This window comes from Leptinotarsa decemlineata, unplaced genomic scaffold (genome assembly GCF_025532065.1).
Source record: "Leptinotarsa decemlineata unplaced genomic scaffold, Ldec_3_MD MMD2_tig00078422_RagTag_RagTag, whole genome shotgun sequence".
NCBI lineage: Eukaryota > Metazoa > Arthropoda > Insecta > Coleoptera > Chrysomelidae > Leptinotarsa > Leptinotarsa decemlineata.
This window is the reverse complement of record NW_027412747.1, coordinates 845,628-917,716: the sequence shown is the minus strand read 5'-3', so window position 1 is coordinate 917,716 and position 72,089 is coordinate 845,628. Positions and strand designations below refer to the sequence as shown.

Below are 72,089 nucleotides of genomic sequence, written 5' to 3'. Positions count from 1 at the left end.
TCTCTCAAATTCCTCTACTTTACGTCTGTATACTCTGAATGCCATTATAATACTAATTTTTGTTTACCAACGACGTACGGAAAATCGTTTTCCTTCGAAACTTATGCAAAATAACGTATTTTGAAATGTCATTGTCGAATACTTCGCTCTCCCACAACGCTCTTCCACAACGCTTAACCTCTCGACACTTTTGGATCTCCTCTTTCTCCTGATGATGCTAACTTGGTTAACAAAGATACGAGACGTAGTGCCCTTTTGGTATGTTGGAATGCTATACTTCTGTTGAACTGACATGTTTTTTCTTAAATATATTTTGACGCGCCCTGTACACTTTGACGTCATGTTTGTTTTCAATGATGTATTTTGAGATACCTTGTAACATTGAGGGATCACACTTTGAAACGATACAGCCTCATTAATCTGTAATGTTTTTTCTTAAATCTGATTCATTATTATTAATATATCACTTTCGCGCTTCCAATTTTCGTCGAGTAGTTCACGATTAATTCCAAACCGGCAACGCTACATTACTCCATAAACAATGATTCATTGTACAACTGGCAACGCCGAACCTGACATGCTGGCATGTATTAACATTTGACAGATGCAGTCTTATGAGTCTAGTGTTTACAGTGTCCTTCTTCAAAATGTGCCCCCGTGCCCCCGCTTCTCCGGAGCGGTCCCCAACTTACTGATGGGCACTTCAGCAAGATTGACATCTGACTTTCTTTGGTTGAATGTCAGCCTCTAGGTGCTTTTACTTTCTGATCTGTTGAATTGTTTTATCATGACTTTCTTAACTGAATTATTGCATGGGGTCCCCAAAAACTAACCGGAGACTAGTGTCTTTTTAGTCGCGAGCAAGTGAGGTTCTCAGTGAATTTGAAAATGAGATCAATTTGAAGTCTGGTTAATACATTTTTATACTTACCCGAGCCGCCTGAGAGCGACTCTCGGGGGTGGTCTTTGGTTCATCTGCTTCGTTGGCCTTCTGTGTTTGTCCCTCTCTCGAAATCTGGGGTCATCCCTGTTTACTGCGTTATGTAGGTCGCTTAGCGCTGGATTGTCGTGCGCTCGAATTCTGTCAAGCGTGTCCTCTGCGTGTTTCCTCATGTATGTTCAGGTCTAGATGACTAAATGTGAAGAACCAAGAAGGGTACTTGATAAAAATAACTGCGTAAAAGCAAGCGAGACATAAGTGGAACCACCTTTTGGTGTGAACCCAAGTTAGTTGCTAAGTTTTTATGTCAACGTTGGTGGTTTGACCAATCAACTGACTGCATTAGCAAAAAATTGGGAAGCTTTCCTGGAATACCATCGGAAAACCAGTTTATATATAATATAAAATCAAGAAAGGTTAATGCAGACAAGCTGCTTGGAAATAATTCTTTTAATTTTAATTTTTTATTTCTTTTTATTCGGTGGTCATTTTCATTTTCTATCTTGATTATTTTTTATTTGTTTTATTGTATTTTCATTTTACGTTATATTCCTTAATATAATTGATATTTCAGCTATTCATTCTAATCCACAATGGAACATTGTCAACCACTTTGAAACAAGCTATATGTTTAAGTTTGAGATCCGCCGATGCAAATAATGTCAAATCAATTAAAATTATGAGGTGTTTTCTGGATTTTACCGTTTAATCGTATTCGAGCGTGTATTCAAAAACGATTCGTAACGATGTCATTCATAAAAAGATTCGCCAGAATGGAGTGATTCAATTTGTGTCACATGTCAAAGTCAATAATGAAAACAAACTTTTCAATTTCAATACTGATAGTGATGCGTTATTCTCATGAAACATTAGATGTTTATGATAGAGAATTTAACATGTTAACTCCAACTGGCATTTCAGGAACTATCGGGATTATAATGCTTCCGCTTCTACCAAGATATTTGTTGCAGCGACCTCTTACAACCATAAGATATCTCGAAGTATCCATTCAGTGAAATGTTCTTCTTTAAAATTCGATACTTTTTGCACAGAAATTTCAGACGTCAAGCTGACAGTGGTATGAAAAGTAACTCCAACATCAATTAGAATCCGATTTGTACAACCTTTCTATATAGACTAACCTAGTAGGATAATCTTATGGAAACTATATTTGACAGAAAAAGAGACTGTCACTAGATGGCGTTACTGAAAAAGGAGACTCGCCATCAATAGGGTCGAAAATTGCTTGCCTTGAAAATTTTATCTTTTAGAAACGCAAACATATCCGCATTCCGCATTAGGGTCATTTTCTACGAGTTCTTGATATTTATGGTTTTGGTTCATTATTTACATTTCTCTTGTGTATAAGGTAGATTATTGGGATGTACCGAAGACTGGATCAACAACTAGATAATGTGCTTTGTGTTGAATTATAATTAGACATGATTGAGAACTTCGAAATAGTGGCATTTGCTATCAACATTTCGTTTGTGTAGTGTCTATTTTTTTGGAGACTCTAAACTTCTTTGCATTTTGGATACATTTATAAATAGTAGGTAAGTAGTCTACCAGTTTCAATGGAAGTCACACTTTTCTTTTTAATCCGGAAACATTAATAAAAGAGTTGAATGATTTTTTCATTTGAAATTTGCAATATTAACAGCTATTTTTCAGATGACTGGAAATAAGTGTCAATTTTATAAAAGTGGTCAAACCGCCAGGACTGACAAATCTTTTAGGTTCTATAGACTTCCAGTGAAGGATCCTGAAAGGTGCTACAGGGTGTAACATAGGTTATAACTTTAATTTTAAAGTGTGATTGTCATATTTTGTTAGTATGAAGGCTGACATAGTGACATAGTGGAAAATAAATAATTTGGATGCACAAAATCCATAAAAGTCGAAGATGTTGTATCCAATGTGTTGTTTTACTCATTTTTTTGTAACACAATAGATATTTTATAAGGAGCAAAGAAGTAGGCAAGTTCGCGGGTTTCTTCCGTAGTTAGTCCATAATTCATATTTGCGGCTTTGAGCAAATATTCTCCCAGTAACTTTTCCTGTTCATTATTGAAAATTTGTGAGGTGTTGTAATTTGGTTGGTATGATTCGTATTCCCCATTCCTTCTGAATCTTTCCACATATCTCTTTAAAGTCATCTTATCAATTCCGTATGTTTTTGCAGTTGTGCGTAGCTTACTACCATTGACAACCTCCCTAACTGCTAGTTTCATTTGTTCAGGTGACACGGGAACTCTTTCAGTCTTCCTTTTCCACTTGAAAGGCATTTTCTGTAAAAAACATATCTTTAGGAATTGTTCACACATGAATCAAAACTCGTAAGGGAACGTAGGAGCGTTGATACATGTATCAACCCTCCCGAATTAAAATGTGTCAAACCTCCCGTGTTTACAAATTTGGATAAATTGACAGACACCTAAAACATAACCTAACCACAGTATTTTGTATACAGTAATTTCATAAAGGCTGATTTGTGGTTTGAATTTTCCTACGCGCAGACCCACGCGTCGATGTCTTAGGTCTGCGCAAACGACGAGTTTAAGACAGGCATGCAATCAAAGCGTTTAAACACTGCTCAACATAACAAATATTCATATAAACTGCTCAAAAAAATACAGTCGATGAAAACCATGTTGGGCACCTAAGAAAATTGTACAAATGATAATTTTGCATTTGTGTAATATTCAAGTAATCCAGATCATTTCGACAATGATGAACTATGTTTCAAGTAGATTTAAAAATTCATGGAATCGGATGTGACAAAATATACTTTAATTTCAACAAGAAAAAAGACAAGATGAAGAAAGAGTTTTGTTATTCATGAACCATGGTACTGTGCAAGAGCTATCTAGGAGGAATAACGAGTCCCTGTGTGTATACAACCGTGATAGCATGGTCTGCACTGATGAGGAACACTTCAAAACGGTTCGCAGTTGGTTCCTTGTTCGAATCAGGCGAAGTCCCACTATTTGTCCTAGAGAGCTCTTGCAAAGTTGTTTCTTCAAAGTGAGAATCTTTGCAATTATGTCTGAGGCGACTTGGATTCCGAAAGGTTAACAGTCGTAAGGTATTTTTGATAGTCAAATTTACATTATATAAGAAGTTGCTGACTAATAGGACATGTTTCATTTAGAATAACTGTTTTTAATCTACGCAGCAACTTTTCGGGGTTGATTAGACATCTAGACTTGTATAGATTCAAATATCAACATTTGTCAATATATGTCGAGTTATTAGCTAAAGAAGTAGTTGTTTTCTGTCGGAAAACATATATAATGGTATAGTCAAAATGCATTTGGATTTGTCAGTGATTTTATTATCAATTTTTACTTGGATAAAAGCTGGAAGCAGCAAAACAACCTATTATCTTACAGTGTAAATAATTCATAACTTCCGACTCCGAAAACTCTCACATACATTTATAGTTAGTACATACATACAAAAAAATTATTTTTGTATGATTGAACACTACATACTTAATTACTTTTTTACTTCTTCAAGTCCTGAATAGTAACTACATAATTCAGAAAGAATAGGCTCTACAGATTCCTTAATCTTGAGTGATGAATTCGATTAGGAATATTTTTAATAATTGGTCCTTAATATAATCGAATCGGCAAACTCGTCCGCCATCTTGAATTCTCCAATCAATAAATGAATATGCTATATTTGGCCCCAAAAATCTCTACAAAGAAATTTCGCATGGATTCGTACCATGGTTCATGAATAACAAAACACGTTCTTTATCTTGTCTTTTTTCTTGTTGAAATGAAAATATATTTTGTCACATTCGAATATGAACATCTGCCGATTCCATGAATTTTTAAAATCTACTTGAAACTTAGTTCATCATTGCCCAAATGATCTGGGTTACTTCAATATTACACAAATGCAAAATTATCATTTGTACAATTTTCTCAGGTGCCCAACATGGTTTTCATAGACTGTTTTTTTTTTGAGCAGTTTATATGAATAGTTGTTATGTTGAGCAGTGTATACACGCTTTGGTTGAGATTGTAGTAGGGAGAAATGTCATTAGTGTCAAATACGTCATCATTATAAAAAATGAAACTCCTGGACACCGACATCAAAGGGACCGACGCTGAGTGAAACTACTGTATACAGAAATACTGTGACCTAACGTTCCAATACTTTGGATACGCAAATATGCAGAAAAATCAGTGCACTTTTTGTCACCCAACTCAATTTTCGAAACATATCATTACAATTTCTTGAAAATGTTTGGCCATACCTTGCCTAATTTACAATGAATCTCTTGAAAACAGTAATTCAATTATAACTCACACACAAACCACCATTCACGAAATATTTTTAGATTTACGCCATAGCTGGGATGCCGTGTTGCACTATCTTGCGCTTGGCTGATGCAATATATTTTACGGCAGCAATTTCAACTATATATCAACCCTCCTGCAGTATCAACCCTCCCCACGTTCCCCTAAATGTAAACGTTCTGAGAAATGTATTTTGTAGTAGGTGATCAAACACAATATTCTAGGATCGGTTGAACTAGAAAATTATATCAAAACTTCATTACCTTGTGTGTTGAAACTTGGGAAAAAAAATTTATGATAATCAAAATTCCACTATTGATTCTAAGTTGCTACGGTTGATTTTTTCTTGGACATGCTTACCTTTGTAGTGAAATAATTGAGTATATTTTCCACAATGGCGCTTCTATGTTAATGGCACCTCTTTTTATATATACCTATAGGTGAAATTAGAGATAATATCACATACACGGATCAAATACCCGGAAAAACCAGTTCAGCATATTCCTATCCGTGAAAATAAATATATTTTATTAAAACAACGATAAAAATAAAATAAAAACAACAATAAAAATTAATTGGCGCTCCGGGGCGACTTCATTGATTCCAGTGGCGCATTTGCTTTTTCAGCTGCAGGAAAACCCGGAAAAACCTGCAGCACCTCATCATCTGAAGATCTTGATCCAACAATGTCCCCTCTCTTATAAAACAAAATGTAAGGTGTCTCCAGAGGCTCCAATGAATTCAATGCATCGCCAGAACACTTCGTGACTTAACTTAAACCAGTCCGTTTCGTCTTTGACCAAGGCGTAATAATGATGAAATTCAACGCCAAAACCACAGTGAACAATGACTGTATGAATATTATAAAAGTGGTCTGCTAGGTTGAAATGTTCATCTATTTCGAACCTTCCAAAGAGTTTCTTGCTTCCGTTAGAGGTTGAGTCTTGTTTGAAAATCATCAGTGTTATTATTAGATTGACTGGTGCCTCAGCTATACTTGTGTATATATTTATATATATATATATATATATATATATATATATATATATATATATACATATATATATATATATATATATATATATATATATATATATATATATATATATATATATATATATATATATATATATATATATATATAGTTGATAGTGTAACGACCCTATGTATATATAGAATAGTAGTTTTTCGGGGATTCGGTCTGATTAGAATAATACTCTTTTTAGCTGCCCGAGCTTTCGCTAATGTTTATTAGCTTTATCGAGGGCTGTGCTATGTGAGAATATTCAATTTGGAAATTTCAATTTTGAAAGAAGGATGTTGAAGACTTATATTTATATATATATATATATATATATATATATATATATATATATATATATATATATATAAGTACTCTATGATCATTCCCATATTGATTTCTATTTAAGAGCCACCGGTATACAGCTGTTTCAGCCTATTGGGCATCGTCAGTACCGGGCAGGCGGTCCTCGATTGAAGGTGGCTCTTAAATTGATATCAATATGGGAATGATAAAAGAGTACTTATCAATTTATTTTTTGATTTTCATGGAATTATTTTCCAACAGCTTGACTGCATTAACCTTTCTAGATTTCATATCATTTCTAGAAATATGTGGATTCGTTTTCCGATGGTATTTCAGGTTAGCTTCCCAAATATATATATATATATATATATATATATATATATATATATATATATATATATGAAAATCAAAAAATAAATTGATAAGTACTCTTTTATTATTCCCATATTGATATCAATTTAAGAGCCACCTTCAATCGAGGACCGCCTGCCCGGTACTGACGATGCCCAATAGGCTGAAACAGCTGTATACCGGTGGCTCTTGAATTGAAATCAATATGGGAATGATCAAAGAGTACTTATATATATATATATATATATATATATATATATATATATATATATATATATATATATATATATATATATATAAGTATAAGTCTTCAACATCCTTCTTTCAAAATTGAAATTTCCAAATTGAATATTCTCACATAGCACAGCCCTCGATAAAGCTAATAAACATTAGCGAAAGCTCGGGCAGCTAAAAAGAGTAAATATTTATTCTAATCAGACCGAATCCCCGAAAAACTACTATTCTATATATATACATACGGTCGTTACACTATCAATATCAACTATATATAAATATATATATATATATATATATGGAATCTATTTATTTATATATATATATATATATATATATATATATATATATATATATATATATATATATATATATATATATATATATATATATATATATATATATATATATATATATATATAATAACACTGATGATTTTCAAACAAGACTCAAACTCTAACGGAAGCAAGAAACTCTTTGGAAGGTTCGAAAAAGATGAACATTTCAACCTAGCAGACCACTATTATAATATTCATGCAGTCATTGTTCACTGTGGTTTTGGCGTTGAATTTGATCATTATTACGCCTTGGTCAAAGACGAAACGGACTGGTTTAAGTTAAGTCACGAAGTGTTCTGGGGATGCATTGAATTTATTGGAGCCTCTGGAGACACCTTACATTTTGTTTTATGAGAGAGGGGTCATTGTTGGATCAAGATCTTCAGATGATGTGGTGCTGCAGGTTTTTCCGGGTTTTCCTGCAGCTGAAAAAGCAAATGCGCCACTGGAATCAATGAAGTCGCCCCGGAGCGCCAATTAATTTTTATTGTTGTTTTTATTTTATTTTTATCGTTGTTTTAATAAAATATATTTATTTTCACGGATAGGAATATGCTGAACTGGTTTTTCCGGGTATTTGATCCGTGTATGTGATATTATCTCTAATTTCACCTATAGGTATATATAAAAAGAGGTGCCATTAACATAGAAGCGCCATTGTGCAAAATATACTCAATTATTTCACTACAAAGGTAAGCATGTCCAAGAAAAAATCAACCGTAGCAACTTAGAATCAATAGTGGAATTTTGATTATCATAAATTTTTTTTCCCAAGTTTCAACACACAAGGTACTGAAGTTTTGATATAATTTTCTAGTTCAACCGATCCTAGAATATTGTGTTTGATCACCTACTACAAAATACATTTCTCAGAACGTTTACATTTAGGGGAACGTGGGGAGGGTTGATACTGCAGGAGGGTTGATATATAGTTGAAATTGCTGCCGTAAAATATATTGCATCAGCCAAGCGCAAGATAGTGCAACACGGCATCCCAGCTATGGCGTAAATCTAAAAATATTTCGTGAATGGTGGTTTGTGTGTGAGTTATAATTGAATTACTGTTTTCAAGAGATTCATTGTAAATTAGGCAAGGTATGGCCAAACATTTTCAAGAAATTGTAATGATATGTTTCGAAAATTGAGTTGGGTGACAAAAAGTGCACTGATTTTTCTGCATATATGCGTATCCAAAGTATTGGAACGTTAGGTCACAGTATTTCTGTATACAGTAGTTTCACTCAGCGTCGGTCCCTTTGATGTCGGTGTCCAGGAGTTTCATTTTTTATAATGATGACGTATTTGACACTAATGACATTTCTCCCTACTACAATCTCAACCAAAGCGTGTATACACTGCTCAACATAACAACTATTCATATAAACTGCTCAAAAAAAACAGTCTATGAAAACCATGTTGGGCACCTGAGAAAATTGTACAAATGATAATTTTGCATTTGTGTAATATTGAAGTAACCCAGATCATTTGGGCAATGATGAACTAAGTTTCAAGTAGATTTTAAAAATTCATGGAATCGGCAGATGTTCATATTCGAATGTGACAAAATATATTTTCATTTCAACAAGAAAAAAGACAAGATAAAGAACGTGTTTTGTTATTCATGAACCATGGTACGAATCCATGCGAAATTTCTTTGTAGTGATTTTTGGGGCCAAATATAGCATATTCATTTATTGATTGGAGAATTCAAGATGGCGGACGAGTTTGCCGATTCGATTATATTAAGGACCAATTATTAAAAATATTCCTAATCGAATTCATCACTCAAGATTAAGGAATCTGTTGAGCCTATTCTTTCTGAATTATGTAGTTACTATTCAGGACTTGAAGAAGTAAAAAAGTAATTAAGTATGTAGTGTTCAATCATACAAAAATAATTTTTTTGTATGTATGTACTAACTATAAATGTATGTGAGAGTTTTCGGTCGGAAGTTATGAATTATTTACACTGTAAGATAATAGGTTGTTTTGCTGCTTCCAGCTTTTATCCAAGTAAAAATTGATAATAAAATCACTGACAAATCCAAATGCATTTTGACTATACCATTATATATGTTTTCCGACAGAAAACAACTACTTCTTTAGCTAATAACTCGACATATATTGACAAATGTTGATATTTGAATCTATACAAGTCTAGATGTCTAATCAACCCCAAAAAGTTGCTGCGTAGATTAAAAACAGTTATTCTAAATGAAACATGTCCTATTAGTCAGCAACTTCTTATATAATGTAAATTTGACTATCAAAAATACCTTACGACTGTTAACCTTTCGGAATCCAAGTCGCCTCAGACATAATTGCAAAGATTCTCACTTTGAAGAAACAACTTTGCAAGAGCTCTCTAGGACAAATAGTGGGACTTCGCCTGATTCGAACAAGGAACCAACTGCGAACCGTTCTGAAGTGTTCCTCATCAGTGCAGACCATGCTATCACGGTTGTATACACACAGGGACTCGTTATTCCTCCTAGAGAGCTCTTGCACAGTACCATGGTTCATAAATAACAAAACTCTTTCTTCATCTTGTCTTTTTTCTTGTTGAAATTAAAGTATATTTTGTCACATCCGATCCCATGAATTTTTAAAATCTACTTGAAACATAGTTCATCATTGTCGAAATGATCTGGGTTACTTGAATATTACACAAATGCAAAATTATCATTTGTACAATTTTCTTAGGTGCCCAACATGGTTTTCATCGACTGTATTTTTTTGAGCAGTTTATATGAATATTTGTTATGTTGAGCAGTGTTTAAACGTAGTTCTACTCGACGACATCAAACCCGCTCGTCCACCATTATTTGAAATGAATAATTATCAAAGCAGAAATAATAATGATAACGTTAATTCAACAACATTTATAACAGGAATAATACAAAGTATGCTAAAATGAAGTCGTAAACAAAAAGTACAGTACCTATATGGAAGTTTAAGTCACAATTGTGATAGCAGATATTTTTTCAAAAGAAATATCAAGTTCTGTAGATTCGTGGTGTTTTTGAACTAACAAGCTACTCTACTATGAAATATCGAATTCATTCCATATTTTGTATGTACATAATACGTGTGGAATAATCTCGTTTCGTGTTGATCAGTTATCTGAATCTCATGAAACTCAACATTCGAATGTTTCAAATTCTTCTTCACAGCTAAACTGTTGAGGAGTTTCACTGATAATTATAATTTTATGGGAGAAATTCTTTAACACGAATCTAAATTTAGCTGAAAAAACGCACATCGGAAAAAATATTTACTATACTAATAAAAAGCAAACGAATGAACTACAAAAACGGCTGCACATGATCAAGTGAAAAATATCCAGGGAATAATTATGTTCCAGTTCTTTCACAGATGTTGACAAAAAAACCTTTTAGAAAGTTTTGATAAAAAATGAGAAACTGGAATGCGATTTTGTTTTGTTGAGTGGAGCGTTGTCATATGACTATCATTGTATTGTCAATATTCTATAGGATATTTTGAATTTTTTTGATATGGCCGAACAGTTTACATTCAATGAATATGCAGATATGCATGTATTTTATGGACGAGCATTTTGTAATGCTGCAGAAGCTCGTCGTCTGTATTCCGAGCATTTTCCCAATCGAACGGTACCTTCAAGAGAAACATTCGAGCGTGTCGATCGCAGCTTGAGGGAGACAGGTATGTAATAATTGATAATTAATTTGAGCACGTTGTTTTATTTCGATATTATTGTAGGTACAGTTTTGCCAAAACGAGGTGGTGAGGGCGCTCCTAGGACTGTACGTACCGTTGTATTGGAGGAAAATATTTTGGAAGCCGTCGCTGATGATCCTTCAATGAGCATCAGAAATCTATCAGAACAGTTCCATACATCCAAGTCCACTATTCATAGAATAATTAGGGAACAACTGCTCCACCCATTTCACATCCAGAAGGTACATGCCATGACACCTCAAGATTTTCCAGCACGACTGGAATATGCCAATTGGTTCATGGATAGGCAAAGAGAGAATATGACTTTTATTAATCGAGTTTTATTCACTGATGAAGCAGGTTTCAGTAGAGATGGAGTTATCAACTCTCATAATCTCCATATATGGGCCGAAGAAAATCCCCATGGGATATTGCAAACCAAACACCAACGGAAATTCAAAGTGAATGTTTGGGCTGGTATCATAGGAAACCATCTTACAGGACCATTCGTTCTACAGGACCGATTGAATGGAGAACGTTATTTGGAGTTCATTCAGAACGATTTGAATGGACTTTTGGAACATGTTCCATTGCAAACCCGAAGAGATATGTGGTTCATGCATGATGGCGCTCCTCCTCATTTTAGTTTGATTGTGCGTGACCATCTGAACCATATTTTCCACAATAGATGGATTGGTAGAGGTGGGCCATATTCATGGCCATCGCGGTCTCCGGATTTAAATCCATTGGATTTCTTTCTGTGGGGGCATCTAAAAAGCCTTGTTTACGCTACACCTATTCACACAAGAGATGCATTGTTGAATAGAATAACATTACATTGTGAAGCCATACGAAACAACCCTGGAATGCTATTTCAAGTACAGAGAGGGTGTCTTCGCAGACTAAGAAAATGTATAGAGAGAGAAGGTGGTCATATCGAGCAGTTTCTGTAGCGGATTTTTCATTTCTGTTTGCTCTTGAGGCTCTTGAGTTTCGTTAGTTAAACGTGTTTGCATTATAAAAATTCGTTATGAACATTTTACTTATCATTTCCATTTTCCTTAAAAACTAATATTTTCGAATAATGGTAGACATCTCAGGATAAATGTTGTTGAATTAACGTTATCATTATTATATCTGCTTTGATAATTATTCATTTCAAATAATGGTGGACGAGCGGGTTTGATGTCGTCGAGTGAAACTACATTTTTATCACGACTCGTTGCTCCGATCGACTTTCCACACGAGTACTTTCATTCATAAAATTGTCCAAGTAACCTTAATTTTTTGAAAAATATTGAAAAATATCTGTCATTTCAAAGTTTTGGGGTGTGGACCATCGGGGGTAGTCCGTTCCTGACTTTGTAGCAAAACAACTGACTCCTGCATGAAAGCTCATCGAAGGAATTCATTTGTTTAGTCAATTACCAAAATTTGGATGATTTTGAATATTCACTTGAAAAATTATCAAAGAAAAACATTTTTCATTTTGTAACTTCGAGGGCTCGTTACTTGGTAACGAAGGATTTTAGGAAAAAAAGTTATATGAAGTACTGGTGATATTTTGACCCCATCTATACATTCCCGAGAGGAAAAGAGGAAGTCCAGGGACACCCTGTATAGAAAACAACAATTTTCTATAAAAAAAATATTTTAATTGTTATTTTAGGTAATGGTATATTTTAGTCTTGGCTTCGCGGAATAACTAAACTCTTAACTCTGGAGACACCATACATTTTATTTTATGAAAGAGACGACATTGGCAGATAAGGTCTTCAGATGATGTGGTGCTGCAGATTTTTCGGGGTTTTTCCTGCAGCTGAAAAAACAAATGCGCCACTGGAATCCATCAAGTCGCCCCGGAGCGACCTCTAAATGGTTTTGAAATGAAATATCTGTTTGGCATTAAATTGATATGACAATTCAGGCATTTCAATCATTGCTGCTACTGCAGTTGTCGGTTGATTGGTCAAACCACCAACACTGACATAAAAACTTGGCAAGATGACTTGGGTGTCACACCAATAGGTGGTTCCACTTATGTTTCGCTTGCGTTTACGCAGCTATTTTTATCAAGTACTTTCTTAGTTTTTCTCACGTGAGTGTTTGGAATCTCTTGAACCTGAAGATGATGAGCTATGGCGAGTCACCCGCAGGCTCGAGAAGAGGAAAACTGCTCCCTCCCCTCTTCACGGACAGCGCGGTGTCTGCTACTCCCCCGCCGAGAAGGCGTTGGCCTTTGCAGATACAATGGAAAACCAGTTCCAACTTAACGTTGATCCGGACGATGATATTGATCGTGATATCCGGCTGGAACAACGAGTTCAGCATATCCTCAGGGAAAATGACGACGATGTGATCCGTCCAGCTTCGGAGGAAGAACTGAGGGGGTACATCAGAGCCTCCAAGCCCAAAAAGGCTCCGGGAATTGATTCAATCAACAATAGGTTGTTGAAGCAGCTCCCGGAGAACTTCATCAGATATCTGCTGGATATTATAAACAGCTCAATCGCCCTCAGATACTTCCCTCGAAGATGGAAGCATGCCGTAGTTGTCATGATTCCGAAACAGGGCCAGAACCCGTTGTTTCCCTAGAATCACCGTCCAATTAGTCTGCTTTGCTCAGCGGCTAAGCTGGCTAAACGTGTTGTGCTGCAAAGGCTAACTGAAGAAGTTGAAGACCGAAATGTTCTGCCTGACGAACAATTCGGTTTCAGGAGGGCACACTCCACCGAGCTGCAGGCCCTGAGACTGGTCGAAAACTCCATCTCAGAGCTAAATAACAGGAAGACAGTCCATCTTGTCCTCCTGGATATTTCAAAAGCCTTCGACCGAGTATGGCACGAAGGCTTACTACACAAAATGCTCGATTTCGACCTGCCTCGGGGCCTGATCCGGTGGATTAGGTCCTTTCTGAAAGGCAGATCATTTCAGGTCCGAGTTGAAGGAGCCCTGTCTCCGGTCAGGGAAATCCAAGCTGGAGTGCCTCAAGGAGCTGTGCTGTCTTCACTACTGTACAGCCTTTACGTGAGCGACCTTCCGAGGTTCGATCACGTGAAGACTTCCCTATACGCCGATGATACGGCTCTCCTCGCTTCTTCCATGGGACGAGGGTTGGCGGTCGTCTACATGCAACGCGCATTGGACGACCTCGAACGCTGGTACCTACAGTGGAAGATTCGGGTGAACCCAGAAAAAACTCAGGCGATAGATTTGGGAAGGCGCAACGTTTCTCCAGACACAAGAATCACGATCTCAGGCAGGGAGATCGAATGGCAAACGCGAGTCAAATACCTAGGTCTTTGGGTAGACCGCCGACTGACCTGGGCAAATCACATTGAGTACATCAAAGACAGGGTACAAATGAGGATAGCTAAACTCTATCCTCTAATAAACCGAAAGTCAAAACTAAATCTTAAGAACAAGATTTTAATATACAATACGATGTTCAAGCCTGTCATTATGTATGCTTCAGGCGCTTGGGGACAAACCGCTCCGACAAATCTCTCCATTCTGGAGAGATTGCAAAACAAACTCATTAGGATGCTGGTGAATGCTCCATGGTTCGTGCGGAATGAATCCATCCGCAGAGATTTGAAGCTCTTAACCATACAGCAGTCCATTCAGTTGAGGAATCAGAGAGTTTTCGAGTCAGCGGAAACTCATGATAACCCATTAGTTAGGGAAGCTGTAGATTACACTATAGACGACCCCACTGGATTCAGAAGGCCCCGTCGCTCGGTTGAGTGAAGGCCCCACGACGTCCGCTAAAATGAACAGTTTGTTCATCAATACCCCAGTCAGGAAGGGGTACACAAGGCCAGAGCGGCATAGATGTCATTGACCTCTATGCCGTTACCAAACAACACCACTTAGTTATGAACCACTCGTCCTCATGGCGAGAGACAGTCGAAATGGGTACGGGAAGAGATTTTCAACCTGATCAAAATCAAGATGGACTTCGTCGTCATTTTGTCTTCAATCGAGGACCGCCTGCCCGGTACTGACGATGCCCAATAGGCTGAAACAGCTGTCTACCGGTGACTCTTAAATTGAAATCAATATGGGAATGATCAAAGAGTACTTATATATATATATACATATATATATATATATATATATATATATATATATATATATATATATATATATATATATATATATATATATATATAATATATATATATATATATATATATATATATAAGTATAAGTCTTCAACATCAAAAAGTACTTATCTATTTATTTTTTGATTTTCATGGAATTATTTTCCAGCAGCTTGACTGCATTAACCTTTCTAGATTATATATATATATATATATATATATATATATATATATATATATATATATAGTTGATAGTGTAACGACCGTATGTATATATAGAATAGTAGTTTTTCGGAGATTCGGTCTGATTAGAATAAATATTTACTCTTTTTAGCTGCCCGAGCTTTCGCTAATGTTTATTAGCTTTATCGAGGGCTGTGCTATGTGAGAATATTCAATTTGGAAATTTCAATTTTGAAAGAAGGATGTACTCTTTGATCATTCCCTAGAAATATGTGGATTCGTTTTCCGATGGCATTTCAGGTTAGCTTCCCAAATATATATATATATATATATAGAAAACAACAATTTTCTATAAAAAAATATTTTAATTGTTATTTTAGGTAATGACATATTTTATTAACTCTGGAGACAACATACAATTTATTTTATGAAAGAGACGACATTGGCAGATAAGATCTTCAGATGATGTGGTGCTGCAGATTTTTCGGGGTTTTTCCTGCAGCTGAAAAAGCAAATGCGCCACTGGAATCAATCAAGTCGCCCCGGAGCATTAAATTGATATGACAATTCAGGCATTTCAATCATTGAATAGCGTTTTTTCCACAAACAAATCAACAAACTATACTCTAAAGAGTTTTATTCTTGATATCCAAGGTTTCATAACTACCATTTTGCAGTTATGTCCTTATAATAGAGATATATTTGCTAGCAATAAGTCTCTCGATATGTTGAAAAATTAGTAATTTATGATTCAATAAATACATGGATTTCTATATTTTCACTTGAATACAATTCGCATTAAATTATCGGAGTCCAGCCCTACTTCAACTTTGTAATTTTGAATGTAGTACCTAGGGGTCGTATCTGTACAGTTACTAAATTCTATAGGTAGGTATACCGTTTTTTGACTAGATGGCGCTCGACTTTGTGTCAAATAGGAAATAGGAAATACACGTAAATTATCCTACTAGGTTAGTCTAGATACAAAGGTACAACTTATAATTCTGCAGCATTATTTAGTACATCCTTACAACATATCTGACAAAAAAATGTCAGTACTTCACAAATTATAACGATCAAAATAAAGCAGAAACTGACAACTGACGTAACGTCAAATTCCGTTTCAAAACCAACCTCACGCTAGTTTTAAATCATCATGAATACGTTTCAAATCATAGTTGATGTGACGAAATCGTTTCAACGCCAGAATGAATGTATTTGAATCACATACGAAAACGAAAATACATGAGCGCCAGAAAACGTCTATGGTGCTAATTAAGGAAGCAACGAGGGCTAAATTCGTTTTTCGGAAGCAATGGTCAAGAAACCCTAGAGTGAGAGAAGGTAGCAACGATTATATAATCAGAAGAAGAAGAAGAAATTTGAATTATCTTGATAATCGATTCGATATCTTGAATTATTATGATAATCGAATTATCGAGTATTTTTAATTCGAATTTGCCCATCACTAATCTTATAACTTATAGCACAGCATAGTAAGTAAGCTGTGCTTATAGTTGAATAATTCCGAGACGCAGGTTAAAAAGTCTGTGGCTGACTGTATCCATACATAAATTTTTAATAAACTTTCACGAAATGGAAAGAATAAAGATTGCTAGTGCTGATAGGTTGTAGTACTTTATGGTAAAAACCATCAATTCAAAATTAAAACATGTATTAATAAAAGTATGAATTGGACTAACATCCAGATTATATGCATGACTAGTAGATTTGAACTTATTTTTCAGATTCATTAATTCAGTAATGAAAAAGTTTATGGAGTCGAGTGAAATGAATGACTATTCAATAGACGAATTGAGAGATAAGTATCCTTTTTGCATTGTATGGACACCAATACCATTATTAACATGGATATTTCCAGTCATTGGCCATATGGGTATTGCACTATCTTCTGGGATCATAAGGGATTTTGCGGGACCTTATTATGTATCCGAAGACAACATGGCATTTGGCAGACCCACAAAGTATTGGCAACTTGAACCTACTTTAGCTAGAGGGTCCATCAGGTATAGAAATTTATACTTTATCAAGTACAGTTTTTCAAATCTAGGAAGAGACTTAAATGAAAGAGATTGGAAACTGTCGCAACAAGATCATTTGCGCATCTGGTGGCAGGACCATATTGGAATTCAGAAAGCTCTTCCTACATTTGGCAAGCTGTACATATAATATAGAAAGTATTTATCAGTGCTTAAGTAAAAACTAATATGGATAGTGGCATAAACAAATTCATAAATTCACAATATGGTCTGAACTCCTGACAGATGAAGACATGAAGGAGCGAGAAATGAAACTTTCAAAAACCTCTTCAGCAGAATGGACTTGAAAATCATAAAATTCAGAAAGCAACCCACCAAAGAAAGAAGGAAAACAATAAAACCGGGATCACAAAATAAATTAAAGCCATCCTACACTACGTCAGAGTAGTTACAGATAAAATAAGATAGATTCTAAAACGACACAACATATTAAACTATGAGAACAATCAGAAATTTCTCTCAAACAACTCAATAGACAAAGTTAACCTAAAAAACCAAGGCATATATAAGATAGTTGTGAAGTTGGCGGTCATTTTCCAGTAGCCATTTTTAACTAGCAGCAAAAACATATATAATGTGAATGGAAATTGTATCACATACAGTTTTGCTTTGTTTCTTAATTAAATACAGTGAGGTTTATTTTGAGGTAAAATTAGGCCATGGTTTATGCTTGAACAAACACCTGCACGTTGTCTTGATTTCATTCAGGTTGGAGCCCAGCTCCCTTACCCTTTTGGCTGATCTTTGTCGAAGAAGGACAAATGGGTTCATGACTGAGGGGATTGAACAAACATTTCCTTTATATTTAGAAAAATGTTTCACTAGGCTCATGGCATTGACATTTTGTTTTGATAATCATATTTGTCTTGACTTAATGAATATATCTAGTGTATCATGATTTTTTTATGATTATCATCTCATCCTATTCGGAGTAGACAGTTTGAATAGACTATAGAATAATATACCTAGAGACGGTTCATTTGGGAGCCATCTGAAGGGTAGTTTATACTTGAACGAAAATTTTCAAAAATACTGTTTGTCAGAAAATGTTCAGCCAAGTTCATATTAAACACTTCAAATAAACTGAATAAATAATACACCAATGAATGTTTGATTTGAGAGCTGTCTAAGGGGTAGTTTATACTCGAATGAAACATTTCAAAAATTCTGTTTGTCCTTAAAGTGTTATGATTTATTTCAAAGCCATCTATGGTGTGGTTTATACTTGAATGAAATTTTCAAAAATTCTGTTTATATCCTTAAAAATGTTCAGCAAGGTTTATATGCAGTTCAGACCACCAAAGAATAATATACCCAAAGATAGTTGCGGAATTGGTCGCGGTGGTAGTGCGCCCAGTCACGATCGGAAGACCGTGGATTCGATTCCTGCCTCGACCAGATATTTTTCTCGAGATAATTTATCTGGTTGAAGCTGGGATGATTCTACCACCGTGTTAGGAATCACACGTTAAAAGGTAAGACCTCGTTAGTCCTTAGCTCGCACAAGTTTCTCAACTTCTGAGAGTTGTCGTTCATATGGGGGCGACACCTGATTAATGGAAAAACAGATTTTTAAACAGATAGCTGTCTAAGGGGTACTTTATGTTAACTATTATATTCCGGGCAAGCTATTTTTATAAAAGATTCTTAGAAATTCGACTTCGAAATGAAAATCAAACATCAGATGGTATTTTTGAAAACAATATGTTCAAAAACGAATTTTTAAATTAAGTGATACAGAAATATTTGCCTTTTTGTCCACTTTGGAGCTGTTTGATGATATCCTATTCTGAACCTACAAATAATTCTCTAGTAGAAACATTTCTCACATACGAAAAATGGTAAACTCAAAAAAGAAATAAATCTCAAATGTTCTCAATTCATCAATCTAACGAGAAAAACTCTCAAGAAATGTGGTGTCGAAAACCAAAAAACAGTCAACAACCCATTTTAATGCTCGTTTTTTAAGAGACTATATGGCTTTCAGTAAAAACAAACAAAAATTATATAATAATGAAGTACTGAATTTGGCTCATATATTGTTTATGTGAGCCAAAATATAACAGTGGTACTTCCTCACATAAATACTAACAAAGATTTTTTAGATTAGTCGAAGCATACAAAAAGTTGATAAGAATTTTACACAATCACAAAGATAATCTGAGTTATGAAAAGAACATAGGTCAAACAGAGTGATTTTTTTTTTGGTAGTCCGCAAAGTGAAACATGAAAATTCTTATGAAAATATAGTTGAAACAATTTTAGATGAAAGCCCCACAATACCTTAGAAATGAGGCATGGAATAATGAATGAAGAATTGGCTAAAATATGAACTCTCAAAAATCACAACAAAATTTTGTGAGAGTGGGCTTGATTACACACCTGAATTATCCATTCTTGGGTGCTTCTCTACATGGGCTAATTGGTGACAATAGTGTCATAGAAGTCAAATGCCAGAGATCTCTACCCGGAAAATTATAAATTTTATTTCATCAATATTGCTTCATCTGATATTTTGGAAAGCTATTAATGTTATTTCCAAAAACAGGGCATATTGAAAATCAAAAATCGTATTTGGTGTGAATTGGTTACTCACATTAATGAGGGTATGTAGATGCCAGAAAATATGAACTCGGAAATGGCAAATAGAAAGAGGACAACATTTTGAAAACTTTAATTTTTTGTTAATGATCTGATAACTTATCCATGCCACTGTAAGCCACTTGAATATAACCGAAATAATACTGTAACAGCTTTATCAGATAACGACTTGCATATTCAAGAAATTCTTATTGATTATTTTCATACTCTTAAAAATAAACAGTGTTGTGATTTACTGAAATTCATTCATTCATTCATTCATTTGACACTTTGGTACACTGAAGACATGTGCTAACTTCTTTCACAACACACAAATTAATATATAACAAATGCACCACAATTCGAGAAAAAACTCCACTACCAAATGCTTTCAAAAGAGTCATGCAAAAATTCCTCAAGACTGTTGTAACACTTCCATATGAGTAGTTTATTCACCTCAATATTGAAAAGTTTTTCTGATTCGATTTTCCTGCAAGTTATTAGAATAGTTTATTGCATTAAATAGTGGGAAGTAATTCTCAGTTGGTTCCCATGGTGGGCATCTCTTTCGTGAATATATTCGAATTTGTGACAAATATATTGATATTTTAATGGCAAAGGTAAATATAAAAAGTGCAGTCAAAGGCCCTCTCTTAGAAAAATTGGCCTACAACTATCTTGAAAACCTATATTAAATAATGATCTCATTCATTCAAAGACGTTTCTAAAAACATAACTTCACTGGATGATGGAATACCATTTATTGTATAAAAATCGCTGCTGAAAACTTTCCTAATAAATGATTTCATTGAATTAGATTTCGACACCAAGAACTGAATTTGTCTACTATTGTATAGATTTTTTATGATAACTCTACTTCATTTTTGCTGTCCACAGTAATTGCGGTATTATCAGCAAACATGGTTATGTGATATTCGGAAGAAAATTAAGACACATCACTTATGACCATATATGATTTCACCCATCCCAATGAATTGATTGGGAAACCTAGGCTCGCTTTGACAATCCTATTAAATTGTTACAACCAGTTTGTTCAAGTCAAGATGTGTATAAGTGAAATTTATTAAATGGTATGAAGATGATTTGATTGATTTGTTCTTCCTGAAGGTTATTATTAAAAAGTAATAACCATGTTGGTTATTACTATTACTAACAAATTTCTCAGTTTAGAGAGAGAACAAAGTATAGAGGGAAATATAAGAGCCCTTTTGAATATACTTGAAAACAAAAAAAAAATTACTGACCCATCAAGATCAATAGTGGCTCGAATATAAGGTCATTAACTTTTTGACAATACCATCAATACCCGCGTAGTTTTTATTTGCCATTACTTCAAGAGTATCTAGAATTTCCATTTTTCTGAAAGGGGATGTATCAAAGAAATACAGACTGACGGTATCAACAGAGAAGTTACAGGGAAGTGAAACATTTTGACTGAAATGTGTAGATGCAGCAGTAGATGAAAAATGTTCAGCAAAAAGTTTGAGGTTTGAACTCGAGAGGTGTAACTCTCGAAGCGAAGCAGTAACTCGTCTTGATAATGCCATCTGAGATGATGGCGAAACGTCGACTATCGAATAGTACACAACGGATGAACACCCGGAAAAACAACACATCATATATATATATATATATATATATATATATATATATATATATATATATATATATACATAGTAGAATGGAATAACATAAATTTATGTGAAGGTATGACATTTGTCAAACCAAAAACTCCATTAATGTTTAACTTTTTCCGTCGATTTATATGTTCAATTGATTGTTTTTTACTCATTTTTACTGCCCTGAAGAAGCTTCCCACTAGAAGCGAAAGCTTGGCAAAGTAAAGCAGAGTTTTTGATTTTTGATTTTTTGACTGAGAGACCCCGTTATTCCATTCTACTGTACATTTCTCCAGTCGCTAAATTTTCTCACCATGTATTCTGCTTCATACAGTAGAACTTCTTCCTTAGGGTTGATTTTTCTGAGTGATACTGTCGCGGCCCAAATGGCTCGCGATTGGGGGTTAACTCAAATTGTAGGAGTTATATAAAAACAATAATCATAAGTAGAAAATACTAAAGTTTATTGCAAAAAAAGGTAGAACAACTTAACCCTCAACAATGTTACGCTGGTTCAACAAGCCGATAATATAAATGAACTTTTACTAGATCGATCCTTAGGTACAGTGCGGTGCACTGAGGCTATAAATTTGGAAAATTGAATACTTTCGGAAGTTATTATTTTTGACAATTTGGCTTTTGACACATCTCCACCACACGTGAAAAAAAGGACCCCGCTTTTGAAAAACTTTCCACCTGAATACTTATCTAAAACAACCTCAGTGAAATAATAAAGTTAACATTTTTGGATTTTTTCGTGCAAAATGCTGTAAGACATATCCTGTGTAAATATACCGAAAGCTTGACATATAACAAAGAGTTTTCTTTGTAACAGCCCAGCTATTGACAACCTCACAAATTGAATCGATTTATATATATATATATATATATATATATATATATATATATATATATATATATATATATATATATATATATATATAGATATATACAGTGTGTCCAAGATAAGGATCCTAAGCATGGGAATCTCAGTACCTGTTGGAGATACAGCTTAGGTTAAATTAGGAAAAAGTTGTGTTCTTTGAAGCTTATTTACATGCCGTTTAGAAACTTGAAGAATTTTCATGGCCTGCTGAGATATTTGGGAAAAACGAGAATTTGACAATATCAATTTTATTTTTTTCTGACTTTATTTGAAAAGATATCAAAAAACGAATAACACTTTTTCATTGGCACTTTTAAGGTACTACACGATGGTATTTTTAGATTTTATATCCGACGTTTCGTTTTCAAGAAACCATCATCAACTTTATTTTTTTATATGACCCGAAACAAAAGTACACCCTGTGTCTGATTCCATTTTTTATTACGAACTCAACGATGTATCACATGCCATTGTTTTCTTTTTAGTTTAAAGGAAAATTACATTTTTTCTATTTTAAAAAAAAAATTTTAAATAGGCGTTGCAAACAAATGCTTTGACGTAAATACCTGTCACCGAGCCAGTCAAATATTATTTAATTACACGATAAAATAGTAATTGTCGTTGTTGTTAGCCTGTTTGTCGAGTTGTTGTTTTTAGAGTTATTGTTACTGTTGTCGTTATTATTGTTTATTGTTGAATAGATAATATTGTGTTATTATCGTCGAATATGCCGGGTGAGCATTATAGCCATGAAGAAAAGTTTGACATGCTAACGTGCTACATTTTGTGCCACAAAAATACTGTAAATACAGCAGCAATGTATCTTAATACATATCCAGAAAGAAAGCAGCGATGTTAGTCCGTTTTCTTAGAGCTGGCTCGAAATTTAAAAGAATATGGTTCATTTAAAAAGCCTGTTTCATCTCGAAAAAAGGAATCTTCAGAAGAAGCCCAAAATAATGTTTTACAAGCAGTTGTTGAGAACCCTGAAATATCAACTAGGCAAATCGAAATTAATGTAGGAGTAGCCAAATCCACAGCTCAATTTATTTTGCGTAAAAATAGATATCACCCCTATAAATTTAGGATTTGCCAAGGACTTAAACCAGGGGATTTCGAATGGCGCCTAAATTTTTGCGAATGGTATACACGCGCGTGTGAAGAAGATTATAATTGCCCTTCAAAAATAATATGGTCCGACGAAAGTATGGTCACTAATAATGGTATCTTCAACCGCCGCAATACGCATTACTGGGCTCAGCAAAATCCGCGTGTTAAGAAAATATCAAGACATCAAGAACGTTTTGGGTTTAATATGTGGTGTGCAATTTTAGGAACTAAAATACTAGGTCCGTTTTTTTACTATAATTCTTTGACCGCCGAACGATACCATCATTTATTGCAAAACTATGTAGAAGACTGTTTAGATAATTCACCTCTGGCACAGGTCAATAACTGTTGGTTTCAACAAGACGGTGCTCCTGCACATAATTCTAGACAAGTTCGAGAGTATCTTTCGCAGCGATTTCCTGGAAGGTGGATTGGAACCTTTAGTGAAGTGTCTTGGCCACGCGATCCCCTGACTCAACTCCTCTGGACTTCTTCATATGGGGTTTTGTTAAAAACCGGGTTTACCAACATTCTTTTGAAACTGAACAGCAGTTACGAGAATGTGTAACTGTCGCATTTAACAGTATTACACCAGAGATGTTACGTGATGTTTTAAGTTCTACAGTTAGAAGTTCATATTTATGTTTGGAAAATAACGGAAACCTGTTTGAACACCTCCTTTGAATTAAATAAAAAATGCGTTAATTTCTTTGTTGTTTTCATTACTTTAAAAAAATCATTATTAACCTACTTAAAAATACATTTTAAAAATAGAAAAAATGCAATTTTCCCTTAAACTGAAAAGAAAACAATGGCATGTGTTACATCGTTGAATTCGTAATAAAAAATGGAATCAGATACCGGGTGTACGTTTTTTTCGGGCTATTTAAAAAAATAAAGTTGATGATGGTTTTTTGAAAACGAAACGTCGGATATAAAAACTAAAAATACCATCGTGTAGTACCTTGAAAGTGCCAATGAAAAAGTGTTATTCGTTTTTTGATATCTTTTCAAATAAAGTCAGAAAAAAATAAAATTGATATTGTCAAATTCTCGTATTTCCCAAATATCTCAGCAGGCCATGAAAATTCTTCAAGTTTCTAAACGGCATGTAAATAAGCTTTAAAGAACACAACTTTTTCCTAATTTAACCTGAGCTGTATCTCCAACAGGTACTGAGATTCCCATGCTTAGGATCCTTATCTTGGACACACTGTATATAACAGAATAATTAGTGACTGGATTAACTATAAATCGATTTAATTCGTGAGGTTGCAGTCAATAGCTGGGCTGTTACAAAGAAAACTCTTTGTTATATGTCAAGCTTTCGGTATATATATATATATATATATATATATATATATATATATATATATATATATATATATATATATATATATATATATATATATATATATACCGCAGCTATTAGTCTAAGAGCCAGTGAGCGGCTACCTGCATGTATTTGACCAGACTTACGTTTTTGTACATTGAGGCCCCTATATCTACCGTACATGATATGGGACCTGACTAAGCCCAAAGTGGTGGACGCGGTGAGTGCGCAGGTAGGACAGGTATCAATTTTTTAGTAATTCTAAATCCTATTGACGACGTTTGCCGTTTTGATATTTTGAAATATATTATTATTGTGAACGGAAAATAATAATGGCTGAACATTACCTCGCGTTCAACGTTGTGGCAGACATATTTGAAAATGTTAAAAATAAATATTTTTGAAAGTAATTGACGAGATCTGCCATTGATACATTTCACTAATTATAGTTTCAAAAACCCACATTAATTAGGGCAGAAGTATTCAGTGCGTTCAAGCATCAGAAAATAACAAAATCTGAGATACTACCCGGCCAGATGTCTATGTATTACGATAACTGTTTTACATCAAAATAATGTATTTATGATTTACTTAATCACTGCATTAATTGAAATTAATATTTTTTATGTAGTTCATACAATATTTAAAAAGTTTGACAATAAAAAAAGACGATAAAATACGGAAAAATTTTAAATATCAAGGTATATTAAGGTAACATACATATTTATAAGTATTCATTATTCTTCATTCATCATCATCCGGGTAATGTTCATCGTTGTGTGAATTATCTTCATCATCAATTGAGTCAGATTCTGTGAAAATTAAACGTAAATTGTGAAATATTAATAATTTATAAATAGATTTGAACATATTCGATAAAGAATTGATTTTTATCAACTTACCAGGAATATTGGCGAAAAAAACTCTGAAATCATTGGTGGTGTTGAACATTCACCTTTAATTAGTCGTTGACTAGTTAAGTAATCAGGTATTTTGTTTCAGTTATTTCTAAAATTTCCTCTCTCAAAATAGCAGCAGCTGCTTGCAAGGTATCTTGGTCTTTTAGGTGCGCAAATAATGAGTCATCAGTAGTTGAAACGCCCTTAGGAGCAACAACTTTTCTTTTTTGACATCAAAATTTGAATGTTATCATTAAATTTCTTGTGAATTTTTTCTTGTAAATGATGCGCGGCAAATATTGATGCTTTATCGGAGCTTCCACTCAATTCTTTAAACATATCGGGATACTCTTTATGCAAATATGACAGAAAATAACAACGTCCCCGTTTTATGACATTCTCCTCAATTAAATTACAAATTTCTCTATATAAACGGTTTCATGTGTCTCTCGAGAGATATACCATGAAGTACGGAAAGGACTTTTCACCAGTGACCGTTTGTGATTTCTAAATTTTTGTCGACAAAAATCATGATAGTAGGTATACTTCATCAGAGGCAACACTTTGTATTTTTATCAAAGTTTCATTGTGAATTTCAGAATCTGGTTCCAACTTTGATAAGATATTTATTTGAAATTGATTTTTTTTTGAAGTACGTAACGGCTCATTCTTAGACTTATATTGTTTTTTTATCACAAATTCAGGTTTGCTGAAGCCACAGTTTCAGGATTCTGAACAGTTAATGGTTCTTTTGAATCTTCCAATTGTCTTTCCTCGAACGGCTGATCTACTGCGACGTTAATATTTTTTTCTACAACTTCATCTATCTCAGTAACGTTCACGTCATTCAAAACGGAATCCTGTACCATTGCATCATCAATTATATTGAACTATTAACTGATGTTGATGGTTGTTCAGTCGCAGACGACGACGTACTTTGTAATGAAACTTTTTTGTTGACATCTGCCAAAAAAAATGTTTTTTTAAAGTTGTAAACGTCTTATAACAACTACTATGATAGCCGGCATCAAAAATATATTCCGGTAAAATTACATCGTTGTACTTTATGAAGTTTTCGTAACCCCAAAATATTTCGACATTTTACCATAGTCTCTTCCGAAAATATTAATAATTTTTCAGTTTTTGATGTGTCACAAAAAACACACTGCACTTTATCTATTTCACTCGACATAATGTCAAAAATATTCAACAATTAATAATCCAATGAACAAAATAAAATAAAGCAACACTATCAATTTTTTTTAATTCACGCAACACGAGGCATCTATATGAAGGTTGACAAATATATTGAAAACATCTGACGGAAACCGTTAGATTTGAGATTATAATAGAGCCCTCTCTGGTATAAATCTTATATTATTCAAATAACAGGTAGTAAATATCAGAAAAAATGTTATAGGCTAGAATGAGTAAAATAGTAATACTTTGGAGTGATTAAGTAAATCATAAATACATTATTTTGATGTAAAACAGTTATCGTAATACATAGACATCTGGCCGGGTAGTATCTCAGATTTTGTTATTTGCTGATGCTTGTACGCACTGAAAACTTCTGCCCTAATTAATGTGGGTTTTTGAAACTATAATTAGTGAAATGTATCAATGGTAGATCTCGTCAATTACTTTCAAAAATATTTATTTTTAACATTTTCAAATATGTCTGCCACAATGTTGAACGCGAGGTAATGTTCAGCCATTATTATTTTCCGTTCACAATAATAATATATTTCAAAATATCAAAACGGCAAACGTCATCAAATGCATTTAAAATTACTAAAAAATTGATACCTGTCCTACCTGCGCACTCACCGCAACCACCACTTTGGGCTTAGTGAGGTCCCATATCATGTACGGTAGATATAGGGGCCTCAATGTACAAAAACCTAAGTCTGGTCAAATACATGCAGGTAGCCGCTCAATGGCTCTTAGACTATATTTTTATCAAATACTTTCTTGGTTTTTCTCATTTGGTCTTCAATCGAGGACCGCCTGCCCGGTACTGACGATGCCCAATAGGCTGAAACAGCTGTCTACCGGTGGCTCTTAAATCATCTCTTGATCAATATGGGAATGATCAAAAAGTACTTATCTATTTTTTTATATATATATATATATATATATATATATATATATATATATATATATATATATATAATATATTTATATATATATATATACAGGGTGTCCCTGGACTTCCTCTTTTCCTCTCGGGAATGTATAGATGGGGTCAAAATATCACCAGTACTTCATATAACTTTTTTTCCTAAAATTCTTCGTTACCAAGTAACGGGCCCTCGAAGTTACAAAATGAAAAATGTTTTTCTTTGATAACTTTTCAAGTGAATATTCAAAATCATCCAAATTTTGGTAATTGACTAAACAAATGAATTCCTTCGATGAGCTTTCATGCAGGAGTCAGTTGTTTTGCTACAAAGTCAGGAACGGACTACCCCCGATGGTCCACACCCCAAAACTTTGAAATGACAGATATTTTTCAATATTTTTCAACAAATTAAGGTTACTTGGACAATTTTATGAATAAAAGTACTCGTGTGGAAAGTCGATCGGAGCAACGAGTCTTGATAAAAATGTAGTTTCACTCGACGACATCAAACCCGCTCGTCCACCATTATTTGAAATTATTTGGAATTATTATTTTCCAGCAGCTTGACTGCATTAACCTTTCTAGATTATATATATATATATATATATATATATATATATATATATATATATATATCTTGTCGACGTTTCGGTTCTCCCTTACCCCCAAGTCTCCTCACAGGCTTTGGTTAGCTCCAAGTACTGGAGCTGGAGCAGTTTTCTTATCAAGGAATTTTTTTATTGGCATTCGAAACATTTTTTCTTTGGCAGGAATGTTGGCAGAATTAAAGTGCATAAATTTCCCTGTAGGCATGTTCACTGAGTTTACATCTCTCACATTGTAGTGTACAGTTACTTTCATATGAAGATATGCGATACTTCAATAATTTAGCAGTCTGAACTATATATTGTGCATTACATGATATTATCAATATTCTTGAAAATTCGTGAAAGCTTGGGTATGAATCCAGTAATAATAGGTAACGAATTGAAAATTGTATTGATATGTTGAAATTCATTTTTATTCACTACAATTTTCATTTCAATTATTACTGAAATCACACCCAAGCTTTCACACAAATTTTCAAAGATATTGTTAAATTCAGTTTATTTGTTTTCAAGTTAGGGATAGGAAAAAAATTACGAAATTTTATTCCAAAACATCATCTCATAGCTACCTGATCACGACAATATTCATTGTCAAAATATTGGAAATTTAATGTTATCAAAGTACACTTGGGCTTTTGCTGCTATCCCAAATAATTTCAAGAACTTTGTTCTCAACTATGTATTTTTTGAGCCATTTTCAAGAAAGTATGACAAAACTGAGGTCAAAATCTGCCTACTTCTCAGGTAGTGACACGCTTGAAGGGTTTTGTGACTTGACGCCGGGGTCAATATTTTTAAGTTATCATAACGAAACCAAAAGGCGGACCGCTCGTGATGGTGAAGATGCACTCATATGATACGTATCGAGAGGGTTTGATTAACTGAAAAATAACATGTCGTCACCCTAAATTCAATATAGCCGAACTCCCAAAAATGATGGGCTCTGTTTTTCATGCAATCTCAATAATATGGATGTCAACTGAAAAGTTTTAACGGGAATAATGGTGGAATACAAGATGGCCGCCGGACTAATTTCAAAGAGTTTTAACAGACTAGGGATCTTTTCACATATAGTCAGTGGGCATACTTGAAGGCTGGCTGTAAATCAAATCATCTAAAGGAACGATTCGGTCAGGCCACTCTCATCTTCCTACACTGTAGACTGGACTGACAAACGTATACAATAAACTGAGTTCACTGTGTAAGTTTGAAAATGTCCGTATAGGACTAAACTGCAGTAACGTTAGTTACAAATGAAAGTGGTAAAAAACAGAAAGTTTCATTACTATTTTCTTCAGTATGATTTCCTACTACGTAGTAACGGCTACATCCATCAATTTATTCAAAGAAAATAATTGAACAAACTTGAAATTAAAAGTTGGGTTATGAACAACTACGAGTGCAATTCAATTGCAGAAGTTTGATTCAAAATGTAGAATTTGTTGACAAAAAAATTAAAAAATCTTCGTATACTGAAACATATGGTATTTTTGGATTCCTTGGGGTGAGAAGGTTTCGAATCCGTCAAAAACGGGTCACTTTAGGTTTTTACTTCTGGTCGTCCGATTCCGATGATTTTGACATCAATGGATTTTTTAGATGTCAAAAAACATAGCTAATCATTTTACGAAGCCAAAAGGACCTCATAAACTATTTTCGATATACTAGTAGCAACAGGTCGATGTGGGTACTCATTTCAAGTTATTTCATTTGAAGACTATAAAAAATATAATATCGAGCGCCTAATGTGGAACAGCATAGGAAGAATTGCAAAGAAAATCATTGAAAAAACTTCGGATCGTCACGTACAACATGTCAAATGAAAGAAGAAGAATTGCAGAACTCATCGACAAAGAATAAGCAAATATGGCGCAACATGTCAGAAAGGCACTAAGCCACATATTCGTTAATGATAATTGAATCTCAACGTGCAGCACATTAAATGTAAACGACAGAGAAAAAAAAAGACGACGTAACAAGTCAGAAGGATACTGAGCCGTATTTTTGTTAATAATAATTTATTATCAGCGTGCTGTACATCAAATGAAATGGAAACGAATGCAGAATTCATCGACAATGAAAAAACAAAGATGGCGCAACATGTTAGAAGTGCACTAACCTGCTTCTTCGTTAATAATATTTGGATCGTCATGTATAGCACGTCAAATGAAAGGAAAACGAATGCAGACCTCATCGACAAAGAAAAAACAAAGATGGCGCAATATGTCAGAAATGCACTAACCTGTATCTTCGTTAATAATAGTCGCATCATCACGTGCGGCATATCAAATGAAAAGAGATATGTTGAATTTATCAACAAAGAAAAAACAAAGAGGCAACCAAAAGAACACTGAACCGTATCTTCGTTAATAATAGTCGGATCGTCGCATTTGACGTAATTCATTCACTCAAGACTGAAATGGTCAGAAGATACCAACGGATATGTTACGGTGACTATAAGTTCTGGTAGGCTTTGTTAGGTATCGAATGATGCGTGCAATTTCGTTAATTCCAGCGACATGATTGTTCCAAGACATATTGGTGTCCATTTCAACCCCCAACAACCTTATCGAAGCAGAACGTGAGACCCCAAAAAAATTTTCAAAATTCTGTAACAGAAAGACAAAACTCAGTTGCGGAACGCTTTTATCTACTCACGTTAAGTATGTGTCGGTAGTGTGTAACGAAGTTTACCATTGAATTCACTCGTTGCGCCCTCTGGATGATGTTTGTTGCGATGTACCTTAGATGGTAATATTTATTGTTTATCATTTCGAATCCGTTGTATACAAGGCTTTGGAAATTGAAAAAAAAACAACGTTTCAACGCTTTGTAGACATGTTTGATGCTCTATAGGTGATTTTTGACCAACACTCATTATCCATTTTTTCAATATTATCCCGATTGTATGACCAGCACACATTCAATATTATCGTGATCGCGCGCGATCGCGATGAAATATCAATTCTTTCCCAAATCTAAGTATATTTTTCTGACTTCAACATGATTATTATGATTACATTCTACGAAAAAAAAAATGCTGTCAATTATAATGAATGAGTCAATTTCGGTCCCGACGAAACAAACCCTATAAATACCCATCATTCGCAGTTACTTTCAATATCTCACATTGGTGTCGAGGCTAAGGACAATGTCTACCACGCGGACGACTCGGGTTCGATTTTTATAACCATAAACGTTTTTTCATTAGAATCACGTGTCAAGGGGGGCCCGAGGGGTGATGCGGAGTCCCAAGAGGGGCCGATCTGTGATGCGGAGTACTAAGAGAGCCGAGGGGTAAGGGGGCCCACGCTTGAATCTCTCCGATACTCATTCCATCCTGCATCGATTACGTCACACATTTCCTTTCCCCACTCCCGTTTGAGCCAGAACATACATTGTTCATCTACTCACTACTGGTCTCAGACCTGTTTCAATATTGAAAAGAGGGTTCAGTGAATACCTATTGCCTATTACTAGTGACAAAAGTTGGTTCCGAGCCCTCATCAATTACAGCCCTCTATGGTTTATATTTGTGCTGCCCCACGCTGTATGGTGTGAATTGGCGTCACATCCCATTACAATTTTAAGTTTGTTTGTTTTGCTATAGTCGATAAGTCGTCTAACACTTAGGAGAGGTACGGTATCCAAATCTCCCGGAAAGTAGGCGGAGCAGGCCATAATATTCGTCTTACCCTTCTTGCCCGATAGAGAAATTTGGATGGCTACCACGACTTGGGTGCAGAATGTAAGCAAAAAGTAATAAATACCGTTTCTGATGACCAAACATACTCTGGGTTTCACCCCAGAGCACGCTATTACCTGGAATATAGCTCAGTCCGGTTACTCGGCCTGTATTTCCTGTCCATGGTTCTTGCAGGAAAGCAAGGTCGATCAATTCGTCCTTGAAGTTTTTACCAAGGACGTATGAAGCGGCGTTGGTATGTTGTAAGTTTGCCTGCAAACACTTAAAGTTAACGAAGTGTTGCCGCAAACTTGAAACTCCTCGACTCTAGGAGGGAGGAGAGTGAGGATCCTCAAAGACACTTCCACCCTCCGTTCCCAGGATCGAGGGATGAATAGGCTCAGACGATGAGGTCTGGATACCTGCCGTCTTTGAGTTGCTTGGTGGTTTTTTGGATCCATTTGACGAGACGATTCTCGTCTTCGGTTTCGAAGAGCCAAGTCCACCCTTTTTCCCTGGTTTTCTCGATGAGGCGTTATCCGTCTTCGTTTCCTGAGAATTAACTTTTTCTCATCCTTGGGATGGGTGTGAGCCGCTGGTTTATCCCTATGTTTGGGTAGAGGTTTGATTGAACTTCTCCCCCATAGATGGATTTCCACTCGACCCCGCTTTATTTACTCTAACGGGTACACTATAGTGACTCGGTTGAATAGTTGATAGACCATGGTTCATTTTCCTCAATCTTGTGAGGACCTGGTCTGAGGTCAGTATGTGACTCCCTCCGTCAGGTAGGTAAGCAACACAGATGTGTGGCTTCGGACGTAGGTCCCCTGTGACGCATTTCAGAGAAGCGCCCTACCACGGTTGCAGGGTATTAACTACACCCGCAAGCCAGTCGGCGCTAACCTGATCGTCACAGATGACCTATAACCATCCAGGCCGAAAAACGCAGCTCTGGAATTGTACCTGTGGCCCATCAGCTATACAGCGAATAAAATAGCCCCCTGAAGAGATTCCAACTAATTGGCCGTTAATGAGGTAGTCGGATAATCAAGGTGCGAGATTCCCACCTTGATATCCACGACAACCTTCCCATATGAGGGTGTTTTTGCACGTCAGCTAGACCTGACGATGCCTTAGATTCAGCCGTGCAGGGTTTTCTCGCCTCTGGTTTCGGTGAGTCATCATTTGAGCGCAAAAGTTTACTAAACTGCTCATGGGGGGGTTTGTTCCTCCACCGGAGACAGATTCTGCCTACGCCGCTCAAGAATTTGCTGCAAGGCGGTTTCATAAGATACTCTGCTCTTGAGGAACCGACTCAGTCGATTCCTGGCTGCACCACCAAAACTTTTTTAGGTTCAGTTATTGGATCAGAAGTTGGAGAGGTGAGAAGCTCTCGCTCCTGATCTGAAGTTACAGGGAGGTCAGTTGAAGTCTTAAGCTCGACATCCATCTCCTCTGTATAGACTCATCGTCAGAAAAAAAAATTAAATTTACTCTGTCCATAAAAGCCCCACGAGTAGCTAGAGAAAGAAGGTCAATCACCTAGTATCTCGAAGGTACCGTTAGTGACAGCTTATAGGCTCAGTGTCATTCATCCTTTCTGCACGGATACACACACCTTAGGATTAAGCCATCGTTCGGAAAATAACAGAACAACAGAACCACAAGTGATTCTGTCATACCCGTATCCAGCGGGGCTACCGGAAAGCAGGCATCCGATGGCAGCTTTGCTCAACCTCCATATCCCAAGCCAATGTATTCGCAAAAGCAGCAGTCGCAGTGGTTCAGGCAGTGAAAAATGAACAAGGACAGCCAACACGCCACGGCTAATGACACGAAGGGCGTTGGATTATATTCGACAGGTGTCAGTGCAGTATTCTTCACTGAAGTTACTCCTGTATATGCTATTGGCGATACAACTGCTGCAATAGATTTTCAATTATTGGAACACAATTTTAGACCGGTTTCGGGCTGTTTGGCCACTCGTAAGTGCAAGGTAATGTCTATCATCAACATAGAGTTGATGATTTCCGATAATTAATTGAAAATCGAATTCCTTCAGAATATCATTCCTCGAACTAAGCTGAAGCGGACAACAAACAACAGGTTTGTCGTCGCCCCATCTGCCTGTGAACGAGGCAACCAATCGAATATCCGAAATTTGCCCAGTTCCTCGTATAAGGAAAGAAAACTTTTCACATATAGTCAGTGGGCATACTTGAAGACTGGCTATATATCAAAATCATCTGTATGAACAATTCTTTCAGGCCAGTAGTAGTTGTTTTCTGTTAGGTGTCAGTCCATTAACCTACAGTGTAGGGAGTTGAGACTGACAAACATGTTGTTTGTTGTCCACTTCAGGCTAGATTGAGGAATACTCTGAAGGAATTCGATTTTCAGTTATAGGAAATTATCGACTTTATGTTGCACTACCTTGCACTGACGAGTGGCAAATAATTGAAAATATATTGCGGCAGTTGTATCGCCAACAGCATATGCAGGAATAATTTCAGTGAGGAATCCTGCTCTAAAACCTGTCGGATATAATCTAACGCCCTTCGTGGTATTAGCCAGGGGAGTAGTTGCTTTCTGATAGGTGTCACTCCATTAACCTACAGTGTAGGGAGTTGAGACTGGCCTGAACGAATTGTTCTTTTAGATGATTAAACCAGGAATCGTTTAGAAATATAACAAAAGAATAAAAACTCGATAATGAAAAAAAATAAAAACAAGTTTTTATTCATATGTTCTAAAATAAAGAAAATAACCTTTTAATAGAATCAAATTAATCAATTTATTACATCGCACAATTCATATGATATGAAGTCTTATCACGAGTTTGTCTGTATAGATAAACATGAATACAATATGTACTTCGATCTAGTTTTTCTAAGAAATAATTACATTTTTTTCAATAGGTAAATATTTCTGCCTTGCACTGACTGGTTCGAAGTTAGAGGACGATTTATTAGGGTTGTTTTAAGAAAGAAAGAAGATTCTATTTATGCGGAGTTACTTCGTTTCCGAGATGCAGGGCACTGCAGTTAAAAAAAATAACGTTATTTATGAAATATCATGAATTTCTCAAACCGATTTTGTTGAAATTTGGTACAGTTGTAGTTGAAGTAATAAGGCGCTTATTTAGCCCCAACTAGATAGAAATTATTAGGACCAGTGGCGCACTCAGTGGGCACCTCAGTTACAAATATTGAGAAAAAGGTACGTCGCTGTTTTGTTTTTTGTTGGTTTTTTATATCAAGCAACTGAAAATACAACTTTCTGAATTTTTGTGTTTTCTTCGTATGTAAAAAACTTGATTTTTAATTATTATCGAAAAAACATCTCGCCTATTCATCTCAAACTTGATACTAACTTTTTTACTTCTTTTAATCCAAGCTAATGAATGAATTGTGACTTGATGTTCAGGAAAGTTCTGTAAGAAAATTGAGTATAAATCTGTAATGCCACTGGTTTCAATAGATTTACTATGGAAAAGTCAATAGTTATAGTTTTTTTGTCATATCAGTAATATTTTGAGTTGTCAATTAGCAGTGATTCTATCATGAATGATTTTACTAACGCTGAAGTCAGATATTCTAGTAGACTAATTCCATGTATTAAAACATTTAGAATGCTACATGCAAAACTAAATGAAACTGGAAGTTTTGATGGAAAAGCAGGTGGTGGAAGACCAACAACTACAAAAACGCCTGAACTGGAAGAATCCATACCGTCTTTGATAGAAGAAGATCCACCAATTAGTACCATAAAGATTGCACTGTAGCTTGAAGTAGGCACAAAACAATTTGGAAGTTCCGAAAAAAGACTATAGTAAACTCATGAATATTATGCACTTTAATATACAGGAAGTGATTCTACTGAAACATAAAATTGATTTCCTATTTATCACAGAATACTGATTTGAGGCAGGTTACTTCAAATACACAACTCTGATGGAATACACGCTTATTTTTAAATTTTGCAGAATAACTTTCTTTTGAGGAGGTGTATGTATATTTGTGAAATCGGAGTTGAATGTTTAGTTTATCTATACATATAGATCCCCAAATTGTGAAGTTGATATATTTTTTGATACACTGTATGAGTTGTTATATGAAATTCATGATAATGAATCTTAACTTATTAATATTAACTTATTACATCGAAACATCTGCACCAGAAGAGTAAATAATTTTTTTTGATTTAAATAAATGTAGTTGATAAAGATATAAGAAAAACCACCATATCAAATTCATTATGGGATGTTATATTTACAAATACTCGAACAGAGAGAGAAATTAATAGTGAAAAATACACATTTTTCAGCTCATAGATTTCAGGTGTGTAACGTATCTTACCCCTAAGCATATCCTGAAGCTGCTGGATTCCATCCAGAAAAGATCCGTCCGCCTGATTGGATACCCGAACATCACTTGCAACCTTGATATCTGGAACACCGAAGAAAGGTTGGGGATTTGTTTCTCTTGTATAGATACCTTCACGGAAAGTGTTCAAGTGACTTGACACATTTGATTCCACCAAGAGCATTACATATCAGAAATACGCGACCGATTGAGGCTGCTCATCGGTTTGAGGTTCAACTCAGTACACCTCGAACTTCACTGTTCAAGAACTCTTTCATTCTATTTATGTGGAATAAACTTTCTGAGAACGTTTTTTTTTTAATGGATTTAATCTCCAGCAATTCAAATCCAATGTGAATAGCTATTTTCGCACAGACACCGCTCTTAGAGCGCCTTAGAGATTTTCCTTTAGTGCTTGTGTTTTGCCCTTGAAAAAATTAATTTGGCAGATAACTAAAGGTCGATTCACACATAGCAGTGACGTGACCGGCACGTGACTTCACTGGCGAGATGGTATTATTTTGAATGGGCGTATTCACATCTGCCCAACGCACGACCGCGACAGTGCAAACAGTGATGTGACCGGCAAGCAAACGTGAATTTTTTATTAGTTCCTGACGATATTTTCGGATTTTACGGCCGGCAGTGAAAGTGTTTTTTGCAAAAAACATGGAAGAGAAACTTATTGATTTGATCCATGGTTATCCCGTTTTGTATGACATGTGCAACTCAAAATATATGGACTCTCATTTTAAAAATGATATATGGAGTAAAGTAGGAGCGGAAATGAAGATGGATGGTGAGTAAAAAAACTTTTAGAATGAACACGGGTTCCATAGGTACAATTTATGAATATACATTTTTCATCAGATTTTCATCACATGTTCATTCTATGAACAAACAATAATTTGTGTTTTAGTTTGCTCTTATTTTTTAACAATTTTTATTAGTAAAAATAGGTTATGATAATGTTGAGAACTAAAGGTAGGTTAGGTTTATTTGTAATATATTTTAATTTGATGGGACATTTTGTAGCCAGGGGAGAGATCCGGCATTGGAATTATAAAAGTCAGTGAATGTTTCTCGTACGCGAAATGCATGTGTAGTGGCATTTTCTCCTTGCAAATGTAAATTCTGTAATATGCGATTTCCACCTCTAAAATCTACTTGTGATGTAACATAATTGTATGTATTACAGTCGTATTTCTTAATGAAATCATGCAGCAAGCAGGTGCTTAAAATGATGTTATCTGCGTATTTTGGAAAGGCCTGAATTCTTCTATTGTAAAGCCTAAATTTTTTAACCAAAATACCAAAAGTGTTTTCTGATGTCCTCCTGGCGCGACACAAACGATAATTGAAGTTACGCTTTCGAACATCTAGATTATCTCCTGGATATGGTTGCATTAGGTACGTTTCCATAGGAAATGCTTCGTCACCTACAATGAAATATGGAACTTGGATATTTGTATTGGGTATGTTAGATTTTGCTGGTATATTCAAAGTGGAGAAGCCAGCACCAAACTTAACTTTGAGGGAGTATTTCCAGACCCTTCCTTAGTTATTTATTATAAAATTACTAATTATTATCCAACCCTATGAGCCATGATTATTTTATTTTTTACAGGGTCGTTCAGTTCAACTTAATTTTAACTTAATCTTAATTATAACCTGTGTGCCAAATTTGATTAAGATTGATCAGATGATGTAAAAGTTAGGGTAAAAAAAGTAATTATTTTTCTTAACTTTGGCGCCTTCTAACTTTCTTATGAAACATTTTTGAGCAAATTTTTTTATGAAAGTCCATTTATTTTAAAATTCTCTATCACGTATTAAGATCAATTCATTTTGAACTGAACCACCCTATATAGGTACACCAGATTGAAAATAAACACTCACCTCAAACAAACAGCGAGTCTTCCCCTTGCTGTGATAGCTTTTCTCTCAAAAAACTTTGCTGCGTCGTCTACCAGTTCCTTGTACAATGTAATAAATTCTCCTTCGGTACTTCTCTTTTTACATGCTGGATGAGCCCAGTGACGTCTTTCTACTTGTTCTTCATCCAAAACCATAGCAATCAGCAAAAGTTCTTTATCGGAGAATATTTCCATTTTAAATAGTTAGCTAAACTGCCACAGAACTGATGAAACACTGATCGATATGGATAGAAATCACTGTTAGTTTACGTGTTTAAAAACACGTGCCAGTCACGTCACTGCTATGTATGAATCGACCTTAATAGTGCTATTGTTAAACATATTATAAATGATAATAACTTAGACTTCTTCGTGAATACAATAAGTAAGGAACAATGGCAAGAAATGAACTCTGTCACATATTTCAAAAATAAATTTCTATCCTTTTTCAACACAATCATGATTTCCTTCAAAAACTGTTTTCCTGCTAAAAAATTTAAATTAAATCATAATTTGGACAGTAATCATGAAGTAGCTGGCCTTTATTTTAGCAACCACTATAGATTCTTGCCACGTTGCGTCTTTAATACAGACAGTAGTAGGATCTGCATATACTATTTGAAGTTCAGTATTTGTTTTTGTTCAAGTGATATCGCTTAGAAATATTATGAATAAAAGTATACCAAGAACTGATTCCAATGGCACTCCACGGGATACGATCTGAATATCACGTCTATTATTGTTGAAAATTACAACTTGTGTCAGTTACTCAAGTCAGTTCAATAACTGTTTACTAGTACACACTGGAGGTATGCTAAGATAATTTTTAGATACTTGAAAAGTACAAAAATTAATAAAATCAACGTTTTTCAAAAGAAAATACAGATCCTCAGCTTCAAGGCTTTCTATATGCTGATTGGACTAGTAATTTTATTGACAGGTGATCTTATACCGGATTTGTTTTTAGATTGAATGGTTCTGTTACTTCTTAAGAAAGTTATTTCTGACGAAAGTATGAAGCATAAACGGTCGCTTTATCCAGTATGGAAGCCGAATATATGGCTACAACTGAGGAAGCTATATTTGAAAAACTTGATGCATGAATTTATACAAATCCAATTGTATCAAAGTTTTCAATGACAAAGTGCATTGTGTCTGTTATCAAATCTATCTATAAATGTGAAAGTTTGTGAAGATTGATGTATGTACATATGTATGTTTGTGGCTCTTTCACGCCTAAATGACTGAATGGATTCAGTCGTTTAGGCGTGAAATACAGCTTATACATCAGAATAACATATAGGTTACAATTTACAAAGATTTTATGTAATTTTGGTCATAATATAACGATAAGTATCAATAAGTCGTTACCTATACCGGTGTTACATGCATATAATGTACCATAAGATTGTTTATCTTAAATAGTTCTAAATAAAAGTCCGGGATAGCATATATCTACATATTATGTGGTAGCCACTATATGCAAAATACTGAGCTATAAACACAATTAAATTGGATATTTTTTTTACAATGCACATTTTAGAATATCTGTTAAATTCTTATAAAAATTGATAAAAATGTCGTTTCCAATTATTCAATATAGATAAACTTTGTCTTTTACACTAAGTGACTTGGATGAATCGTTTAAAAGTTATCACGATAAGATTAACTTGACGCAACGCATGAACCATTACGCGTCGCGTCTACTGTAAGACGACGGGGCTATGCGCGGGAGTAGAGGGGCGGTCTAAGCAATGAAGCGTCATCGCCGAGAACGCCGGCAGACGCGTGAGGGCGGACGTCGTTGACGGTTGTGTTAGTTTTGCGGATTTCTTTATAGTTAACATAATTCGTTTCTCGAAGCCATTTATTACTCAGCGCAGTTGGCTGAGTAAAGTAAAAATATAAATTACTAGGTGCCGCCTATTCTTATATTAACGTACATCCGAAGCTACTGAATCTAGAATCTTGAAATATGCAGGTAGGTTCTTTATATAGCGTAAATAAGCATCAATAAGGAATCTCCACCCCCAAGGGGGAAAATAGGGGATCAAAGCTTTGAAGTTGGAAACCTGAAGTTTTGCGTTGGTAAAGAAATATTGTAACTATTTGTTTAAAATGGTCTGTCACGAAAATTAATGTGACAAACCAAATTCTACGCGGGGAAAGACGCGAGCAGCAACTAATGTATCATAAGAGGTCCAAGCATATTGATACTCAGTAAGCTAGTTCAGTGATCCAATAATTTTTCTGGTCCAATATTTTTTTTAATCATGTTGATATTCTTTACCATTTTACTAGATAAGAAATTTCTAACAAACTAACCAAATTAGATCATTTACGCCCAGATGAAGTGTCTGCTGATATTCTCACGAAGGCTGTGAAAAGCATAAATTTTCGATGTGAAACATCTATAATCTCACGTTAAACCGATTTCTGGCACGGCGATGCATGCAGTGGCGACAGGTAGTCATGCGCAAGCAACTGTGCGATTATCTTCCCACTGGTTCGGAGTATATGCGTCCTCATCGCCATACTGTGCTCGGATACGTATAGTGTATACAGTTAAAAATAAAATGTCTGAAAGTGATAATTCAGAAAGTGACAGTGATAATTCAGAAAATGAAATTGGGGAGCCTCCTGCAAAGCCTTCAGTAATATATTGGCCATAACTAGGTAAGATTCTTGAGTTCACTAATATATTAAAGTCACATTAAATTTTTTTATGTATATTTTGATTACATATTTCAGTACTCAACAGTCATCACTGGGGTCACCAAATATTTTTATTGATGTTTCACATCTGCCAGGCGTTCCCTGACGGCTCACATTTTTTTGTACAAATTGGGTTTGTGTAGATAATATTGCATTTTTTGAGTGGGGGTGACGAAAGCCTGCAAAAAATTAAATTATATTTATATTCTGTGATATCTGTAATGTTCTATGACATTAAGAAACTTGATGTTTAAAATAAAGAAGTTAGTTTTATACTGAATGCTCAAGGGCAACAAGTGTTTCATTTCTTTCACGTTTTTTTCACAATATAAATTACTGAACTGTCCAATTAGTCAGTAACTTGTCATATTGATGAATTTTGCCTACAAATTGAATAATCGATTGAATAAAATTGAATTTCTATACCTTCTTCAGTGTTCGGCGTTTCAGAAAACAATCTCTTTCCGTTTTTAAAACCCAAAATTCATTTGAAAACTCTTGCCTTCATTGTAAATAGCTTATTTTTTTTATATTCGTCCAGATGTCATATGCGATAATGTATATACATGAATACATATGGAAAAAGATTGTTGTCTGAAACGTCGACTACTAAAAGATAATAAAAAAAAATATTTTTTTATATTGCAATTTATAGGCAAATTATGAATACGACAAGTTACTTACTATTTGGACTCTTCAGTGGTTAATATTACGCACTAGCTTTTATTGTTAACAAAGTCACCCATTCGTTTTTTGAAATTATATGGTAACTGATGAACTTTTTCGTGTTTTTTTCATTCAAGTTATATAATAACGTTTGTTTCCAATTTTACAGTGGCTGGGATGCAGCGGTAACAGAAGCTTCCGAAATATACAAGGGGCGGATGCACAATCTGATTTGCGATAATTGTCATTCGCATGTTGCAACTGCACTGAATTTAATGAAGTATAATGGCTCTTCAAATTGGAATATGGTGAAATTAGCATTTTCTATGATCGTGTATGGCAAATTTGTCTCATTTTTAGCATTTGTGAAAACTTGGTTACCGTTTACAATTTTAATGTTACTAATACTACTTTGTATATGTTTTTTGTAATTAAACTAACAATACGTGGTTTTTGTTGTATGTTATCCAACAATTAGATAATATAAAAACCCTGTTTTCCCGTATTCCCCGTTATTCATTAATGCATTTACGGCCACTAGAGAAACTGTTTGATACTGAGAATGATATTTTGATTCATTTATACTTTAAAAAATATCCATAAAAATAATAACTTAAAATGATAAAGTACGGATGTAACTAGTCCCCCCGTCCTAACATTTGGCCAGATCAAGATATGAAATTCGGGCAAAATTTTTGAAAAAAGAAACTATTTTTAGTACCTCCTGATGAAAAAAGCCAATAGTGTGGCATCACTTGCCACCAAGAGGGCGCTATAACTTTTATGTATATATGTATGTTTGTAGTTCTTTCACGACTGAACATACATACATAAATACAGCTCATACATCAGAATAACATATAGGCTACAATTTAGAAAGATTTGTGTACTTTTGGTTATAATATAACGATAAGTATTAAGTAAGTCAGAAAAATTATTACTCCCTGAGTGTATGTGCGTGCCGGCTCGCGTGAGTGTGTGCGTGCAAGAATGTGTGCGCGCGCATGTGTGTATGTATGTACGTTTGTTTGTGTATATGTATGTATATTTGTGCCTCTTTTACGCCTGACTGAACGGATTTAGATGAAACTTTAATAAATACAGCTTATGCATCAGAATAACATTCAGGCTACAATTTGCAAATGTTTTGTGTAATTTTATTCATAATATAACGATAAGTATTAAGTGAGTTGAAAAAGTTATTGCTCCCTGAGAGCTATCTCGGCGTGCCTGCCTATACCGTTAAAGTTACATGCAAGTGATTTACTGTAAGATTGTTTATCTTAAATAGTTCTAAATAAAAGTCCGCGATAGCGTATACCTACATCTTATGTGGTAGCCACTATATGCAAAATACTGAGTCATGAATACAATTGAATTGGATACTTTTTTACAACACACGTTTTGGAATATATGTCTAATTCTTATAAAAATGTATACAATTGACGTTTCAAGTATTTAATGTAAATAAACTTTGTCTTTTATACTAAGTAATTTGGACGAATCGTTCAAAAGTTAACACGAAAAGATTATCTTGACGCAACGCAGTAAGCCATTACCCTTCGCATCTACTGTAAGACGACAGAGGACGATGCGCTGGAGTAGAGGGGTAATCTAAGCGACATTCCGACTTAGTGCAGTTGGCATATTTTTTTAGTTACTGTATTTTTAAAGTAAAAATATAAATTACCAGCTGTTGCTCGCTCTTATATAAACGTACAGCTGAAGCTACTGAACCTACAATCTTGAAATATGCAGGTAGTTTTTTTTGTATAGCGTAAATAAGCATAAAGAAAGGGAATCAGGGATTCCCACTCTCAAGGGGGAAAAATAAGTCAGTTTTAAAGTTAGAAACCTGAAGTTTTGAGTTGATAAAAAGGTATTGTAGCTATTTGTTAAAAATGGTCTGTCACGAAACTTGATGTGACAAACCAAATTCTACGTGGACGAAGCCGCGGACAACAACTACTTTGACAATATGTGATGAAACCGGAAACGCATGAATTTCTGTTCTGTAGTTAAAGTAATAAAGTGAGCCTTGTTTCAGTCATTCGTGAAAGCAGAGTTTTTATTTATTAGGTGTTAACAATCACACAGTATTCAACAGGTTGTGGGCCCGGTACCCTTGTATAATTGAAATAAAATTGTGTTATTCAGTCATTAAGCACAATATTTTAATAGCTTTGAACTACTTGAATCGTGTGTCCAAGGTAATAGGGCTCCTGCGAATCGGTGGAAACCTATGCAAACAAAAAGATAGAAACTTCCAAAAACAGGATTTACAATAAGTGACGGATGAGTTACTTCAATGTTATTAGCCGCTTTATCTGATATTTTTTCACGGATGAGAAAAGGTAAAAAATACCAAGATAATGCTTTAAGTGCAATGTTCTTCAGTGGAGAATTTAGCAAGGATGATGTTACGTAGACAGTGGCTGCAGTGTGCAGCAAAAAATCGTAGATCAGTGATTGTAAAGAAGAGAGTATGTCAAAAGAAATTTAACAGCAAAACATCGTGGATCAGTGATTTTAAAGAAGAAAGTAAGTCAAAAGACAACTCAGTTGCTAATGGAGAATCATTACCAGTCGAAGTAGTTGGAAATGTGAAGTTATTTATTGTCCCCAACTTGACTACCAATTTGCTCTCTGTGAGTCAGTTAATCAAAAATGAGAATCAAATCACCTTCAACAGTACAGGTTGCGAGATTTTCAATGCTCAAAATGAACTTATAGCAACAGATAAACTCTCAGGAATTGTGTTCAGGTTAAATTATCAGAAAATAGAAGAAAAAATAAACCAATTTCTTTGTCCTCAGAATCTGCTTCACTCTCAGGAATTGTGTACAGGTTAAATTATCAGAAAATAGAAGAAAAAATAAACAAATTTCTTTGTCCTCAGAATCTGCTTCAGTTACTTCAGATGTTTGGCATCGTCGCCTAGGTCATGTTAACTACAGGGATTTGAAAGCAATGAAGAATGTACCGAATATACTTTGTCAGGTATGAGGTGACGGTAAGCGAAGAAGAATGTCTTTCAAACATAAAGTCAATAGAGCCACAAATTTCCTAGAAATAAAACATAGTGATTTGTGTGGACTAATGGAATCTCCATCTATTGGTGGTTCAATATATTTTTTTAATGTCACTATTTTTCGGGTTTGAAGGACGGCAATTTTTGGAACTTTTTCCTGACGTTTCGCTGGCGCCAGTGAAAAAAGTTGTGAAAAGCCGAGACGTCATCATAAATGAAAACACAATTACATCAGAACGGCCATTAATGATGAAAATTTAGAATCATCAGATCCAGTGGGAGATTCTGAGGATGATGATCAGTACTTCAGTGAAACCTCTAGTGTTACTGATCGACAGGTGAAAGTACATCAGAAGTGACTTAATTCCTGATGAGATGATCTCTGAAAATCTAACTAAGAAGTCACAAAGGGTGCCAAAGCCAAAAACATTTCATGATTTTGTTGTTACTTATGTCTGGGAGGTGATGATGATACAATTTATGTTGAAGAAGCTATGTCCAGGCCTAATCGAAACTGTTGGACGAGAGCTATGCAGGAGTAGCTACAGTCATTTCAGGATAATGCAGCTTGGGAGTTAACTGATATTCAGAAGGTTTTCCAATTGTGAAATGTAAGTGCGTGTTTAGGTGCAAAAGTGATCGTGCTAGTGGTGTGAGATACCGAGTCAGGTTTCACACAAAGACAAGGCATAGACTGATGAAACTTTTCCATCTATAGTGAAACATTCTTCCCTAAGACTATTATTTGCTTTTTCAGTCAAATTAGATTTGAACATTTTTCATCTCGACGTTGTAACACTTTCCCAATGGAGATTTAGTAGAAACAGTATTTATGATGATACCTGAAGGTTTGGAAATGCAAGATTCTGAAAGTGAGGTTTTAAGGCTATTTATGGCCTTAAACAATCATCACGATCTTGGTATGAAAAAGTTGATCATCTCAATAAGTAAGGCTATAAAAAATTAAATTTGGAACCCTGTTTATACACCAAGATGAAAAATAATCTAAGAACTATTATTTCAATTTAAGTAGATGATTTTTTTCATATTTACCAATGATAAAGTTGAGTCAGATGACCTGAAATTGAAATTAGGTAATTTTTTAAGATTATAGATTTAGGAGAAATTGAAAAATGTTTAAGCATGCGAGTAACTAGAGATAGAGAAAATATTTATATTTATCTTGATCAAGAACATTTGCTAAAACGATTTAACATGTTGGAGTCAAAAACAGTTACTACTCCTATGGAGATAGGTTTAAACTTGGAGAAAACTAGTAATAGTGAAAGTACAGATAAGGTTATCTATCAGCAACTGATCGGAAGCCATATGTACCTATCTGTATTTCTTTTGCAGTGAGTTGTTCAAGTCAATTTAATAATTGTCACACAGAAACTCGTTAGAAGCATGCCAAGTAAATTTAACGATACTTAAAACAAATCAAGAATTATCGATTACGTTTTCGTAAAAATGATGTATTTCTTAAAGGTTTTGATGATGCCGACTGATGGGATGATGGGAAATCATACACTGGTTTCTGTTTTTGACTTTCAAACAAAAAACAGTTGCTCTCTCGAGCACGGAATTGGATTACACGGCAGTATCAGAGGCCGCTGAAGAAGGATAGCTTCTGATGGGGCTCAAAAATTATCAGCTGATCCCATATTAAACAAGCGGACGAAACACGTTGATATAAGAACATGTTGAACTCAAATATTTAAAAACATCCAACATGCCTGCCATGTTTTAACAAAGAACTTGTGTGCTGTTATACATGAATTCGTTAAAAAGTTGGGTATAGTTGAGGTAAAATAAAACACTTTAAAATAGTTTAGTTTGGAAGCATGTATTTTTTTTTTCAAATATTTTTTTGAGCTAGTGGGAATGTTGGTTGAAGCTCAAAAAAATATTTCTATGGTGCTCCTGGTAACAATGTCAACTCTCATCTAAGATGTAAAAATATAAATTTGGTAACTGTGTAGAAAGTGTGAATAAAATGCATGTAATGGCTGATACTCAACAGAGTTATTTTGTTTCAATCTTTTGACTTTCTTATCGAACTAACACGATGACTGGATATTACGGCTGCCTAAAGCGAAGTAGTATGGTGTGCTGATACCTGTACCTGGAACAGTCAAATTGCATAAATCCAGTTTATGTTGACTCAGGTAGTCTAGTGTGATAATACCTGTACCTGGATTAGGTAAATTGTTAATAACATTCGTCGACCCGTTTCTACCTGCCGTCATGCTGTTTGCTATTCTTGAACTTCTTAGAATGGAATTCCATATTCGGTTGAAGTTTACAGCTTCGTATTTTTTTTTGAAATTATCCATTTGTTGTGGATCTCTATTGCCTCCCGTACCAGTCGACTATGGTATTCCTGGTTGGGGGCAATGAGTTTCGTGGTTTCCTTCACTGAGTGCTTGCTCCGCCACATCCGTCTTGTTTGGCCTAGTTTGCCGGTTCTTTCATGCTCCTTCAGCCTTGTTCTCATGGCTCTACTTGGTGGGTTTGAAAACCGTTTTAATGAGTTTTCCTAGAGTTTTCCAATTCTGTCTGACGCATATAGAATCATATTCTAAGAAGTTCAAAAATAGCAAACAGCATTGGGCAGGTAGGAAAAGGTCGACAAATATTATTGACAATTTACCTAATCCAGGTACAGGTATCATCACACCAGACTACCTGAGTCAACATGAACACGCTTTTCGCAATTCACCTGAGTCAACATGAATACGCTTTACGCAGCTTTCATATCCCGTCGTCGGAGATAAACTCAGGATGTATAAACCTCTGAAGGAGTTAGTCACATACGCCAGCAAAACGTCAATAAAAAAAAAATAAAAACCTTGGCCGCGAAAGCCTCTACCATTTTGTTAAGATATTTTTTACCGCTGGAAGAGGATTACAGTAGGATGAGCTTTGTCTACTTCCTTAAAACAAAACATGAAGTGTATGAATTCGTTAACTCAGGTAGCCAGTATACGTCATAATGACGTTAGTTTTTGGTGATATTTGAGTCAGATACGTCATGGTACCAAAAAATGACGTGATTTTGATCATCATGAATAAATGACGTCAGTTCAAACGACGTCATCATGACGTTATTTATATACCTCATACTGACATAAGTATCGATGGATGTCATCAATGGACGTCACTTGGGAGCATATACAAAATAAATTGGGAAACTGAAAATAAATTTTGCGTTGGAAAACGATTCCTGTGGATATAATGTGTGTGATTATTTTGATCTTGAAAAAAATATGTGTATAATTCTAATCATCCAATCAGATATAATTCGATCGGCGAAATGCAAGGTATTTTTACCATATTCTTATAATGATTACAGTTATAACCGCCAACATTTGCGATTCGAATTTACCGCCTAGGCCAAAATCATTCTAATTGGCTTTTGAATTCTTGCCTTTGAGATTATAATAGTAAGACATGGCGGTAACATTCAAATCATAAATGCCACAATGATTGCGTTATCCCGGTAGGGTACAGGAACGTATTAATCTAGATTTTTAATTTTGTCGTTATATTCTCGATGTTCAAAACTGCACGATGCGTACTTAGGAGTTAGCCCCTTGACCTCTACATCTTAATTTTTAGGCCCTGATATTTCCATCATATTTCCAACTTCCCTTGAATTTACCACCACGACCAGAACACAAAATCAGACCAGACACAGAATCGTTGTGATTGGTCGGGATTTTTATAGAGTTTTGCGTTGCCGATGGCTACGCCACCCATGCCCCATGCTCGTCACTGGCCATAACCACGATGGTCTGAAATTGTGCGATTGTCGTTTTGTTTTCAATAAGTGTTATTTCTTGTTTTGTATTTTTCATCTACAGGTGAAGTATATTGTGTTATTCGTCTTATTTCACTTACTCTAATGATAATTTCAACAGCTTTTTTGATCGGAAGCCGTGTTTATTGTTGTGGAATTTAAAGAAAGCTGTGATGGTGGTTTAGCAATCGTTTGTAATAATTGGCTCCCTCCCTCCCTGGCTATGAAAGTTGTATGTTCAAATATTATTTTGCAGGATATTATTTCTGATCAGTCTTTCATTTCTAAAACAGGACAGTGTTTATGCCCTCATAAATGAATTCACTTGACAAAATCATCATTGACACAGCATTTTTTCATATTCCAACTTTTCATCAGTATGTAGTTTCCTAGCCTAACAAAACATTCATCAACATTTAGTGATCTCATCTCCTACACAGCTTTTATTGTAGCCAACTATTCAAGTTCTATTGAAATGTTCTGCTTTTGAATATGACCCACATAGCAATAGATATTCCAGGTATATTTCATGAATATACATTTAAGGATATTGTATTATGCTATGAATATGCCATGGATATATATATATATATATATATATATATATATATATATATATATATATATATATATATATATATATATATATATATATATATATATATATATAGCCAACTATTCAAGTTCTATTGAAATGTTCTGCTTTTGAATATGACCCACATAGCAATAGATATTCCAGGTATATTTCATGAATATACATTTAAGGATATTGTATTATGCTATGAATATGCCATGGATATATATATATATATATATATATATATATATATATATATATATATATATATATCTTCTGTAGAATATTCCCTGGAAGTGCTCCTGGCGAACCTTTGATATATTTTAAGAATATTCCTTGGGAATATTCTTGGAATATCTTATAATATTCTTAGAATATGTAAGGTATATTCTATTAAGAATATTCCAGGAATAGAACCCGAGGAATATTCATAAAATATTCAGGATATTCTTAGTTTATTGTAGGAATATACAATAGGGAAACAACATAGAATATTCTTTAAATATATTTTATGAATATTCTAGGAATATTTGGAATATTCCAAGAATGTGACGAGTTAACGGTATTAGGCATGTATATATTGCATTTTGATGCAAGATTCACACAAGTAATAAAACACATAATATTCATAAACAAATATATTTCAAAAACAATATACGCTGAAATATTTGACGTTTCAACCAATATTAAAGATAAAAAATCTAATTCAAAATATTTATTCACTGAATAAAATATTCCTGAATACTGTCATATTACGAATATGAATATTCTAGGGATATTTGGAATATTCCAAGAATGTGACGAGTTAACGGTATTAGGCATGTATATATTGCATTTTGATGCAAGATTCACACAAGTAATAAAACACATGATATTCATAAACAAATATATTTCAAAAACAATATACGCTGAAATATTTGACGTTTCAACCAATATTAAAGATAAAAAATCTAATTCAAAATATTTATTCACTGAATAAAATATTCCTGAATACTGTCATATTACGAATATTAGAAATGTATTCAAATTAGGATGTTCCTACTCTCAAACAAATGTATACTAAAAAATATACTAAAATAACAACTCTGTGAGTTCATCAGCACTAATTAAAAAATAATAAATATATCATTTCATTGAAAAAGAAAAAATGTATTACATCAAGATTTAGGTTAGGTTAGGTTTCTCACTTCAAAAAATAAACCCACAAATGAAGTATTTAAAATGAGTGGTGTATGATGGGTTCTTCAATGAATTTCACTTACCTAAAGTTATCCAAACTTTGCTCACCAGAATAGTTTTCCTTATATTTGTCCAACAATGCATCAGCCAGTGTTTCAATAGTAATACCTGGAACAAAATGTACATTAATGTTCATTATCACTATTTTAAAGTGGCACAATAAAACTGGAATAAAAATCAAATAGATATTTTTCGCATAGGTTACTCATGAACATTTACAACATTTTATGACTTGGAGAGCAACATGCATTGTCTTGTTGAAAAGTACTCATTACGTTTTCAGTTCCTTGGCGCACCTGCCTGTACCAGGTACCACTCTGTTTCCTTTTGGGCAAATTGATACTATCTTGAAAACGAGTGATAAAAATTATGAAAACAAATGATACAAAAGAATGTGTCATTCATTTACTTTTCTCTATTGAAGATAGACAACTGAAATCACTCTAGTTCAAACATGTACTTAGTCAAACCAACAAATCCCACACACCAACTCTCCTCGAGCCTAAAATGGGGTATATATAGTAGGTTAATCACTATGACTTTACTATCGATACTATTGCATTTTACTTACTTTTCTTAAAGACTGAATATATGCAACTCTCCTGTTTGAAGATCCAAAATCAAACTAATCGCTGTACTGCAAATTGGACAACCCCAAATTATAAATGGTACACTGAACGTGAGAGAATTATACTTTGATAATAACAACAATACAGCATGCATTACACACGCGAACCTGCCACGTCAACCGCCATGTTGAATCAAATGGCGAATTTAACGCAAAGGTACCAAGCATTAAGGGACAGCCGCTTTCACAGAGCTTATTCGACTGTCGCGCGCTACACTTCAATTGACCAATGAGAAACGTTTACTCCAATTATTTACTTTCCCATTTCTCTGTTATATTCCAAGAATATTCTATGAATATTTGGAATAAATACGTTCGTTTTATGACATACAGGGAATATTCCATGAATATCTGGTGCTGTGTGGGGACATTTATATTATCTCTTCTGTTTTTGCTGAGAAGTTTGAAAATTACACTTGCGTGAAGTTAGCGTCGGACGCCAGCGTCCAAATCTAGCGCCCGCCCCCCACTCCTGAGTCCGATTTACACCACACAACTAGTAGAATGTTGATTCATAAAGATCGCTTATTTGGCAACCAATAATTTAACATGATTATTTCCTCTTAGAATCGACTTCAAACTTGAAAATATCATTATACTGCATGCAGCTTTCATAATCTGTATTATAATGACGAGGAAACATTGACGTGAATGTGATAGATATAAAACACTTTTGGGTCACAACTGGTGGAATTTATGACCAAGTGAAAAATTGTCATAGAAAAATGAACTCCCATCACTTGAGTGAAATAGTTCGCTTTCCAAACTGTGAATTGTCATCAATTATGTCCGAGTGATAACTGTTATCAGAGAAATGATATACTGAACACTGAATTTTCAGTCCTTCAAAATAGTGGGGTCATAAAAAAAATACCCCTTCCACATTAGATGTTTAATTTTTTCCTTCTTAAACTGGCTTGTGTCCCCGAATAAGACCCAATGAAAAAATGTTAATGAAGAGATGGCATACTGGACTCTGAATTTCCAGCCCTCCAAAATACCGGGAACCAACAAAAAAAAAACACCCCTTCCACATTAGATGTTTATTTTTCCCTCTTAAACTGGCTCGTGTCCCCGAACTAACTGGAAAATGTTAATGAAGAGATGACGTACTGAACTCAGAATTTTCAGCCGTCCAAAATACCGGGAACATAAAAAAAATCACCCCTTCCACCTTAGACGTTTAATTTTTTTCTTCTCAAACTGGCTTGTGTCCCCGAATACGACTACCTGGAAAATGTTGATAAAGATATGATATACTGAACTATGAATTTCCAGCCGTCCAAAATACCGGGAACATACAAAAAAACCACCCCTTCCACTTTAGATGTTTAATTTTTTCCTTCTCAAACTGTCTTGTGTCCCCGAATACAACTACCTGGAAAATGTTGATGAAGATATGATATACTGAACTCTGAATTTTCAGCCCTCCAAAATACCGGGAACATACAAAAAAACCACCCCTTCCACATGAGATGTTTAATTTTTTCCTTCTCAAACTGGCTTTTGTCCCCGAATACGACTAACTGAAAAATGTTGATGAAGATATGATATACTGAACTCTGAATTTTCAGCCCTCCAAAATACCGGGAACATACAAAAAAACCACCCTTTCCACATAAGATGTTTAATTTTTTCCTTCCCAAACTGGCTTGTGTCCCCAAATACGACTACCTGGAAAATGTTGATGAAGATATGATATACTGAACTATGAATTTTTAGCCCACCAAAATACCGGGAACATACAAAAAAAACCACCCCTTCAACATTAGACGTTTAATTTTTTCCTTCTCAAACTGGCTTGTGTCCCCGAATACGACTACCTGGAAAATGTTGATAAAGATATGATATACTGAACTATGAATTTACAGCCGTCCAAAATACCGGGAACATACAAAAAAACCACCCCTTCCACATAAGATGTTTAATTTTTTCCTTCTCAAACTGACTTTTGTCCCCGAATACGACTAACTGAAAAATGTTGATGAAGATATGATATACTGAACTATGAATTTCCAGCCGTCCAAAATACCGGGAACATACAAAAAAACCACCCCTTCCACTTTAGATGTTTAGTTTTTTCCTTCCCAAACTGTTTTGTGTCCCCGAATACGACTACCTGAAAAATGTTGATGAAGATATGATATACTGAACTCTGAATTTTCAGCCCTCCAAAATACCGGGAACATACAAAAAAACCACCCTTTCCACATAAGATGTTTAATTTTTTCCTTCCCAAACTGGCTTGTGTCCCCGAATACGACTACCTGGAAAATGTTGATGAAGATATGATATACTGAACTATGAATTTTTAGCCCACCAAAATACCGGGAACATACAAAAAAAACCACCCCTTCAACATTAGACGTTTAATTTTTTCCTTCTCAAACTGGCTTGTGTCCCCGAATACGACTACCTGGAAAATGTTGATAAAGATATGATATACTGAACTATGAATTTACAGCCGTCCAAAATACCGGGAACATACAAAAAAACCACCCCTTCCACATAAGATGTTTAATTTTTTCCTTCTCAAACTGACTTTTGTCCCCGAATACGACTAACTGAAAAATGTTGATGAAGATATGATATACTGAACTATGAATTTCCAGCCGTCCAAAATACCGGGAACATACAAAAAAACCACCCCTTCCACTTTAGATGTTTAGTTTTTTCCTTCCCAAACTGTTTTGTGTCCCCGAATACGACTACCTGAAAAATGTTGATGAAGATATGATATACTGAACTCTGAATTTTCAGCCCTCCAAAATACCGGGAACATACAAAAAAACCACCCTTTCCACATAAGATGTTTAATTTTTTCCTTCCCAAACTGGCTTGTGTCCCCGAATACGACTACCTGGAAAATGTTGATGAAGATATGATATACTGAACTATGAATTTTTAGCCCACCAAAATACCGGGAACATACAAAAAAAACCACCCCTTCAACATTAGACGTTTAATTTTTTCCTTCTCAAACTGGCTTGTGTCCCCGAATACGACTACCTGGAAAATGTTGATAAAGATATGATATACTGAACTATGAATTTACAGCCGTCCAAAATACCGGGAACATACAAAAAAACCACCCCTTCCACATAAGATGTTTAATTTTTTCCTTCTCAAACTGACTTTTGTCCCCGAATACGACTAACTGAAAAATGTTGATGAAGATATGATATACTGAACTATGAATTTCCAGCCGTCCAAAATACCGGGAACATACAAAAAAACCACCCCTTCCACTTTAGATGTTTAGTTTTTTCCTTCCCAAACTGTTTTGTGTCCCCGAATACGACTACCTGGAAAATGTTGATGAAGATATGATATACTGAACTATGAATTTACAGCCGTCCAAAATACCGGGAACATAGAAAAAAACCACCCCTTCCATATAAGATCTTTAATTTTTTCCTTCTCAAACTGGCTTGTGTCCCCAAATACGACCAACTGGAAAATGTTGATGAAAATATAATATACTGAACTCTGAATTTTCAGCCCTCCAAAATACCGGGAACATACAAAAAATTACCCCTTCCACATAAGATGTTTAATTTTTTCCTTCTCAAACTGGCTTTTGTCCCCGAATACGAATAACTGGAAAATGTTGATGAAGATATGATATACTGAACTCTGAATTTTCAGCCGTCCAAAATACCGGGAACATACAAAAAAAACACCCCTTCAACATTAGACGTTTCATTTTTTCCTTCTCAAACTGGCTTGTGTCCCCGAATACGACTACCTGGAAAATATTGATGAAGATATGATATACTGAACTATGAATTTACAGCCGTCCAAAATACCGGGAACATACAAAAAAACTACCCCTTCCACTTTAGATGTTTAATTTTTTCCTTCCCAAACTGTCTTGTGTCCCCGAATACGACTACCTGGAAAATGTTGATGAAGATATGATATACTGAACTATGAATTTACAGCCGTCCAAAATACCGGGGACATACAAAAAAAAAACCACCCCTTCAACATTAGACGTTTAATTTTTTCCTTCTCAAACTGGCTTGTGTCCCCGAATACGACTACCTGGAAAATATTGATGAAGATATGATATACTGAACTATGAATTTACAGCCGTCCAAAATACCGGGAACATACAAAAAAACTACCCCTTCCACTTTAGATGTTTAATTTTTTCCTTCCCAAACTGTCTTGTGTCCCCGAATACGACTACCTGGAAAATGTTGATGAAGATATGATATACTGAACTATGAATTTACAGCCGTCCAAAATACCGGGAACATACAAAAAACTACCCCTTCCACTTTAGATGTTTAATTTTTTCCTCCTCAAACTGGCTTGTGTCCCCGAATACGACTACCTGGAAAATGTTGATGAAGATATGATATACTGAACTATGAATTTACAGCCGTCCAAAATACCGGGAACATACAAAAAAACTACCCCTTCCACTTTAGATGTTTAATTTTTTCCTTCCCGAACTGTCTTGTGTCCCCGAATACGACTAACTGAAAAATGTTGATGAAGATATGATATACTGAACTATGAATTTCCAGCCGTCCAAAATACCGGGAACATACAAAAAAACCACCCCTTCCACTTTAGATGTTTAGTTTTTTCCTTCCCAAACTGTTTTGTGTCCCCGAATACGACTACCTGAAAAATGTTGATGAAGATATGATATACTGAACTCTGAATTTTCAGCCCTCCAAAATACCGGGAACATACAAAAAAACCACCCTTTCCACATAAGATGTTTAATTTTTTCCTTCCCAAACTGGCTTGTGTCCCCGAATACGACTACCTGGAAAATGTTGATGAAGATATGATATACTGAACTATGAATTTTTAGCCCACCAAAATACCGGGAACATACAAAAAAAACCACCCCTTCAACATTAGACGTTTAATTTTTTCCTTCTCAAACTGGCTTGTGTCCCCGAATACGACTACCTGGAAAATGTTGATAAAGATATGATATACTGAACTATGAATTTACAGCCGTCCAAAATACCGGGAACATACAAAAAAACCACCCCTTCCACATAAGATGTTTAATTTTTTCCTTCTCAAACTGACTTTTGTCCCCGAATACGACTAACTGAAAAATGTTGATGAAGATATGATATACTGAACTATGAATTTCCAGCCGTCCAAAATACCGGGAACATACAAAAAAACCACCCCTTCCACTTTAGATGTTTAGTTTTTTCCTTCCCAAACTGTTTTGTGTCCCCGAATACGACTACCTGGAAAATGTTGATGAAGATATGATATACTGAACTATGAATTTACAGCCGTCCAAAATACCGGGAACATACAAAAAAAACACCCCTTCAACATTAGACGTTTCATTTTTTCCTTCTCAAACTGGCTTGTGTCCCCGAATACGACTACCTGGAAAATATTGATGAAGATATGATATACTGAACTATGAATTAACAGCCGTCCAAAATACCGGGAACATACAAAAAAACCACCCCTTCAACATTAGACGTTTAATTTTTTCCTTCTCAAACTGGCTTGTGTCCCCGAATACGACTAACTGGAAAATGTTGATGAAAATATGATAAGATACAGTTTTGAACAGAGATTGCGCAGATTATAGTGATTGTATAGTTTATTTCTGAGTTAAATCTATTCACTCCACTCCTCTTCAATTCACATTTCATCATTCTTTTCTGCAGACATACATAAAGGACAACATTCATCAAACTCATAGTATAATCGGAAACATTTCGGTTCTAAAACCCTATTACACGTTTTGCATTGAAAGCATTTTTCTGTTTCATCCACGTATCGACCACATATCAAACAATACGGAATCATTTTTTCTGATTTCGTCAATAGGTATTTTTTAAGTTCTAAACGGTAATGATCGGGGTCAAAACTTCTTTCTAACTCAATCTTATTGAGAATACAATTGATGAAGTGCAAAATAAATATTCCACAATTGTAAGAGTCGGATTGTTTGGGATGACTTTCGTTTTTTATTTTGAATTCAGTCAAGTTGTAAGGATTTATTACATGACCATTTAACATGGTAATGAATTTCCTGAATTTCTCGAACATATTGTACTGATCTGTTTTGGTTGCTCCGTTTGGATCGATGTAAGAGAATGTATTATCTGTGAAATTGACGACCATAAGCGTAAAGTGTCTGTTATGCAAGATAGGTATCAGATTAATTTTTCCATGAAGGTCTTTGAAAATATCATCTCCGAAAAACTCTGTATCTAGTGAGTTGAGTTTGAAAAACATTAGTTCTGTTTTATATATGTTCCATATTTTTACATTATGATTTTGGGAATCAGCTTGCAAAAGATCAGCGATTATGAAGAAGACAGTGTTGGAAATATACGAAAATTTGTCCAAAGTAGAATAATCTTCAATTGTTAAATCATAAGTACACTTATACCGCGCAACAACATAATTGCCCAAATAAATATTAGACCTGTAATAGTCAATTTTTTTCATGAGATCATTTGATTTGATATCCTGATGCTCTAATTTAAAATACGACTTCACATCGAAATTACTGGTGCAAATAGGGCAATAATATATAACCCCTGGAGTATCTAAAGGCTCACTGAAAGTGAATTGACTTGTATCGCACTTCAAATGAATCCATCTTCTACAAAGATCACAGTTTACCCAATTCATATTTTCTGCACCTTCGAATTTACCACATATTGGGCACAAGTTAGAAACATTCGATGAAAATTGTAATAGTAAGAGTTGTAAATCGTTACAATATTTCTTTATATCAAAAGGTTCAGAGAGTAGCTGGCTACTAAAAATTCTAGAAGTGAGTATATCCAAAGTGTATAAAGGTAGAATATTTGCTTCAAAAGTCATTTGTACCGACTGACACTTTGAACTGATGATCTTCCAATCTTTCTCTTCGATTTTTTTATATGTAGCATACAAAGCTCTTTTCTCGTTGTAGAGTTGCAAGAATCTGATGAAGTTTTTGAGGAACTCCTCATTTTCTATGTTTGTATTACCATATGGATTGAATATTTCCAAAGATTTATCAACAAAATTTATTTTGACTAAAAGCCACTTCTCTTCGTGTAGGTGAAAAGGAATAAATGTAGTTTTTTTAAAGGGGGATATTTTACCGAAAACGAGTCTTTTTTCTAAATCGAAAAAAGTATTTGTAGCTATCCATAGCTTTGGGACATGCTATTGGCATTCAATTTGTTGAAATCCTGAGAAGTTACAAATTTATCACCTGTAACATAATCATAATGACCGATATAATATAACCAGTTTCGGAATTTTTTATAATACGTAACATCGTTCACCAGGCCGTTTTCCAAAATATTCAATATGATTTTTTGTTCTTTCGAAGAATTCAGCAAAACCGATTCTACAGATTTATACTTAGGCAAATCTTTCAGATATTTTCCGGAGAAATATGTAAATTTTGATTTACGCTTTCTATTTCATTTTTCTTCAGCTTTTGTAACACTTTCATCTGAATTCTCATCTGATAAATATAATTCCTTCGGAAACAATCCCATATATATTTCCAACACAGATTCTATTAAAGAAGGAAAGAAAAACTCGTTTCTCTCACCTCCTTTCTTTTCTAATACTTTATTATGTTTATATATATCTGAAAAAAACTTATAAAACGGAGAATTGGTACGCAAACTTCTTCTCTTCAAAATATTATCGTGATCATCGCCTATTTCTGAAATCACTTGCTTCTCTGTAAAACTCGAAAGATTCAATTTCAACAGAGCGTTTTCAACACTATCATTTCGGAATTCCGAAGTGAGAATTATTGTTACATTTTTGAACCAATCTGCAGCCTCTTCTAAATTCTTTAAATTGAAAGCTACTGCAAATATTGTTTTAATGCATCTTTTTATTTTTTTGTCTTCAACAGTTTTGGTGTGGTCTTCAATTAACTGAACCAAATTTTTCATGAAATGACCACAACATAAAAATAAAACAATTTTTTTCTTTGGGAATATTTGACTTTTTTTTTGCAAATGTTCAAAACAATATTGCAAATATTTTTCAAGATCTATATTATTAAATGCCTCAGATGCTGCGTTCAAACTTGCAAAACTAAAGTCACTCACGAAAATTTTAAATACAGGCCACGACTTCTGTTCTTCGCAAAATTTTTTAAATTTATAAAATAAATCAAATATAGCCAGAGTGTCGTGTTCACACGAAATCATCTCCATTAAGGGCAAAGTCTTCTTTCGGGTAAAGTAAGAACACCAGCGTAATAAAGAATTCTCTTTTCGTCTTTTCCTGTATTACAAACAACTGCGCCTATAGCATCAAAATGCAAAACTTTAACCGAAGAAGTTTTCGCAACTTCTAACTGTTCGGTACTGAATATTTTCACATTTAGTGGCGAACAAACTTGTCGTATAAATGTGGAGTCTTCATGTCGTTTCAAAGCATTTTTTGCCTGGCTGCGGAGTTTTCTTAGCATCTCTTCCGATTTTATATCTTGTAAGTGGCCTCTCTTGATAGCAGCTTTATCCGCTTTTAAAATGCTTTTTTTTCTATATTTTGAAGGTTTCATATTTTTCAACACATTTTTTTTATGTCTCTTTCCACACCTCTCACTTGGTCGGTTATTTTGTAAAGATGACAGTAATCGCGAGACGTGGAATAAACCCGCACCATTTTGCCATATCGTGAATCAATGGAAATATAGATTTTGAAGTTTTTACATTTTCTATAATTATTTCGGCAATAGGCTAGGAGTATTATGTTGTTTTTTAAATATTTTAGTCTGTAGAATGCAACTGAACAACTATTATTTACGAACTTTTTTATATTATTTCGAAAGAAAAATGGATAATATTTATTTGACAACTTCTCGTCAACAGTTATTGTACTCCACTCTTTTTCACTAATGTGAAATTTGCCTTCTAGAAATGTACATTTTGAATAATCCGTTCTTTTAATTTTCAGATGTTGGGAAGGATCAATATTTTTGCTTCTAATTGGAAGTACTTGGCGTTTAGATAATGCTTCATGGAATATTGTAGCATTAGGAATTGAAATTGATGAATCTGTTATACTGTTATTTATAACAGACTTTGACGAGTCAGAGAAGATGACGTCTGAATCGATTAAAGAGCTTCCATATATACATTCATCTTTTTTTTTCGTGAAACCATTCAACATCAACTCTTCATTTCCTTGACTCTGCATCATATTTTTGGAATGAATATCTTTATTGGCAATATCTAAAAAGTCGGAGTCTGCACTCATGGCGGATGAATTGAATTCGTCAACCTTAATTTTAGCATCATCTTTTTTTTTTGAAACTCTCTGGCAATGTGTTGAATATTTCGCATATTCCCCTCTCAAGTTACTTAATAGTTTTGCATCGGAAAGAGCACTAACTTTGGAGTTTGAGAAATTTCCGGAATAAATGGTGACAAGTTCATCATCAGATTTATTTAAGAATGTTTCTTGTTCGTCGTGGAGAAAAACTTTAACCAACTCAGATTCTTTCTGTAGGTTGAATTCATATATCGGGTTGTCGTATAAGTGACAAGAATTCAAACCTTCCTTAAACTGATTTTCACTTTCAATCAACTGAGCAGAATATTCTTTAAGCGATTTGCTTTTATTTGCTTCGATACCATCCACATCCAAAGAAGATTTTTTTATGTTTGTTTTTTTTTCGAACATTGTTTTTATATTACCAGAATTTCGTTGAATCGTCTGATATATCCATCTCTTTTTATTTTTCTGTTGATGTTGATGTTTATTGTGAACATGCGCAACTAAATGCTCATAAAATACATCATTGTAATCAATTACGACTAGTTCATCGTAAGTTATATTACTAGCAAAATATTTTATTCGATTAACAAGATTTTCGATTTTGTCTCCCATGTTCCTCTTAATCGTATATATATTCGTATATCCTCGTAATCGTATATATAACGTAATGAAATAATTTCCCCCAAGAAAATAAAACTAAATCTCGACGGTTTTACACCACAAAATAATAAAATAAAAGAAATAATAATTGGAAATAACTAATGAAATCAATCAACTCAACATTAATTTAAAACGACAAAGGGATATTTTCACAACCAATGCGTAAAACAAATAAAATCAATTCACTACTACTCCTAAATATTTCAACTTTGGTCGCCGCCAAATAGGTACTAGTCAAGAGCATAAAAGCAAATCATGCAGCAGAACTGTCATTGCGCGTTAAAACAATATTTACTAAGGTGCGTTCGGTCGAAGTGAGATTACATTGAAATACATATAACTCAGTAATTACGCTACATATCAAAATGTTTTTTTGTTGAAATGTAGAAAATTGTATTGCCTTTCAATTATGTCTCTTGAGTTTTTCTCACAATATTACGATTCTCATGTAAATGACAAAATAAAAAAATATTCTTGATAATTTTACTGTTGAACGATTCCAAATAGTAACATTTTTTATAATGTAGGCAAAAAATATGTGTGAAAAATATTTTCATTATTTTCAAATCATGACTTCACCAGAATTTTTCAGAGTTTTTAGTTTACAGAGAAAAAAATATTCTGCTGACGTAAGATTTTTTTCTATGACACCATCATTTTGGAGAACTGAAAATTCGGAGGTCAGTATATCATCTCTTCATTAACATTTTCCAGTTAGTCGTATTCGGGGACACAAGCCAGTTTGAGAAGGAAAAAATTAAACATCTAAAGTGGAAGGGGTGGTTTTTTTGTATGTTCCCGGTATTTTGGACGGCTGGAAATTCATAGTTCAGTATATCATATCTTCATCAACATTTTCCAGGTAGTCGTATTCGGGGACACAAAACAGTTTGGGAAGGAAAAAATTAAACATCTAAAGTGGAAGGGGTGGTTTTTTGTATGTTCCCGGTATTTTGGACGGCTGGAAATTCATAGTTCAGTATATCATATCTTCATCAACATTTTCCAGGTAGTCGCATTCGGGGACACAAGCCAGTTTGAGAAGGAAAAAATTAAACATCTAAAGTGGAAGGGGTGGTTTTTTTGTATGTTCCCGGTATTTTGGTGGGCTGAAAATTCAGAGTTCAGTATATCATATCTTCATCAACATTTTCCAGTTAGTCGTATTCGGGTACACAAGCCAGTTTGAGAAGGAAAAAATTAAACGTCTAATGTTGAAGGGGTGGTTTTTTTGTATGTTCCCGGTATTTTGGACGGCTGTAAATTCATAGTTCAGTATATCATATCTTCATCAACATTTTCCAGGTAGTCGTATTCGGGGACACAAGACAGTTTGAGAAGGAAAAAATTAAACATCTAATGTCGAAGGGGTGGTTTTTTTGTATGTTCCCGGTATTTTGGACGGCTGGAAATTCATAGTTCAGTATATCATATCTTCATCAACATTTTCCAGGTAGTCGTATTCGGGGACACAAAACAGTTTGGGAAGGAAAAAATTAAACATCTAATGTGGAAGGGGTGGTTTTTTTGTATGTTCCCGGTATTTTGGACGGCTGGAAATTCATAGTTCAGTATATCATATCTTCATCAACATTTTCCAGGTAGTCGTATTCGGGGACACAAAACAGTTTGGGAAGGAAAAAATTAAACATCTTATGTGGAAAGGGTGGTTTTTTTATATGTTCCCGGTATTTTGGAGGGCTGAAAATTCAGAGTTCAGTATATCATATCTTCATCAACATTTTTCAGTTAGTCGTATTCGGGGACAAAAGCCAGTTTGAGAAGGAAAAAATTAAACATCTTATGTGGAAGGGGTGGTTTTTTTGTATGTTCCCGATATTATGGACGGCTGTAAATTCATAGTTCGGTATATCATATCTTTATCAAAATTTTCCAGGTAGTCGTATTCGGGGACACAAGACAGTTTGAGAAGGAAAAAATTAAACATCTAAAGTGGAAGGGGTGGTTTTTTTGTATATTCCCGGTATTTTGGACGGCTGGAAATTCATAGTTCAGTATATCATATCTTCATCAATATTTTCCAGGTAGTCGTATTCGGGGACACAAGCCAGTTTGAGAAGAAAAAAATTAAACGTCTAAGGTGGAAGGGGTGATTTTTTTTATGTTCCCGGTATTTTGGACGGCTGAAAATTCTGAGTTCAGTACGTCATCTCTTCATTAACATTTTCCAGTTAGTTCGGGGACACGAGCCAGTTTAAGAGGGAAAAATAAACATCTAATGTGGAAGGGGTGTTTTTTTTTGTTGGTTCCCGGTATTTTGGAGGGCTGGAAATTCAGAGTCCAGTATGCCATCTCTTCATTAACATTTTTCATTGAGTCGTATTCGGGGACACAAGCCAGTTTAAGAAGGAAAAAATTAAACATCTAATGTGGAAGGGGTATTTTTTATGACCCCACTATTTTGAAGGACTGAAAATTCAGTGTTCAGTATATAATTTCTCTGATAACAGTTTTCACTCGGACATAATTGATGACAATTCACAGTTTGGAAAGCGAACTATTCCACTCAAGTGATGGGAGTTCATTTTTCTATGACACTTTTTCTGAAAATTACCCATTCAATGAATCATTCTTCTGATGAATTTTTCACTTGGTCTTAAATTCCACCAGTTGTGACCCAAAAGTGTTTTATAATCACATTCACGTCAATGTTTCCTCGTCATTATAATACAGATTATGAAAGCTGCATGCAGTATAATGATATTTTCAAGTTTGAAGTCGATTCTAAGAGGAAATAATCATGTTAAAAATATTGGTTGCCAAATAAGCGATCTTTATGAATCAACATTCTACTAGTTGTGTGGTGTAAATCGGACTCAGGAGTGGGGGGCGGGCGCTAGATTTGGACGCTGGCGTCCGACGCTAACTTCACGCAAGTGAAAATTACTAATATTGAATGTATATTTGATTATGGTATGAAGTGATATGAAATGAGGAAAACGAGAGGAAAAAGCTATGATATGTTCCTAAATCAGACTGTAGAAAGAAGGTGGAATTTCACACTTTTTTGTTGTGGAATTCGTGTTCCTGAGATCAATATGTAAGTATATACCAAAAATTTATTGTTTTAAATATGGATCACATAAGTACATAATTGCCATTGTAGGTTTGTTTCTACTTATCACGGTCTCCCAAACATGTTTCTGAAGTTGAATGCAGCTACACTAAGCTGATCATGAGACACATTAAAAAAACATTTAGTTTAGGTACCCACTCTGATTCAAGTTATGATAAAATTCTCAAGGCTTTTTATTTTCCATTTTTCTCCTTCCTCAAAATTTAGGATATATCACTTTTGGGAATTAATTTTTCCAATGAGAGCTATCAATAAATGGATATTCTCAAAATAATGTTTTAATATGGACAATAATATTTAGAGTCAATGGAAGTAAATTTGAATAAATGATTAGGTGGAAACAGCATACTATGAAGATTATTATTCTCAATTATTTTTTCATATTTGAGATGATTATGAAAACACTTATTTCAAATTGAAGTTGGCTGAATTGTATTCGGATATTCAAAGTGATGGAGAAGAAGATTTACTTCAAAGGAGACCACCTTGACGACTATCATTTGGTGATGTTGAATTGAATGAATTTCAACTACTTCGGCCACCATCTATAAAAAAAGTTCAACATGGTAAATATTTCAATAATATATTTCATGATCTCTAAATATATATAACTCAAAGATGACTAACTGACTGACATATAGTGATCTATCAACGCACAGTCCAAACCACTGGACGGATCGGGCTGGAATTTGGCATGCAGGTAGATGTTATGACGTAAGCATCCGCTAAGAAAGGATTTTGATCAATTCTACCCCCAAGAGGATAAAATAGGGGATGAAAGTTTGTATGAAACTTTGTCAATTTTAAACCGATCGGGGTGAGACTTCGCATGCATAAAGCTACTTGACGTAGGCATTCCCCAAGAAAGGATTTTGATAAATTCCACCCCTAAGGGCATAAAATAAGGGATGATGGAGGATGTAAATGTATTAGTTTGGACCTATCAGTACCTAACGGAACGAATAAATTACGACGAACAAAATAATTTTTAGTTCTAAATGTTGACAATGGATGGCGTTAGTAGTATTTTAAAACGCGCTATCGTTGTGTTTTCACTGAGTTACATATACCCGATGATGAGTGGCCGCAGTATCTAATAGTACATACTATACCTAAATATTTCTAGCGGATAATATGTGACGATTTTGGCTGTTCTTTTCTTGGCACATTTTGGATTGCATTTGCTTTGTTTCGGTTTGGTAGTTTTGGTTATAGACTCTGCTTTGTATTTGGCATCAATTTTGTTATCGTTTAGTTTAAGTATAGGTTTTGTCAGTTAGATTTTTTTTAAAATGGCTAAAGAAAATCTGAACGTTAATGGAGAAGTTGAAGAATGACCTGTCGTCCCTATTGTTGGTGACGGTGCAAGTTTGTTTCGTGCTCTTTTTTATTTAATGTACGGAACACAAGATAGAGCGATGGAGGTGCGTTCAGAAATTGTCAGATATGTGGTTAATGACTGGAGCAAGTTTTTAATTATGACCCACGACAGGAATGGGGATAACTACGTAACACCTGGCGAATATTTTGCTGATATGATGAAAAATGCTACTTATGGCGGATTTTGTGAGTTAATAGCAGCAGGATTAATATTACCATTTAGGTTTGAAGTTTATAGAAACGGTCTCATATATAGGTACGGAATCTGGATCTAACGACTATCCGATAAGGCGATTACGATTCAGCAAATCTTTCCATAGCAGCACAGAAAATTACTCGGCGTCGTATGGAGGTAGCTGTAGAAGAACATGATTTTGGAATTGATACACCTTCGCCACTTAAAGTTGATAAGGGTTGTCAAGAGGTACCTGTTTTAGAGCGTGAACATTCACCTATTGTATGTATCTTCAATAATTTATGATGAAAATTCAATAAGAAGTTTATTCTCCCAATCTGAGTCTGTAACATTAATAGAAAAAAAGAAAAACAAACGTAGGGCAAGGTTTACTAATTACACACGAAAAAGTCAAATAAAAAAGGCACAAAAAATATGGACAAACTCTACCTGAATCCCACCGCAAAGCTGTTTCTGAATATAAGAAAAAATCCCTGATGTACAGAGGCAAGCTGTCGCCACCTACCAGGTTGCACACCCTGAAAAACACAGGCAAGCTGTTGCCACCTACCAGGCTGTACATCCTGAAAAACAGGCAATCTGTCGTCACCTACCAGGCTGTAAACCCTGAAGAACATAGGCAATCTGCTGCGCTATATCAGGTCAGGAATAACGATGTGCATAGAGTGATTCAGTCACGGTATAGAGAAAATACAATTCAGCGTGTATGGAGAAGCAAGTTGCTTTCGGGTTTGGCGTATGACCCAGATATTGCTTGTGGAACTGACAGCAGTGTAGTTATAGGTTCTATGACGTACAAGTCTCAGTGGTGTAACGCCTTGAAGTGGAAAGATGAGACACCTGGCATGTGTTGTAGTGCCGGTTGAAGTACAACTTGAGCCATTTAAACAACTGCCTGAACCACTTTACAGTCTGGTTAATGATCTACACCCAAATCATGTACACTTCATGGATAATATCCGAAAATATAATACCTGTTTTCAAATGACTTCCTTTGGTGGAAAACAAATAAAAAAAGGCGGTTTTTCACCAACTTTCAAAGTTCAAGGACAAGTCTATCATTTAATTGGAAGTATATTACCGGAACCTGGGCAGAATGCATAGTTTCTGCAAATTTATTTCGAAGCTAATATTCGATGGTCTCAAATCATGGTCTCAAATCAGGGATGAATTCCCTGATTTGAGACCAAATTTAATCAAACAATTGCAGTTCATGTTACATGAGGTGAACCCATACATAAAAGATCTAAAAACAGCCATTGATAAAATATCGCCTTCAGAGTCATTCGAAGTCGTAATACATGCAGATAAAAAACCACAAAGAGAACACAGAGGCAGATTTAATGCACCAACGGCAAATGAAGTAGCTGTTGTATTGGTAGATCAGCATTTTGACCGAAGAGACATCATCCTCGAAAGCCGAAGTAACTAACTTCAGCGTATCAGTGAGATACATCGAGCTTATGACACGCTGCAGTACCCGTTGATGTTTTGCTGGGGGATGATGGGTATTCAATCAACATACCACAATGCGATCCCACAACTAAGTTGCCCTTGAAAAAAAACAGTCTCTGCTGTAAGTTTTTATTCATACAGAATAATGATCAGAGAAGGAGAAGATAACTTTTTGGTTAAATATCGCGCTCGTTTTATTCAATATTTGGAAGATGAATACGCAAAAATAGATACTGAAAGACTAAACTACATAAAAAACAATCAAGCCAAATTGCGCGCAGATAATTATATTCATTTAAAAGATGCAATTGGACGGCAAGATACTGAAGCAAATCATCTGGGACAAATGGTAGTACCTCCATCATCTTTTACTGGTGGACAAAGATACATTCACGAAAAAACGCAAGACGTCATGACCTATGTTAGACATTACGGTCGTCCCGACCTTTTTATTACTTTTACATTTAACCCCCGCTGGAGTGACATAAATGAGTATTTACTTTCAGGACAAAAATCTCATCATTGATACGATATTATTTCGCGTGTCTTTTGATTAAAGGTGAAAAAGGTCATGGATTTGTTGATAAAAGGAAAAATATTCGGTGAAGTGAGATGCTTTATGTATTCGACGGAATGGCAAAAGCGAGGTCTTCATATACTTTAATGGCTTCAACATCGCATCACTCCGGATCAAATTGACAATATTATTTGTGCTGAAATACCTAGCCCCGATCGTTATCCTGAGCTTTACGAAAATGTTAAAAGTAATATGATAATTGCCCCTGTGGAAGATTAAACTGAAATTCTTCATGCATGAAAGATAATTCGTGCATCAAACGTTATCCTTAGACTCTTATTAAGGAAACTCAAACCGGTGATGATGGTTATCTGCAGTACAGGAGACGTTCTCTGGATGACGGTGGATTATCTGTCAATATCAAGGGTGTTACAATAGATAATCGTTGGGTGGTTCCTTATAATCCAGTGCTATTAGGAACATGTAACGCTTACGTGAACGTAGAGTATTACCATTCAGTGAAGTCAATCAAATATATTTGCAAATATGTTAATAAAAGGTCAGATCAGGCTACGTTTACTTTAGAGAACGGGAAGGATAGGAAGGATGAAGTTACAACCTACGCAAGTGGTCGATATATAAGTTCAGCTGAAGCAGTTTGGCGAATCCTTGAATTTCAAATACCTACATGAGCGTTTTCCTCCTGTAGTGCACCTTGCTGTCCATTTAGAAAATGGACAGAGAATTTATTTTAATAAGCAGAACTTGTGCGACAAATTGAGTAGTCCTCCTACAACTATACTCCTCTCTTTTGAATTGAAGGGATTATATTTTTAGAAGTGATTAATTTTTGGGAAAGAAAGTTTTTGGCTTTCTACTTCTCTCCTTTTTCGATCAGTGTAACGTGGATGACTTTGCTAAAACATTGCTATACTCCCTGCGTATTACATTTGGAATAAGCGATCGATTCAGAGAAGGAAGAGAGGAGTGAATGTTGAAGGATGGCCAGGGGTAAAAAAAAACACGTTTTAGGTAGGGTTTATACTGTTCATCCAAACAATACAGAATGCTACCACCTTCGAATGCTTCTACATGAGATCAGAGGCCCAATTTCATTTGAAGCGTTGAAAACTGTAGATGGCCACTTACATCCCACTTTCCAATCCGCGTGCAAGGCTCTAGGTCTACTCGAAGATGATCAGCATTTGGATTCAGCTCTTGAAGAGGCAGCACTTTGTCAAACACCGCATATGATTCGAGAGCTTTTTGTTCTGCCAGGTTTCCAACCCCCTATATCTTTGGGAAAAATACAGAGAATACCTTTCTGAAGACTTTAAAAAACAACTGGAAAGGCAAGGTGACGTGGATGTAGACCACTCATCGGACCTGATATTTAACAAATGCCTGTCGGTATTAGAGAATGCCGTATTAGGCGGCCGTCCTCCTAAAGAATATGGATTACCTCAGCCAATAACATAAATACATTTTGAAAATAGAGAGTACGTGAAGGAGACCAGTTACAATACAGTGGCCTTAGAAGACGCAGTAAGAAAAAATGAAGCATCCTTGAATGACGAGCAACAGGAAGTTTACAATAAAATTATCACAAGTGTAGATGCAAATGACGGTCGAATATTCTTCTTAGACGCTCCAGGTGGAACTGTTAAAATTTTCCTTATTAATTTACTTTTGGCGAAAGTAAGAAGTACTCACGGCATTGTCCTGGCTGTGGCGTTGTCCGCCATAACTGCTACATTACTCGAAGGTGGTCGAAATGCTCATGCTACTTTCAAGTTACCACTCAATTTAATCACTGCCGATACTCTCATTTGCAACATCTCCAAACAAAGTAATTTTGCTGAAGTTTTACAGAGTACAAAAATAATTGTGTGGGACGAAATAACGATGGCTCATAAAGGTGGTATTGAAGCCTTAAAGAGATCACTAAGGGATATAAGGGGTAATACAAAATTAATGGGTGGCGTAACAGTTTTGCTGGCTGGAGACTTTCGGCAGACACTACCTGTGGTGCCAAAAGGAACCAAAGCTGACGAAGTAAATTCGTGCATTAAGAAATCTAATTTGTGGCCCCAGGTTAATATTCTTAAGCTCTCTAAAAATATGAGAGCACATTTGGGAGAGGATGAGTATGCTGGTAGATTTTCAGATCTCCTTCTTGAAATTGGTAATAGTGATTTTCCATCCATATCAATTCATCCACTACCACACACTCAACATTTTTAAGAGAGAGGGCTGGTAAAATCTTTCTTTCATTTTTTTCTTTTAATTTTTAATGGAATGAAGTTACACAATGAGTCATAATTTGTCTATTTAATGAATATTTGATTACCAGGTACCTTTTCTTGCAATGAAGAAACAATATCATTTTAGAATATTCATCAAACCATAGAATTGAAGTTTTGAGGCAAAAAGATTCAGAAAGATCTCACTCACTAGGTGTTCCAAGTCCAAAATCTGACCATTCAATTTGTGCTTCACCACAATCATTAGGAACCCCATCAAACAAATCTAGATATATCAGTGAGCACATTGGTAATTATTATTCATTTATTGAGTTTGAACTTTATATTGATGAATTTATATAGCATTTCAGACTATTCTGTACCAAATTAATCAACTAAAGGAACAAAAGTTGATAATTTCTTTGTTGAACAAACGAATTGATGAAAATGTTGTTAAGGACAGATTACCTGATAATTTACCTATTCAATTGCCTGTCAGAAATCAAAATGATTTTACTCTATTAGAGGAGTATCTTCAGAATCCAGAGAACATTGATTTATTGGTTAGTTCAACTTTTATCTTCTCAAATTAATAATATTGTTTTGTCAACAGATTGCTCAATATTTTTTTTTTAATTTCATATTTTTCTACCAAAGTTGGAAAAGATATAACAGCGGCTATTAATCAAATATTGAGAAGTACTTTCAATGATGCTGTTGCAAGTAATTTCAGTTTTTTTGGAAAAAGGTTAGACAAGAAATCTTTCTGTGATACTAAAACAAAAACTTTGGTAGTTGGTAACTGTACCATGTTCATGTTCAATTACTTAGATTGAATAAACAATTGATTTTAAATTTCAAAATTACAAAACTTTATTTTAGTAGAGTATTTATTAACTTGATTTTTTGTCAGAATTTTCCATAGTTAAATGTGTTACTTATATGAATATATTTGTTTTTTTTAAGGGACAGTAAAAAAAATCAGAGAAGGAAAATTATGTGATTGAGGACATAATAAAAATTTGGTTGAAGCATGCTGCAAAACGCATGAAAAACTCAACATCCAAGAAAATTTTGGATAATTAGAATTGAGGATGAAGATAGTAAGGAAATATTTTCTTTTTTAATGCACTACAGAGGAATAAACATCTGATGGAATTAATTCACTTTCTTATAATTCATTAGAAGTTTAGAAGTTTATTGTATTTAGTACCTATCGTTGAAAATGTCAAATTTCAAGTATTACAAAGAATGTGTGGGAACACGTCAAAGGTATAGACGAGTGGCAAATGAAGTTAGAAGTACATTTCAAGGTATTGCCAGTCATAATGTTGATGATAATGAGGCTTTTCACAGTATGAAAATAAAATGTTTAATGGTTCTATCATCATTGATGAGGATTCTTCTGAAAATTACTCAAATCGCGAGGACACTCATTTTACTGGATATATTCCTCTTCTAGAGTCAGGATCAAATGATTTAATGCTTGAAGACAAATTTTCTGAAAATAATGTTTTATCATCTGATACCTACTCCTATAATCAATGAAAGGGTTTCCCTGGAGAATGACATCAATTCAGTATTAAAGCAGTGGGCACTGCAAAATAAAGTACCACATTCTGTATTAAATGATGTTCTTTTATCTTGCTATCTCCGTTCCATCCAAGTCTACCATTAAATTCAAGAACGCTTCTGAAGACTCCGAGAAGTCGTATTGGTTTCAAAAAATTGGATAATGGTGATTTATGTTATTTTGGACTTGAAGAATATTTGCGACACGTTTTCTATCTACTTCAAAATTGAATAGTGATACAATTAGACTTTCTTTCAATATCGATGGATTACCTTTATATCTTAGTTCTGCTGTACAATTTTGGCCAATTTTAGGGCTCATTTAAAATGATGGTGTGGTAATCAGTCCA

The 72,089-nt window shown here is 34.7% G+C and overlaps 1 protein-coding gene and 1 long non-coding RNA gene across 5 annotated transcripts; one reads left to right on the top strand and one right to left on the bottom strand.

The window, feature by feature from the left end:
- Window positions 1-16,613: 16,613 nt before the first annotated feature.
- LOC141487418 (transmembrane protein 222-like) lies at window positions 16,614-42,536 on the top strand. 4 transcript variants are annotated; one of them, XM_074186484.1, is made up of 3 exons: window positions 16,614-16,838; window positions 17,243-17,521; window positions 42,254-42,536. In XM_074186484.1, the coding sequence occupies exons 2-3, from the start codon at window positions 17,259-17,261 to the stop codon at window positions 42,513-42,515; spliced, it is 525 nt and encodes a 174-aa protein (XP_074042585.1). In that variant the 5' UTR covers window positions 16,614-16,838; window positions 17,243-17,258; the 3' UTR covers window positions 42,516-42,536. The 4 variants fall into 4 exon arrangements, with proteins under 4 accessions (XP_074042585.1, XP_074042586.1, XP_074042584.1 ...); XM_074186485.1 differs by lacking the exon at window positions 16,614-16,838 and adding an exon at window positions 16,853-16,990; XM_074186483.1 differs by lacking the exon at window positions 16,614-16,838 and adding an exon at window positions 16,888-17,138.
- A 7,745-nt stretch (window positions 42,537-50,281) lies between these two features.
- LOC141487417 (uncharacterized) lies at window positions 50,282-51,481 on the bottom strand. Its single transcript, XR_012468374.1, has 3 exons — window positions 51,305-51,481; window positions 51,143-51,235; window positions 50,282-50,841 (listed from the first exon to the last, which is right to left on the bottom strand). It is a non-coding gene; the product is annotated as an uncharacterized lncRNA (long non-coding RNA).
- Window positions 51,482-72,089: the final 20,608 nt, after the last annotated feature.

What these genes read in the sequence shown, in the direction of transcription:
- LOC141487418 (XM_074186484.1), top strand. Translation starts at nt 17,259, where the DNA reads ATGAAAAAGTTTATGGAGTCGAGTGAAATGAATGACTATTCAATAGAC. An exon ending in TTAGCTAGAGGGTCCATCAG is followed by an intron (nt 17,522 to 42,253) that starts GTATAGAAATTT and finishes CCAATTTTACAG; the next exon opens with TGGCTGGGATGCAGCGGTAA.